The sequence below is a fragment of the Stylophora pistillata genome, chromosome 2 (genome assembly GCF_964205215.1).
Source record: "Stylophora pistillata chromosome 2, jaStyPist1.2, whole genome shotgun sequence".
NCBI classification, from domain to species: domain Eukaryota; kingdom Metazoa; phylum Cnidaria; class Anthozoa; order Scleractinia; family Pocilloporidae; genus Stylophora; species Stylophora pistillata.
Genome location: NC_142520.1, coordinates 47,279,982 through 47,351,197, shown reverse-complemented (window position 1 = coordinate 47,351,197; position 71,216 = coordinate 47,279,982). Strand labels below are relative to the sequence as shown.

At 39.6% G+C, this 71,216-nt stretch overlaps 5 protein-coding genes, 2 long non-coding RNA genes, 1 other non-coding gene and 2 pseudogenes across 10 annotated transcripts in view; 5 read left to right on the top strand and 5 right to left on the bottom strand.

The window, feature by feature from the left end:
* LOC148739943 (diacylglycerol kinase theta-like) overlaps positions 1-3,120 on the bottom strand; it is an 8,180-nt gene extending 5,060 nt beyond the window's left edge. The window contains exons 1-5 of the mRNA XM_088749122.1: positions 2,990-3,120; positions 1,924-2,236; positions 1,436-1,526; positions 1,078-1,139; positions 416-458 (exon numbers count right to left, since the gene is read on the bottom strand). Coding sequence (XP_088605248.1) covers positions 416-458; positions 1,078-1,139; positions 1,436-1,526; positions 1,924-2,165 — 438 coding nt within the window. The 5' untranslated portion in view covers positions 2,166-2,236; positions 2,990-3,120. The remainder of the gene's footprint in view (positions 1-415; positions 459-1,077; positions 1,140-1,435; positions 1,527-1,923; positions 2,237-2,989) is intronic.
* LOC111345368 (uncharacterized) overlaps positions 1-15,223 on the top strand; it is a 234,642-nt gene extending 219,419 nt beyond the window's left edge. Inside the window, exon 11 of the mRNA XM_088749615.1 lies at positions 15,125-15,223. The gene's annotated coding sequence lies outside the window, so the exon portion shown is untranslated. The remainder of the gene's footprint in view (positions 1-15,124) is intronic.
* Positions 2,999-12,056, bottom strand: LOC111335959 (diacylglycerol kinase theta-like). 3 transcript variants are annotated; one of them, XM_088749124.1, is made up of 13 exons: positions 11,824-12,056; positions 10,515-10,620; positions 9,327-9,418; positions 8,148-8,687; positions 7,721-7,809; positions 6,880-6,929; positions 6,537-6,588; positions 6,168-6,229; positions 5,365-5,512; positions 5,047-5,088; positions 3,692-3,795; positions 3,398-3,548; positions 2,999-3,138 (listed from the first exon to the last, which is right to left on the bottom strand). In XM_088749124.1, the coding sequence occupies exons 6-12, from the start codon at positions 6,916-6,918 to the stop codon at positions 3,399-3,401; spliced, it is 597 nt and encodes a 198-aa protein (XP_088605250.1). In that variant the 5' UTR covers positions 6,919-6,929; positions 7,721-7,809; positions 8,148-8,687; positions 9,327-9,418; positions 10,515-10,620; positions 11,824-12,056; the 3' UTR covers positions 2,999-3,138; position 3,398. The 3 variants fall into 3 exon arrangements, with proteins under 3 accessions (XP_088605250.1, XP_088605251.1, XP_088605249.1); XM_088749125.1 differs by having other exon boundaries at positions 8,148-8,220; XM_088749123.1 differs by having other exon boundaries at positions 8,148-8,220; positions 8,469-10,620.
* A 10,029-nt stretch (positions 15,224-25,252) lies between the features above and the next one.
* Positions 25,253-27,766, bottom strand: LOC148739942 (uncharacterized). Its single transcript, XM_088749611.1, has one exon. The coding sequence runs from the start codon at positions 27,764-27,766 to the stop codon at positions 25,253-25,255; it is 2,514 nt and encodes an 837-aa protein (XP_088605737.1).
* Positions 27,767-30,107: 2,341 nt separating this feature from the next.
* On the bottom strand, positions 30,108-31,897 carry LOC148739941 (uncharacterized). Its single transcript, XR_015996371.1, has 2 exons — positions 31,690-31,897; positions 30,108-30,937 (listed from the first exon to the last, which is right to left on the bottom strand). It is a non-coding gene; the product is annotated as an uncharacterized LOC148739941 (long non-coding RNA).
* Positions 31,898-32,897: 1,000 nt separating this feature from the next.
* Positions 32,898-34,544, top strand: LOC148739940 (uncharacterized; annotated as a pseudogene).
* Positions 34,545-34,813: 269 nt separating this feature from the next.
* LOC111345237 (uncharacterized) lies at positions 34,814-36,677 on the bottom strand. The gene is made up of 2 exons (XR_015996840.1): positions 36,490-36,677; positions 34,814-36,385 (listed from the first exon to the last, which is right to left on the bottom strand). It is a non-coding gene; the product is annotated as an uncharacterized LOC111345237 (transcript).
* Positions 36,678-37,402: 725 nt separating this feature from the next.
* On the top strand, positions 37,403-38,386 carry LOC111345240 (uncharacterized). The gene is made up of 2 exons (XR_002696254.1): positions 37,403-37,456; positions 38,181-38,386. It is a non-coding gene; the product is annotated as an uncharacterized LOC111345240 (long non-coding RNA).
* Positions 38,387-48,417: 10,031 nt separating this feature from the next.
* Positions 48,418-50,704, top strand: LOC148739939 (uncharacterized; annotated as a pseudogene).
* Positions 50,705-53,343: 2,639 nt separating this feature from the next.
* LOC148739938 (uncharacterized) lies at positions 53,344-56,714 on the top strand. The gene is made up of 4 exons (XM_088749610.1): positions 53,344-53,350; positions 55,435-55,758; positions 56,004-56,252; positions 56,596-56,714. The coding sequence occupies exons 1-4, from the start codon at positions 53,344-53,346 to the stop codon at positions 56,712-56,714; spliced, it is 699 nt and encodes a 232-aa protein (XP_088605736.1).
* The last annotated feature ends 14,502 nt before the right edge of the window (positions 56,715-71,216 follow it).

Below are 71,216 nucleotides of genomic sequence, written 5' to 3'. Positions count from 1 at the left end.
CCAAAACCACCGTGTTTTGGTCATTTGCAACATCCGTACTCACAAATGATGGCGTTCTCGTTGGCTACATGTACTTGCAATTTTATCTTTTCTGGTTGGCCCTTGTGATTACTTCTGTGTTGATCATGTTTACTGTAGATGTTCTCAAACGATATATCGGTCGGTATATCGGGCGAGAGTCGGTCGATACTCGACTGATACTCATGTGAGACTCGGTCGAGACTCGGTCGAGACTCGGTCGAGACTCGATTGATATATCGGCCGAGATGTATGTCGGCCGATATAGCGATTGACTCGACTGCGTGTTTTTAAAGACCTCACTTGCCTGGGACAAGATGTCAAGATTTGTTCAAAAGCTTTCTGGTGCTTTGAAAAAAGACAGAGATCAATGCTAAATTCAAGTCGTATTACATACATCTCCTTTGTCTGGTCCCCATGCATCCGTACCTGCTCCCCAACTAGTCGGACAAAAAAAATTATAAAAAATTAAAGGGAAAACTAAATACAAATGAAAATAAAATCCCTCACGCGTATAGAAGCGATACTCGCACCTGCACTGCTACCAATGAAAAATCAGAAAAGAAAACTTTAAAGTTCAACTTTAACTAGATTCGAACCCATGCCTCCCAGCCAGATACATTCTGGGTGCTACACCCGACTGGGCTGCAAAGTCACATGATTGGCGCGAGACAATTAGGCCATTTTCGATTTATTAAAATTCTAACATGGCTTTGAGGCTTGGAGGTCTACAATTAAAGAAATTGATTATTCATCCCTCAACCTCGATGTTGTTCCTTTGTTTTGTTCCCCCAATCCTGGCAGCCAAGTTTGAATTTTGATACATCGAAAATGGCCTCTTTTGGTACGTTCTTCGTTCCCGTAAAGGAATCAGATTTTAATGAAATGAAATACATCATGTTGACCTAAATTAGTACTCAGGATGAAAACTGAGCATCTTAAAATTACCCTTTGAAACCGATTTTAATCCGTTTTCTCAATCCACTCAATTGGAAATTTCACCACTGCAACACTGATTCGAACTCTTTTGACTGACTTCAACTTCCAGCTTTCACTAACCTGCCTATGTTAAGATTAACAATTCCTTCTAGTGTTGGTAAGTCAATTTTTTTGCCATCAATCTGTAGCGAAACAGAAAATAACAAATGAAGATGCTAAGAAACGAGAGAAAGATAGATCACTGGAACCGTAAGGAGTACAACAGGCAAAAAAGTACCAAGGAATACTCCAAAAACCATCTCGTTCGGGCGTTAAATTTTTAAGACAAACGTCTTCAACTACTTGGCGTTCAAACACTCAGTGTTGAATACAACTGACAAACGATGATGATTCTAGGACAACACTCAATATTATATGAGTTAAGTTTGAAGGCAACCATGTAAGCTATTCCAATATCTTCGTTCTACAGATTAATCACCTCTATTTCGACTTCGTGAGTAAATGTCCGCGAGCAGCCTTTGACCATTTTCTTTATCCCTGCTCTAAAGTAAACTCCTTTGTTATGAAGCCTGAAAAAGGAAAATCACAGAATCAACGAACTCTTACTAACAATAAATCATAAAACGCAAGGTCGAAGTTTTCTAACCTATCCACTTTCAAAAGCGCTTACGATGGAAGTTAAAATCTATTGGACGTTTGACTGCTCCGTGTCCGTTAATAACCTTTGGAGGGTGGGGAGGGGGAGGTAGTCGGTAAGACTTCTAAAATGATAAATAGAGTCGGGCACGCACATTCCCACAGACGAATTCGAAATACAGATGACAAAGAGAACAACTCAGAAGACTATGAAACATTTGTTATCCATTGCAAGTGCCATCCAATAGCCTTAGCAATCAATACGGTTCCTTAAATCGAGCGGATGTAAAACTACTGTAACAAGTAGATTTACTTTTCTTGCATCCTCACCTGCTATGGAATTTATCAGGTGCTTCCTCTCTCTGAAGATGAAAATCTAAACAAAGCTCAGCTCCAATTCCGATGCCAAAGTAGTTATTCATCGTAAAAATACTAGGATCGTCCTCTCTTCCTCCCATCGAACCAAGTGCGCTGTCGTTTGACAGTGTGTCAGGAACGTTAGTATCCACGGAGTCAAACATGACACACCATCCATCAAGAAACACTTCGTCGTGAGCCTGGTCAATGGCCATGAGTAGCGATACAGGACTCTCGCCGCCAGAGTAACCACTTCCCCAATGGAGGATACGAGAGAGATCATTACCTGTACTTTTACGATCTAATTTAGTTTCCCACACATTATCTATCCACTAAGAAGAACAATAGAGACATCAGTACATGCAACCTGAGAATCTCATCCAACTTCCATCTGAATCTGTATCCACTAATGAAATCACCACAAAGAAATTATATATCGCGAGAGGGGAGTGGGCATCAGTCCTTCCCAACAGAGTATAAAGAGAGAACATTACAAATTGACTGAGGAATCTTAAAAATATTAAAATCCCAGATGGGCGATGAGTAATGGCCTGTCCCGAAGTCGAGAATCTCAGGCAATTTCCAGCTATTCTCCATCTACTATGCTCCGAGGAAGGGCTAACGATTGAAACAACAGCTTTTCAAAATGCGCCATAGCGGTTTGTCTATCCCTGTAAACCTCTAGTTGTCAACCACGCGCTGGAAACGCTCATTTTATTGTCACATGAAGCATTAAGCTTCGAATAATTATCGATGATCGTTCATTGATCTTCTTTTAAATACAAAGGCTGTTGAGGCCTAAAAAATTAAACTGGAAAGTTTGCACGACTTTTTGGAGTGTCCATCACTTAGAAGCACGTGAGGCAAAGTCGAGGTTAGTTTTAGATTTCCATCCGATTGACCAAGTTTGTCGCAAGAGTCTTGAGATCGATCACACAGCCCAGTACAACAAAACCTACATAAGGTTTTACGTTCGACTCTGAAAAGAAATTTTCTCTAACTCGCAGTTTACAGGAGTCACTTGTAACAATCCACTCACCAGTGCCAAGAGGAAGTACTGCTGATGCAGGTAACTTACACTTCAACTCTTGAACAACATCATCCAAACACGACAACACCCAGCCAACTGTCCCATCGCCCCCACAGATCAAGACACGAAAATCAGGAATAGATCTGAAAGCGTAAAATCTGAAACAAACACAATAATCAATTCTAGACCACGGGACAAAGATGAGAGAAGAAAACACGGCTCGTAGCATTGGGTATAAAAAAGCTCTAACCAATCAAGATGCATCCTAAACGACAAAATTCGATTTTGATCACTTAATTTTTGTTATGTAAATACACAAATCATTTTTGGAACCTCTACGTACTTAGTAAAGAATAAACTTCAACTTCAATTGCAAAATACAGTTTTCTAGATACGAAGGATAGGAGTTTAACATACCCTAATAAGGGCCTCTTTCTGTGAGGCTGTACACTTGATGAGGGTTGAGCAGTCTCTGGAAAGCTGCTGACATGTCGGCCCCTTGACCACCTCCACTTCTAGAGTTAACCAGTACTACAAGGGGTTGGCTTCCAGGGGGGAACAGCCCAGGCTACAAGAAGGAAGAAACAAAAACGACAGGATAAGCATAACTCCTTTTGTGATTCAGGTCAATCTTTTTTTTTTTAGCTTTTTTTTAAGTACTTCCAGAATACTCTAGAGAAAACCTTTGCTCTTGAATTTGCAGTTACTTACATGAATAGTCGGTAGGACTCTTACAAACAGCTCTTTGTTGTCCATAGTGGAGTTTTTAAATTTATTTACAGCATCTGCTGCTGTATCAGCGGCAGGAAATGACCCTAACACCATACATGGAAAGAGTTACAATGTCAGCATTGGGTGACGTAATTGACGGTAAAAAACTACAAAAACAAAAGGAAAAAATAAACTTCCTCAGTCATTTTTGTCATATGACCAGCTTCGCGAGCGAGTGTTTTTATGACATTCCTGATTTCTGATTGACAAAAGCGGCGGTTCTACTCTCGCAGGATTGTCTATCGAATTCCACAAAGTAAAACTCAATGAGTTATCTTTGAGTTATCAAAGATAAGTCATTGATATCTATCAATTGCATTATCTTCCATCCACGGCGTAAACAGATTGATCTCTCCAAAGTTAACATCTATATAAATAACACTCCTGCAACCCGGGTGGAGAAATGTCATTGTATAATTAAATGCAGCCGGTTTACATGTCACGTAATTCTTAGGCAGTCTCGTATGTCACCAGGGAGCAGTAATGGAATTTCAAAGTAAGCATTGCAGTCTGTCAAAACGAAGAAAAGCATGTAAAGCATTAAATATGCAAAAAACAAAAAGGACATAGCACTCGGTCCAAATGCTTTATCAAACAGAGCTAATCCCGCTTTCTTATGAATTAACAATAGGACAAAATCTTCAACGAGATCAAAGCCAATCAGAACACAGGATTCGCCTTATCTTGCCCACCGGCACTGCCAGCGATATTTCGTAAATAAACCCCTTCGGGCAGCTGGTATGTCGGCTGATAAAGTCCTTGGCTGAGAGATTGTCCAAAAAATGAGTATTTGGCCGAGAAGCGAAGCCTTGAGGGCAAATATGAAATTTTGAGAACAATCTCGACTCAGCCAAGGACATTATCAGCCGACATACCAGTAAGCCAGAACAGGGTTTATTTATTTTATGACCCTCCCATTAATTTCCACATCGCAATTAAACTGCGCGTAAACAAACAAAAAAAGCCAGTGTGATCTGATGGCGAATGCGCGTGATTGACACGAGCAAGCAAAACAAAAACAAAAAAACAGTTTGGTTTCTTTCCATGTAAATAGGAGAACGGAAAAGTTGAAACTCTTGTGTTGACTATGTTTTTTCTGCATGGAAAAAAATGGGAGGACAAATATCGACGCGGACAGGGGTTATTGCGTGATAACTGTGCAGTGATTTTGCACCACGTGACGTATAGTAACCAATGAAATCGCGCCAAAATTAAAGGGTTGGTTATAAACTGTAATAATACTAAGTCTTGTGTAAATAGATTCATGCACTGAACTTTGGAATCTAGTAGCTCACCATAACTTGGAAACACACTTTTCATCTCACAATATTCCATAGCTGCAAAACAATTACATACAATCTGTTCACTGAAATGAAGAAAGAGGATGAGAACAACCAAAACCAGAAACCGTCCTCAGAAGATTCCAATGCGCAAGTCATTTGGCCACTAAAATGTCTCTTGTCAACTCGTTCCCAAACCTCCGTTCTCCTTGCAAAGTGGAATGAACGTGTCAGGTTGTCAAGCGAACGAGGACTCAGGGGACGAAATTAATCTCGCATAAAACAAAGTCACTTGTCTATAAGCATCTCACAAACAAACAAAACAGAACTCACTTTCTCCTAGAATGTCGCCAATCAAAGTTTTGTATTTACTTGGTTCCAGGCCTACTGGGAGACTGCCAACACAAATGCATACACTTCCCAAGGGTTCTAAGTTTTGCCTCAAGTAGAATCTTGTGAGTTTCATTTTCCTTACAGACTTCTGCAAAGAAAAGACGTTAAGTCAATTTTATAGAGAACCTACGATCTTCAGATAAAAGCAATATTTGTTAATATATATCATTAGAAATCACTTTGCACTTATCAAAGAAAGTTATAATTAAAGACAGAATAGCTGGAAGCACGAACTTATATAAAGAGCAAAATTTAATATGGCTATATAATCCGGCAGAACTTTCCTGGTTCTATACATTCTAAAAAGAATTCAATCTGGTAAAAATAAAAATCCAGATGGCCATAAATTTGAGAATAGCCACCATGATTGTAACTTTAGAGGAAGTCAATTGGAATGTGAAAAGACAGAGAAGTGCCTCATTCAGATGATTAAAACAAACAAACAGACAAAAAAAAGAGATAGGAGAATTTTGGGAGAGTCCAAAACAAAGAAAGGGGTCAACTTTCGTGAGTGAGGAGGGGAAGGCGATTTCCTGAGGAACGTTCACTCAGTTGAGGAAATATAAAGGTAATATTGTAGTCCGCGAGGAAAATGTCACTTACATTGAGAACGTAGAAGAAGAAGTATCAAAGTCCTCCCAATTGATAGCCTTTACAAAGTTCAAGGGCTTATTATTAATTTGAAACAAAAGCTGAAAATTGCATGCATTCCAAAGTCCAACTGATTAATACAAAAATCTTACTTTTCTACTATCCATCAAGGATTTCCATGGACAGTCATTATGTTCCATTCTTCGTTCATGGACTGATAATTCAATAAGAATAGAAGTGGTGTGAACTGGCACGTTAATTATCAAAAGTCTTAAATTTGAAATTGAATGCACTGCATGGAGTTCTATGAAGAATTTGCGAGTAATTTTCTACAAACGCTTTCATGTATTTTTACTCGCGCGTAATTTGCGTGTGAATTGCGTGCGTGTAATGCTGCTATTCTTTCGGTCGATATTGTGTGCAGTATTGAGTTAATAACTAAAGCAAATGTCCTTTATCACATTACGACCTCAATTATGAAAAATGAGTTTAAAAAATCTACATAAAATGGGATATGTTACCTCCTTGAGCTAGGTGTACTTCAGTCAGGGAAAAGTCATTTTCATTGGCACCCTGTGCATAAGAATTAATTTCATAGTTAACAAAAAAACCAGAGGAATTCCATTCAAACTTCACTCAATTAGTATTTAATTTATTTTAAGTTGCATTAAAAAGCAGTCCTGTGTGATTGTCAGCACCATGGGAAAGTTGTACAAAACAGTATGGAGAGTATGCAATTACTGATGTCAGGGTGTAAAAGGGTTAAGAGTATGGCCTGATTCAAATGGATCCTTTTAATGACATGAACATTGTACCAGCCAATTAAAATTTAATAATGATCATTATATAATTACAATTACTCACTTTATCATTCCAGGGTAAACTCTTATATATCCTTTCCATCTATCTGCACTCTGTAGTGGGGAATTGATTAAAAAATGAGAAGAGAACAAGTTTAAATATCTAAAAGCAAGAACCATGCTGACTTGTAACCTTGTTTACAGGAAAAATATTATTTAAAAAATTTAATATGATAAGAGGACAGCTAGGAAAGCTAATCAGGCTGGGTAACATACTGGTTAAATAAATCAAACAGTAATACTTAGATTTTGGGTAGTTGACTACAAATGAAAGAAGAAAGACAAAAAGGAAAAGAAGAACAAAAGGTGTGAGGTAAAAATAGATAAAAAAATAATATCCAGATATAAATTAACATGGTAATAATTAAGAAGAACACAAAGTACTACATACACTATTACAGTTACTGTAGTAAAATGGACATATCCAACAATATGAACCCTTTAACCCTAAGAGTGATCAGCATCTAATTTCTCCTTACAGTATCACCCTTGACTCAAACATTAAGGTCAGGAGAATAACAGAAATGATCAACAACTACAAAAGCTCTTGATTGATAAGCAAACTCTCCCTGTCAGCAATATAGGAAATGTATAGAGAACAGTATGGAGAATATGCATACTGATGTCTGGGTGATGGGGTGTAAAGGGTTAGTAGTAATATCATGTGGTCTAATTAGAATCTGACTGGTTTAGGAGAAGGTGCAAGATAATTAGACACGGTATATCACTCAATCCTCTACTAAAAACCTGTCAATGTGACAGTAATGTAGTTGAAACCACATCAACCTGAATATATTTAGAACACTTTCTTGGGCCAATATGTCATGACTACAATATAATCCTACCTTCATTCAAAGGAAGATTAAAGGTTTGGATGAATTTCTTTCAACAAACTGATGAGGTTTCTCTTCAGGATCAAGGGTACACTCATTCTCTTTAAACAGCAAGAGAAAAAATCATGGTAAAATTAAAACACCAGAAATATGCTGGTTCTAGAGGACTTTCTAGAAAACAAATGCACCTTGTAAACATGGATTATTTCAATCAGATTTTTAAAAGAAATCAACCCTTTTGCTCATGAGTGATCAAAAATTAATTTCACCTTACAAAAAGTGATATGATGACCAGCAAAAAGGTGAGGAGAGGGGAAAACATGTCAAACTGAGGCAGATTTCAAAGCAGTTTCTTAAGGATAAAGTTATAACTAAAAGAATGTAAAGCAGACAGTGAAGAGAGTGGAGATTTTGAACTTGAGGGTCCTTGTTATCTCACCTTCATCAACAGCTCTTGCAAGGTAATAATTGCTGGGATCATCTGTGACGTGAAATTTTTTCAGGGTTTCTTCCTAAGAAATAATTTAAAAAAAAAAAAAAAACACAATAATGCTAAAATTTGAAGCTGTAATATATTATAATACCTTTTTGCTAATAATAGTCTACATCAAGTACTTTGCAAACTACAGACCCCACTGCCAAACCATTCACCTACCTCAGCTTTTTTAGATTGAAGTAACTTCTGGTCTTATTTCAACTTAATTATTTCAAACAAATATATTAGAGTGTTACAAGTAATACACCTGAGTTGCATACTCACTAGAAAACACAAGCTGGCTTCAGCTGTCCTTGGAATCACTATGTTGAGTCCCATACCAGTTCCATATCTTCACCCAATCTTCCCATACCATTCCCAGATATGGGTCATTATATGGCCCATGTTTTACCATATCACTCCCATACTTTTTCTTTGGTAAGGGTTTTTTACAAAGTTTTGAATCTGTTAAGTTGCCATCATAAATCTTTAAAGAAGTTTCATCTATTACAAGGAATGAAATTTCTTTTACTAGTGCTATAATATAATATTACTTAGCTAAGCATGTATATAAACATCATTATGAGATTCCATGAATACAGAGGTTGAGGGAAGAACTATACTTGCTACAAATCAACACATCCAAACACAGTCTGGTAAGTATCTATAATTTAGCTGTACTAGGTAATATAGTAGGCAATAGCATGATTCGTGGTCACCATGGTTATTTAATTTTGCAGTAATTAACCACTTTCAAGTGATCTTCCAAAATTGTCCAAAATACGGCATACCATGAAGGGGTGAGTGCATGATATTTGGAAAATTTTGAAAATTAATATTAATAATAGGCCAGTATTATTGACAAATACCACCCATAAGTCATGCTATTATTTGTTTATATTAATAGAAGTGAAGAAAATTTTGGTAATACACATACAGGAGACTTTTATTTTGTTGCAATTGGAAAGACAAACACGGGCGTCAGCATTCATAACAATCTTTCCTCACCATGTTGTCATTGGTAACCTTGTTATTCCATCCATTTTTGCCATTATACCACAATTACAATGTAATGGTGAATTGCTGTCAACCAATCAAATCTCTGAAATTTCTTGCCTTATATAATAAGTGATAAACTCATACCTGCATCAAAAGATAAACTGCTTGTGTCTGTATTATGGCGTGGGTCATCTGAGACTATACCACCATTATCATCTACCATACCAGTCTGCATACTTATGGATAATAATTGTTTTAATAAAAAAAACGCCTCCCAGATGTTAGACAAATCTTCTTGACTTTATTTTGTAAGAAGAAACTGGACGTTACAATGTAAAGATATTAGATTATGGTATATTGGCTCATATACCATAATGGTTAAGCTAATAAAAAGTCTTGAATTGCATTATCCAATGATCCAGTTTTTAATAATAAGTTATTAATCTAACAGATAAAATGAGGGGAGGGAAGAATTACAAGCCTCATGGCTCACCATTAAATGAAGCTCATCCCAGCTTCAATGTAAAACAAACAGAAGATTTCAAGTGACTAGCAGTACAAAAGTCATGTAATTACAGGACTCAACACTAACTGTACATGTAGCCGCAACTAGCCACAGACTAGTGGAAATTTAGTTTTGGCCAGGGGTTTTCACTTTCCAATAGCCAGCCTGCTAGTTTGGCTCCTAAACTGAAATTGTGGTAACATCTAAGTTGTCACCAGTCACTTGCATACTGATCAGATGCTTTTTGATAGTAGGTATCCATGCTGCAGGAATTTCAATTTCTGTATCTCTATACTCAGATGTCTTAGCTTTGCATATAAGTTGAACAGGTCAAGTTAATATTTATTTTATAACCCTTCGCCACAAGCGTGAGTGTTCTGCTATAAAACTCAACAAGTTTTCAAGTTAACAAAGCTAATGAGATGAAATGAAAATTAGAGTATGTTGTTTGATTCTGCTACAGAGTGTAAAAATAACATAACTTACAATGTATAGCACACACAAAGTGGTAGACTGATAATTTGATCTTGAAAGTACAGTGTGTAATGGCTATCTGATTAAATCAATCAGAAATATCAAACTATGTAAAATAATAGGGCCGGTTGATTTTAGACAAAATTTAACCTTTCTTTAATTATACTGAATTCTAAACTATCTTGAATTTGGCTAAATATTTTACCTCAATGTTTATTTTTGTGGGCAGTGTACAGAGGACTGAAAGCTAGAACTGGAAGAAGGTATTAATGTTAAAGGAAAACAACCTGCCTATAGAAAATAGTACATGACTGGGTAAAATTAACATGATTAAATTTCTTAAATCCACTTACCAGGAGACAACATTTAGACCTCCTTCCCTGGAAAGTTTAAGTGAGATGTGTCTTTGTATTGCCTTCTTTAAGTCACGCACTGTTGCATTTTGCATGACAACTATGGCTAAGGGTGTTTTAAAAAATGCAGAACAGTATATGTACACACTGCATATAATTATAGAACCATCAAATAAATAACATTCTGGGCTCAGGTGTTCAAAGAGTGATTAGTGCTAACCCAGGGTTAAATTTTAATCCAGGTTTCTATATTTCTCTATTCAAAAGCTGTTTTAGGATAAATTTCCCAATTCTTTTTAGAGCATTCAGTCATCAAATTATTTTAAAGCACTCAGATCTGTGATTGAATTTCACACTAACCCTGGGTTTTCTTAACCCGCTTTTGAACAACCTGGCCCAGTTCTTTTGGATTTCATCTCTGTATGTCCATCAGAGTTCCCTCAAGAGTTAATTATATTAATAATAAGTAACATAGTTATTGATAATTATTCACCAAAGTAAAGTTAATAGTGGAGGATATGAACCAATCTGCAAAGGGCTGAGGTATTAGAATGCCTGCCAATGTTTCTTACACTGGAGTAAAAAATTGTTTTTAATTAGTAGAAACCAGACCAAACAAAAATTTAGTTTATTTCCATCAGTATACCAAAACATGGTCAGGAATGACCCACTCGACATGCAATTCTGTCTGTTGACTGTTCGGAGGTGAATGGTACTTAGCAATCAATTCTGATTTAGCCTGTCAATGCACAAGAAAGGCACTTTCCACGTTACTGTATAGCACAGGTGTATATCCTTAATATAAGAAATTACTGGATGAGGTTGGGTATGATATCATGATTTATCAAAACCAAGGTCTGAGTTACCCGCCAAAGCCATAGGGTAAGGCAGATAACACAGACACAAGGTTTGGCGATTCATCAAATCATGTGAAAACCAAATTCAATAATCGTTTTATTATACATTAATGTACATTTTTAGGACAATCTGCAAAATAAGAGACTTCTGTGAGTAATTGCAAAAGTTTGAGAACATTACACAGCTGGTCTTGGAAACTAGGCAGCCAGACTTTGCTGAGTATGATGCATATAATACCTGCTGTAGATATTGGGTCATATGCTATTGTATATCGATTGAAAGCTCTCGACGACCTGAGTTAAATTTTTCATGGTAAGTCTAATATATAATAATATTTTCCTTATTAATATTAGTTTATTTTGATATTATGCTATTTCTCTATCAATAATTAAAAGTCGTTCCACGATTAAAAATTCTACGTTAGAAAACATTTGAGGTTCTTCTTACGTACCAAAGTGCCTTGTTCATCTTGCTGACGAACGTTTACAACAATAGCGCGGCCATGTTCCAGTGCAATCTACGAGTTCACTTCATCGAGCGTTGGTTCATTTGGCAATCCAATAAGCAATGTACCTCCCATTATCTTTCCTAGTTTTTCAGTGAAGAGAGCCATCACTTCTGGATGCGATGGAGAGTCAATCTTTTTCTCCAATTCTTCCAGGTTCCCTTCGTCCGCCATATTGACCTGAGATTCATTCCCAGGTTTTCTCGAGATTCCAATCAGAAAAGTTGCCTGGCTCTTTAATTTTTGCCACGATTAGCTTACGGCCAACGTTTTATCTACACTCGCAGATAACGTAAATTGGATAATGATCTCAAATGGAGAACAACTTAGGATTACTATTCTGTAGTCTTTTCCTTTTCCTATTATGAGAGTACGTCTCTTGTCACGTTTACGGATACGAACTCTAATCTTTTTGCACTTATGTAACTCTTCCGTTTTTAGCACAAAGACACTAAGAAACTTTCAATGACTTGCAATTAAATCTGTTAGCGCGCTTTGTTTGATTTCCATTCAGTGACTAGCGAGTATCCACTCGAAGCTAGCTACATAAAGCACTGTTCATTTCTATTTCCTCTACGTCAAAGTGTAAGAACTAAATTCGCCTTCTATTAGCAAGTAGTTCAGTTGCGAGTCACTGTAGCGAAAGCGGCATTTCGGAGCCGAACGGAGTTTAGGAGTTCTCTACCCCGGAGTCAAGATCCGATGTAAGTTACGCTTGAAATATTCCTCATTTTTATCATTTCTAGTTTCGTAGTCTTTCGGTTTTCCTTATATCGAGCCTTCATGTATCCGTTCCATAGTTTTTACCGCCTGTGCTGTACAAAGACTGCCAGCTTAAGTGAATAAAGAGTTTGATGCTGCTGCTTGTCTAAAGTTTAACAAGTAAACCTCAAAAGGAAACGTCAGAAACCAACGCTCAAAACAGTCTATGATTACAAAAAAGTAGATTTTGACTTATTAAGAACGGACTTTGCTGCTGCCCCATGGGGTATCTGCAATATCTTTGACGATCTGGACGATGCTACTTGGGCTTGGAAGTGTTTATACAAGGACATAATGAAATCTCATATTCACGCTCGACGAGTAAAGATAAGAAGTGGAAGTCTACCTTGGATGAACTCTTCCATACGTAAAGAGCTGAACAAACGCTATAAACTGCTTCTTAAAGCACAGCAAACACCGAAGGGCTCACAAGCCTGGATAGATTATAAGGCAAGAAATCACTGCAACAAACTCCTTAGATCAGCGGAATCAAATTACTGGCTATCAAAATTTAACGAGACAACCTCTGCTAAAGATTTTTGGAGGACAGTAAGATCTTCTGAGGGAAAGCGAACAACTACGAATATCGGTCCAATTAAAGATAGTTCAGGAGTGATTCATTCAGACGATACATCAAAAGCCATCGCTTTAAATTCCTTTTTTGTTAATGTTGGAAAATCCCTTTCGAAATCAACACAAGATTCTTTAGTAAACTCTCCTCGTCAGTTTGCAAGAAATATCAGTGTCTCTCTTTATGACATAACACTTAATAAGGATCTTCTGAAATCTTCTCTGAAACGTTTGAAACCTGGCAAGGCAAGTGGACCTGATGATATATCTAGCAGAGAGTTGAGTCTCATTGGAGATGCATTTTTAGATTGCTTTATGCCACTGGCTCAAAGAAGTATTTTGGAATGCAAATTCCCGAGCCAGTGGAAACAGGCACAAGTGAAATGTCTTCACAAGAAAGGGAGCACTCTTGACTGCGGAAACTACAGGCCGATTTCCCTTCTCAGCATTCCGGGCAAGCTGTTAGAGAAAGTAGTCAGCCAACAACTTGACAACTTCTTATATGGCAACAATCTAATTTCAATAAATCAATGGGGCTTCAGAAAAGGAGGCTCAGCTGAACTTCTTTTACTCTCATTAACAGAACAATGGCGTTTAGCCCTGGATGAAAGCAATATTATTGGCGTAGTCTTTATTGATTTTCAAAAAGCGTTTGATTGCGTCAATCATACAGTTCTCAAGGATAAATTACACTCTATAGGCATTACTGGCTCCTTTTACGATTGGCTCCTAAATTACCTTGAAAATCGAAAACAATTTGTCACTGTGAATGGTTCAAACTCAGAATTGTTGGAAACAGACACTGGTGTGCCCCAAGGGTCTTTACCTGGTCCCAGACTTTACAGCATTTATTCAAATGGTCTACCCGGAGCCACCAAGAACGCTTCCGTTGAAATGTTTGCAGATGATACCACACCTTACTGCATTGGAAAAACTGTTGATGAAGGTTTATCTAATATTCAGAAAGCGATAGCCGACATAAACAAATGGGCTAAGGATAACTTCATGACTGTTAATCCTGCAAAAACGAAATTGATGTGATTATCCAAGTCAAAATTTATCGGTCCCTTACAGAAAATTTGTTTAGGGCCTAATGAGTTGTCTTTTGTTTCTAAAGCTACATGTTTAGGGATTCATATCGACAATAATCTCTCTTGGTCGCAACATGTAAAAACTTTGAGCAAACGTTTCTCAGCAAGACTGAAGAAACTCAAGCATTTAAAAGGCCTCCACAATCACATCTTAGAGTCTATTTATTTTAAAGGTATTATTCCAAGTATTACATATTCAATTGCATTATGGGGATCCTCAATGTCGCTTCAGATCCTGGAGGACATTCACATTAGAGCAGCGAGATTCATTTTTAACATAAAGGAATCTACTCTCAACACTGAAGTCCTGGCAAAGACAAAATGGAAATCCTTATCATACATCTATAAAAAGAGAATTGCAACTATAACTTATCAGGCATTTTACAATAAAGCTCCGGCTGGTATAATCTCTCTATTTACTAAAAAATCTCCGTTAAGAAATCTCAGAGACGGTCTGAAACTATACGTGCAACGACCTAGAAGTAATTTCCTTCGATCTTCCTTCTCTCATCGAGCGTCTCTTTTATGGAATAACTTACCCATGTACTTAAAGAGCAAACCGAACGTTGTTTCCTTTAAATCTGCTCTTAAAGCCAAATCTGACATTTTAGATAAAATAACATTTGATGGTTTACAGGGAATAAACAAAGACATTGTGAATTACATATATTAATGCTATTTTTATTATTATTTTCCTCTATTTATTTATTTTAACGCTACAGTCAAATGACTGTTGATTATCTTACTGGTATTATAGTTTTTTTTTTCTTACTCAGTGTAAATAATTCTTAAGTTTGTTAACATTAATATTTAAATTGTTGTAGATATATTTAAATTTGTAGGTCCACATCAGCTTTTTAGCTGCCTTCTTCTACTGACCTACATGACAAATAAAGTATGTATGTATGTATGTATGTATGTATGTATGTAACACTGTGGTGATACTGGCGAACTCCGGTGCACAACACCACGTGTCTGCGGCATCGGGAACGCGACAACTCTGGAGCCAAAAAGAAGAAGGATCCAGACACGATTGTTGAGGCATGTGAACCTTGGACAAACTACATGCATGGGCTTAAAATTAATGACAGGTAATATTTCTTTGAAATCATGCCAATCTCTAAAATTGGATGAGTTTTGACCCGAAGTTGGATTTCATCTTGTCTTCGAAAAAAAATGATTATCTATACAGGGTCTATTAAGTTGGTATTATTTGTGGGAAAATTCAAGGAATTTATTGCGATTACCTGCTTGTGCGGGTAATAATTTGGTATGCAGTCGAGAATACTACTCTAAATTAAAGACTAAGTTCTTAAACATGGCATGCATACGGGAGGACTCTGGTGAATTTTAAAGCAAAATATGTTATGGCGAAAATCAATCGATATAGGTTTGGTTAGCCAAAAGTGGATGAGGCTGTTAAGTTCGTTTTTCAAATCTAGATTGTGTTTTCCAGTTATTTCTGCGGTGATATGAACGAGCTAGATTGGGCCTTCGCGGGCCAAAGGCTCTAAAATATCACGCGATCTCTCTTCTTTTTTTTTTTTTTTTTTTTTATCCTTTACGTGGTATTAGCTTTATGGTTACTCAAAATGACGTTTTTCCGAACGTTTCTGTTGGAGAAACAGTGGAATATTAAATTATGAAAAATATTTTTTGCTGTTTTTGTACAAATACAATACAATTGTAGTCTGGGTTATTTGTGTAGGAGTGTCACGACAGGTGTTCTAAAGTAATGCTGGGAAATTAATAATTTACTAAAAAACTTGTCTCCAGGCAGGAGTGATTTTAATATCTTGGGTTTGATAATCTTGTTTGCATCATTTGTGAGAACTGAAAAAAAGATCTTATCAGAAATTTATGGAATGTTCTTTGATGGAAGAGTGCAACTGATTCACAAGTGATACATACAATGTAACTCATACATTGTAACGATGAAACATATTCCTACATGTACCAATAAAATAAACACAAGATTTTGATTTTAATATCTAGCAAGAAAAAATATGATTTGTGCCTAATAGAAAAGCAGTTCAATTACCCGAGTGTGTTTATATTGTTGAATTGAAACATATATATATTTATACACACCAAAGTGGAACAAAGGGGGAAACCTTACAGTCTCATTCCAATGTCTCATTCAGAGTTTTCATTGGCAATATAATAATGGTGGTATAAGTCAGTGGACTGAACGTATTCTCAAAATTTTGATAACAAATATTACGCTCAGGCCAACTAAAATTTTTTCCAGAAAATATGTACAGTATGTACTATAACCTGAATTTTCTCTGATCTGTGATGGCTTTCAATGTACTTATTTTATTACCAAATTTGGAAAAAGATGGTGAATGGATACTATCAATCATGTAGATTGTGTTGAATTAGTTAAGTTTTGTAAATATAACTGAGGTGTCAAAATCAAATTCAAGTGATTAGGTGAAGAGATTATTAACATTCTCTCATAGGTTTTCACAGAAAGTTATTTGATTTGTCAACTTAGGGAAGCTTCCATACGTATCTGTAAATAATGCAAAAAAAAAAAAAAAAAAAAGAAAAAGTCAAGAAGTCTTAAGAAAATTATGAGGGAGTCTGGCATTTTCATTTGTTATTTTACTTTAGGTGCTGCCACTAGAGCTGGTAAATAATGTCGTCATGATCTGACTGCACTTGCTGGCTTGTATCAGAAATCTGTTTTGTTTGCTGCACTCACTCGTTCAATATCCCATACAACTAACTTGTGTGTGTCAATACCATATAGACTATTTTTCCTTGAAGTATTCTATATGCATTATCTTTCTGTTTCAGTACAAGCCTGCTACCTGTGAGGACAAAGCAGATAATGGTGACATTGTGTCTGTTCACTATTCAGTATGTACATATATATTGTCTGCTTCTCAACTTAAAAAGGTCAATAGAATTTCCTATGAGAAGGATGTTCTCACATGCTTACATTTTTGAAAGAAAAGTTTGAACCAAAGAAACTGGAGGATATTGAGGGGGTGGGGAAGGCTTGGTCAGAATAAAAACCAAAATGCCTTCTGTGGGAGGGACAGTTATTATGTTGAACAAGACATTTTGTTTGAAAGTTCAAAGAGAGCGCAGAAAAGGGTATGGTTAGAGCCCTACACTATATACCTTTCTTCCAATTGCCATCTCTTTCACTGAAGGGCAAGAAATATGAATTTAAGTATCATGAATGGTAATTTAGGGTTCGAGGATAGGGGTTCTGTACTCACCGTTTCTTTCTCTAATCACTTTTTGCCCTCACAAACAAGCAAACCAAATAATACAAAATAGACTAAAAACAAACAAACAAATCAAAGCAATACAAAGGAAAAGACAAATCTGGTCTTGGTCCTGGCTGTTAAGAATAGATATATTCCACATCCCTTCCCAATCAAAACCATTAGTCTCTCAGCCATCACTTTAAAAGAACATGGAAGACAAATTAAATAATCACTAGGGTGCCAAGCTGTCATTAATGGATAGACTTTGCCATCTCTACCACATACCTTTTCATTGTCACTTCAAAAGACTCCCTTATGAAAAAAAAAAAAAACCAAGCAAAGCAAACAAACTACCAAAGAAATGAACAAACCTGATCTCAGTTCATATGAAAGATGTGGCTGTCATAAATGTATGGATTTCCTTATTTTCTCAATGAACTCTTGCAGGGTACTCTGGAGAATGGACAAATGTTTGACTCATCCTTAGCAAAACGAAGAGAACCACTACTGAGCTCAGCTCCATTTTAATGATCTTTAAGTTATGCCTAGGGTTCTTTAACTTAGTGTTTTGTATAAGTGTCGATTAAACGTAACTGTTTAAGCACTGAGAAATGAGACGAACATTTGAAAAAGAAGCCGTCGTTTGTGTTCACCGCAAATTTCGCGCAGGCTGCACTATTGTGAGCTGGTTAACTCAGTTCACCGTGAACGTAATGTTTACTCTCTCCATATTATGAATATGAATAGGATTATTGGTAATTATTAATTGGGAAACACTGCTAAATCTCAATGATCGTTAATGCCATGACCGTGCTATAATAAAGGTCATCAAGTTATTTAAAGCATTATGCAGGTAATAATGGTAATTAACTTCAATTATGATCAATTATGGACCATTATGACCCTCCAATTTTTACTTAAAACCAGCTTACCTTTCTTCTCTTTCCTCTTGTGGCTCTTTTTGAACTTTTTTTTCTTCTTCTTTGCAGTACTGTGTGATTTATTCTTATGTTTTCCCATGAAAACTTGAAATGATCTGCCGACCTGAGAAAGTCGCCCGACCTAACACCTTTGAACGAAAGATGGATGAACTTTCGCGCCTGTGGCGCAAAAACGGAAAAATCGTGACGGGCCAACACACGACCCGACCTTTGTACCATAACATGACAACAGGAGACAAGAGACTGACTGCGCGACAACAGTTGAATAATGATTTATGATATTTATTGATTCTGTAATGATTTATTGGCGTGGTCAGAAAGGAATCACGCTGCCTGGTAACGATGTCGCTGCCGAATAAAGCAAAGCGAAAGGATGTCGCTTTGTCGAAAATAAAAATGGGTTGTCGCTGTCGTAAATTGTCGCCCTTTTTCTGTCAGTTTTTGTCGGCTGTCGGTGAATCGGAAAGAGAATTTCGCCACATTTTTGAGCAATGTCACCTGTCGCCAAAACCCCCTTGGAAGGCCTCGCATATATATATATATATATATATATATATATATATATATATATACCCTGAGTACAAATAAGGTCTTCATTCTCTGTTCCCCTCAATGGATCTCATAATGTACAGGGTGAAGTTGGATATTTTAGTATGCAGGTTACATTGTACATTTTTGAAGAAATACTGTAATTATGCATAATGTATCTTAGAGGTATCTTTTAGTATCCATGTTTTCTTCATTATTTTGACATTACTATGTAGTGGGTTGCTCTGCATGTTTGATGCTTGCAAGATGTATATTTTCTAATTGAAGATTCGAGTCTAGTAAGCCAATTGGCCAAATATACTGGGTCTAGCTTAAAGTAGCTTTGATTACGTTTGTTTGACCCTTGAATTGTTAGTTTTGTTACTTAACAAATGAATGTAATTTATTCTGCACCATTGAAATTACTTGAATGCTGTTGTTACAGTTAAATTTTAAATGACATTGATTGAGGTTAGTCTACCAGTCATTTGCCACTCAAGCTTGTCCATTTTTGGTGCCCTGGTTTAAATTTAAAACCACCTCAATTTACCAATCTGGTCCAGTTGCTGCATGTTCAACAATATACACATTGGGTTCCTATTTTCCAATAAGGTTTCAGTGAATCCTCATTCAATTGCGCTAGTTAATTTGATTACATTAGGACACTTTGTGATATCTAAGCTGGTGAGCATTATTTAAAATAAAAAGTAAATTGTATTTTGTGATGAAATTTTGTGGGCCGAGGCCAGGAACGTGTTCGATAATTGAGTCAGTTTGCTAGACATAACGTCTCGTAGTCACGTTCGACGCACTAAAAACTACTATAAAACGAATACAAGAATTGTAAAAACGTGTAAAATGGTATATAAAAGGTCACTTGTAAAAATGTAGCGGAATTCCAAATCGATTTCGATCAATTACGATCCTCATCAGTAGTACTCCGCCATGTTTAAAATACTCATAAATAATTGTTCATATAAGTGACTCTGAAATGTCCACACTTCTTCCAGGCTTCATGTAAGCGGTCATGATGTATCAATCACAGCTCGTGGGATTTGAAAAAAGTTCCATTCGTTCTTGGAGTTCATAAGCGAGTCTTCGTTCACATTATTTATCCTCACTCCTTCAGTTATTTGTCTCAGCATCGCGTCATTGTGATAAACCCCCGTCACATCCATTCGGAACTGCTTTACCTCTCTATTGTGTTTCTCTTTACAGTGTTTCCACAATGCAGATCGTTCTTCCTTATTGTTAAGTGATTGCGTATGCTCTTTCCCTCTGGTATACGCGCTCCTGGCTGTTTCCCCTACGTATACGCTGTTACACTGGATACACTTAATCTCATACGTCACACTTTCTCTATCACACGGTCCTTTTCCACCTGTGCTACACACTGGGCAGTCTTCTCGTTCACACTGTCGCGGTTTAAATGGGTCGGACTTTTGGAGTAGTCGTTTAATGGCGATTCCGGCTTTCTCCACCACTTTAATATTGAAACCTTGCTGCTTTATTTCTTTCTGGTATTCCTTCCGTAACCGTGAGTTAACTCACGGTTACGGAAGGAATACCAGAAAGAAATAAAGCAGCAAGGTTTCAATATTAAAGTGGTGGAGAAAGCCGGAATCGCCATTAAACGACTACTCCAAAAGTCCGACCCATTTAAACCGCGACAGTGTGAACGAGAAGACTGCCCAGTGTGTAGCACAGGTGGAAAAGGACCGTGTGATAGAGAAAGTGTGACGTATGAGATTAAGTGTATCCAGTGTAACAGCGTATACGTAGGGGAAACAGCCAGGAGCGCGTATACCAGAGGGAAAGAGCATACGCAATCACTTAACAATAAGGAAGAACGATCTGCATTGTGGAAACACTGTAAAGAGAAACACAATAGAGAGGTAAAGCAGTTCCGAATGGATGTGACGGGGGTTTATCACAATGACGCGATGCTGAGACAAATAACTGAAGGAGTGAGGATAAATAATGTGAACGAAGACTCGCTTATGAACTCCAAGAACGAATGGAACTTTTTTCAAATCCCACGAGCTGTGATTGATACATCATGACCGCTTACATGAAGCCTGGAAGAAGTGTGGACATTTCAGAGTCACTTATATGAACAATTATTTATGAGTATTTTAAACATGGCGGAGTACTACTGATGAGGATCGTAATTGATCGAAATCGATTTGGAATTCCGCTACATTTTTACAAGTGACCTTTTATATACCATTTTACACGTTTTTACAATTCTTGTATTCGTTTTATAGTAGTTTTTAGTGCGTCGAACGTGACTACGAGACGTTATGTCTAGCAAACTGACTCAATAAATTGTATTTACTGTGTTAAAAGTGCAGGCAGAGATAACTTCCAATATTTTGACGTCTTCTACTGTCTGGTTAAAATCCACTAGTTAAAGCTCTTTTAAGATTTCCCCATTCTTGATCTCATGTAAACAATACCAGAAAGCTCACCAATTGACAAGTAACTGCCACCTTAACTTTTTCACTCACTGGTTAATGTCTTTATCTATTGATTGATTTTCTTTTCTTTTTTGAACAGGTTGGGAGATGGTTGTAAAAGGAATGTGCATTGGGTAAGTTTTACATGACGAGCTTTGCTCAAGAAAAAAATTCTCAGCAGGCATCGTAAACTGATGCCGAGGTTTGGGGAAGAAGGCGTTGGGTGGATGTCATCACATTAATTACACCACAATGTAATTATACAGATTAGCGTCCACGAATCCACGAGAGATACGCGATTGCGTGCGAGTAAACGCGGGGTCATCTGATGGCGATGAAAATCAAAATCATGAAATGAAATGAAGTTTGTTGTGCGCGTAATGGTCATAAAATACTGCGTTTTCTCTGTTTCTGCCTGTTTCCTTATAACGACATTTTTAATCACGTGGTCTTTCAAAGATCCTTCCTTTTCACAGAAGAGGCAATACCGGCGAGGCGCCGTATTCGAAAAGCCTCTCTTTCGATTATTTAGGTATGATTCTTTCGCTTGGTTTGCCATAAAACAGTAACAAAAGATATCGCAATTTTCATGTGCCGTACGACCTGAATAACAACCGTATCGAATTTCCAGTATTGCGTCACTTGGTGGATCGATCAGTGTTCACGCTTTGCGATCGTAGTACACGATGTTATTGTTTTGGTACAAAACCTGTGGCGGTCGCACGACTTGGCCTCGTATCCTGGTTAAATTCTTACCAATATTATATATTAAACCTCGACGAGATTTTTCATGTCGAAATGTCAAAAAGCATCATGTTTTAGATTTCGAAACCATTCGAAATGAAGTCATAGAGGCAGTCGGATTTTCGACGTGCGGCTTTCCACCGGCTAACTTAACCACGCAGAGTCTTTGCAGGATTACAAGTGCCACACTTGACCCTTGCAAGCATTGGTATCTACTTTTGAAAGAGGTATGTGACGTTCCTTTGTGTAAATATTTCATATGCGATGTATTTAAGATATTTCCCGACGAAATCCAAAGTGTGGCGACACGGGAGCTTCAGCCGGCCAACTCATCGTTCGAAGTAGTGGGGTTAGCCAGGATTCCCGACCTCGTTCACGTTGTGTTCACGTTCTGTCTAATAGCTGGTCTATCTTCTTCGTAATAAACAATCCCCGACGAACTTATTAAATCTGCGGGATTTATGACTATCGTAAATCTAGTGAACTCCGCCACGCTAGACTTTGAGCCCGAAGGCGCGAAAAATTTATCTTTTGGCGCCAAACTCAGTCACGACTCCGAAGAGCTCGCTTCCTAACTTACCGAAAGATCAGCTAGAGTAAATTCCCTTGGAGTGGAACTGAAGAAGCTTCGAACACAGATTTCTCATCTCAAATCAGCATGGAGTCAATTTTACAGACCCTTTTTTCCACCTCAACGTTCGTACCTTGTCGTGGTGAGGTGGCTTGAGTGCCTTAATGACCAATTGCAATACAATGCCTTTAAAGAATTCAGCTTCAGTTGGTGGGCTATATTTTCTGCAAGGTAGAGGCAGTTATTATGCAATACAGGACGCCATATCGGATGAGAACTTGTGTGTCTTTATTGAGTAGTCCAGAGTGCATCGCGCACCCTAACATCTCCCTTCCTTCTTTTTTTTTTTTTTTTTTTGAAACTATAACTGAACAAAACAGTCAGTGACGGGTCGGCGAAAAAAAAGTCTCCGCCACAGCTAGGGGGAAACAACAATGCCCCCAAATGAAGAGTGTCTTTACGCACATCGAGCAACGAAGGGGGAAGGAAAAAAAGAAAAAAAAAAACAAGGTTAAACTGAGCAGTAATAAAATGAATCTCCAACAGCAACAGTGTCATTGATGATTAGTCGGGGAGGTAGTTATAAGTTCAAACGGATAGGGGGTTTGCAAACACGGCCCGAACGAGTTTTTGTGACAGGTTTGTTTGTGTGGCTCTCCTCCGCGATGGGGCTTGGGCGATGGCATAAGCTTGGTTCGTCGGTGATAGGTGCTAATGGTATTGGAATAGGGTGGTCGGGTGCTTCCACTTCAGCAGTCGGTACTGGCATGGCACTTGAGGTAGGTGGTTGCATTGTGGGTGAAAGAGGTGGTGGGTGGGCTGGTTGAGTAATGTGTGAGATGGGTGGTTGGCATGGTGGGGATTCTGCCGCCGGCGTAGGACTAGGAGGTAGCTTATCTAACCACGACCTTGGGACTAGAGCACCAGGAGGTGGTGGCGCCGCAGGGCGCAGGTGTGCTCGGTTCCGTCTGGTTAACCCTGCGGGTGTTTCCACAATGTAGGAGCGTGGGGCCGGAATGGCGGTCACCAGACCGTAGAGCCAAGGGCCAGACTTGTGATGGGGGGACGGTTTGGCGTAGACAAAGTCACCGATATTTAACGAAGGTAGAGGGTTACTAGCAGTTATGTCATAATGTTGTTTAGCCCTAGTTCGCTTAGCTGCGATGGCTCCCTGGACTATGTCAGTAGTATGGTCGCTGGGTAGTAAGAGCTCCGTAGATATAGGTAGGAGTCCGCGGATGCGGCGTCCCATACTCCTTTGTGCTGGGCTCAAGAGATGGCCCTCTTGGGGGGTGTTTCTGTATACAAGAAGGGCTTCATGCAGGCCGGTTTTTCCAGACTTTTTCAGGTTGCGTTTTACGATTTTTGCTGATGCCTCTGATTTTCCATTCCCCTTGGGCCAGTATGGTGAGCTTGTGACATGGTTTGTCTGGTATCTGTGGCAGAGCCGCTCAAAATCGGATGCAATAAATTGTGGTCCATTATCAGTTAAAATCGTTTCTGGAACACCATGTCGAGCAAAATGTGCTTTAGTTTTGGCCACAATAGTGGCAGATAAGGTGTTTTCCAGTTCATCAACCTCGATGAAGTCTGAATAGTGATCGGTTGTGACGAGGTAGGTGCTCGACTCAAACGCACAAAGATCTTGACTGATAAACTGCCAAGGGTACTCTGGTATAGGCTGGGACTTCATGGGTTCCTTGGCATTCTGTAATTGGAACTGTGCGCATTTCCCACATGAACGGCATGTTTCGCGAATATCAGACTTCATGCCTGGCCAGAAGACAGTGTCCTTACAGAGACGGATGTTTGATTCCGCTCCGAAGTGGGCAGCGTGAGCCTTTTGTAGGATGGCGTTTCTTTTTGCCAGCGGGATAAGTACTTGCGTTCCTTTGTAGATGACCCCACCTTGATGGGTTAGTTCTTCCCGGAAGTTCCATTAGGGGTGTAAGCTGTGGGTAAGTTCCGATTTTCTTGAAGGCCAGCCTGTGGTTATGACCCTGATCAGGTGACAGAGGGTGGGGTCATTCGCAGTTGCAGATATGATGTCATTCAGAGTCTCGGAAGTGACCCTGGGGTTTTTGATGTCGCTGTCGATGTTAAGTCTGAAGATTTCAAAATTGGTCTGTTTTGAGTCGTTGATGGTGGGGAGAGGGGCCCTCGAGAGAGTGTCCGCCAGCATGAGTGACGTGCCTTTCTTGTATGTGGCTTTTATTTTGTACCGTTGCAGCCGCATCAGCATTTTCTGGAGGCGGCGAGGTGCTGAGTGTAGAGGCTTCTTGAATATTGTTTCTAAGGGTTGGTGGTCGGTGTGGACGTTCACTTCGCGGCCGTAAATCCAGAGGTCCCACTTGTCACAGGCCGACACTATAGCAAGGCATTCTTTTTCAATTTGAGCCCAGAGTTCTTCATTGGGGCGAAGGCTGCAGGATGTGTAAGCGACTGGTTGAAGGTCTCCGGAATCATTAGGCTGGAGGAGGGCTCACCCAAGCCCTCCTTGTGAGGCATCCACTTGGAGGGTGACTGGCCTGTTGTTGTCAAAGTAAGCGAGGCATGGGGCACTGGTAATGAGACGCTTTGCTTGGGCAAATGCTTCCTGGTGTGTGTCTGACCAGATGAAGTCACGATCCTGCTTTGTGAGGTCAAACAGGGGCTTGATCACGGGGGACAAGTTAGGGCAGAAAGTATTCAAGTAGTTCACCATGCCACAGAATCGCATCACTCCCTGCTTATCTGTAGGGGCCGGCATAGCAGAGATGGCCTTGACTTTGTTGGGGTCTGGTGTCACACCCAGGTTGGATATCACATGGCCCATAAAGGTGATCTGTGATAGTTTAAACTGAATTTTTTGCGGGTTGAACTTCAGGTGCTTGTCTCGAGCGCGCTTCATTAGGGCAAGGACATTGAGATCATGATTTCTGTTTGCTTCCTCAACTGTGTCGCCTTGGCCCACGACGAGGATGTCATCAGCTATGCAATACACATCGTGCAGACCTTCAAGGGCCTCATGCATTCGTAACTGAAATTCCTCTGGGGCACAACTAACGCCATAAGGGAGGCGGAGCCAACAGTATGGACCCCAGGGGGTGTGCATGGTGGTGAGCAGACTGGATTCATCTGTGAGCGCAACTTGAGTGAAGCCATCAAGGGCATCGAATATGGAGAATGTTTTATGCTTTTTCCTTGATAAGCGTGGAAGTATTTCCTGTATAGTAGGAATCTGGTAGCGCGGAATTATGATGGCTTTATTCAGCGTTTGGCTGGGATCTAAGCATAAGCGTATTTTGGTGGTGCCATCGGGGCGGGTCTTTTCTCTGACCGTCATGTTACTACACCAGTTTGTGGGTTGGTCCACCTTCTTGAGTTTTCCACATTTCACCATGGCGTCAAGTTGTGCTTTCACTTTTTCGAGTTTCGCCACCGGTACTCGATGGATGCCTGCATGGCAGGGTGTGACTTTAGGATCCAAAGTCAGATGGACTGGCTGACCCACATTTCCCAGACCCTCAAAGTTGTCTTTGTACGATGTAACCAATTGGGTCTGCTGGAGGCGGCCTGGGTGCAAGTCGGTTGTAGTTGCTGACTGGGGAGGTGTTGTCTGATCTGTGGAGGCCAGATGAATGCGAGGTAGTTTGATGTCTGACGTTGGGGAGGAGAACACTCTGTCTTTGTGAAATTTCAGTAGACCGAGACGCTTGCTCTCTCTACCACTTATGAGGGCGGGTTTGCCTGGGATGCATGCCGAGTCTATTACTTGAAATTCTAGTGTTTCGAAGTGGGAGACGCCCTCGCAGGCTAGACTGACTTTGCCCAATGGGCGAATAGGTTCTCCAGAGTAAGGGAATATCTTGACATGCGAGGGGCGTAGCGGGGCAGTTGCCGATATCTTCCTGAAGACTGATAATGGTAAGGTGTTACAGGATGCGGCAGAGTCTACTTGCATTAGCACTTTTATGTTCTTTTCAGGGCTAACGGAGACTGGGAGCCAGGTGAAGTATTTGTCGTCCTCCATGTCGTCACAAAGAGCAAAAGCTGAGAAAGAGTGGACGACGTAGTCATCATCATCATCAAGATACGTTGCAGATGCTTCGTTCCCTTGAGAGAAGTGGTGAACGGTGTCTGAGCGCCGAGGGGGAGGGTGCTTGGCTTGTTTTCTTTGTTTCTTTTCAAAATCCAACTTGAACTTGTCTTTGGGGGATCTGCAGACCTTGGCAAGATGGTTTTCAGTCATATAACAATTGGTGCAGTAGGTACCTGGTTTGGTCGCTGGACAGTCCTTGCGGGGATGTCTAAGGCCTCCGCACCAACCACAGTTTCCACGACGGGGTGGTGTCGGTTTCGTTGCCAATTGATTGACTTGCTCTTCGAGGTTCGGGTTGGTAGAGTGCATAATGGCTAGGTTGGTGTTGTGAGCTGCTTCCCAGGACTTTGCACGAGCAAGTTGTTCATCGAATGTGTAGGGTGTTTTCCCGTCTTCCTTGTAGTGATGAAGGAGTAGTTCTCTAAGGTCTTTGTTGTGGACTCCTGTGCATAAGCGGTCGCGCATGAGCTCCTGGAGGGGGTCTGTCATCTCGGAATATTTGGATTTTTGGGCAATGCTTCTGATTCGGGTTTCAAAATCTGTGACGGATTCGTTAGGTTTTTGTGTGCAATTGAAGAAAGCTAGTCGTTGGGGCATGACGTTGTCTTGACCGACAAAATGACCCTCTAAACGCTGCTGATATGTCCATGGCTGTTTTTTCTCTTCTGTTGTCATTTTCGGAAGGATTGTGGTATCAAAAATTTCCAAGACATCATCCGGGAGGGCGAGAAAGAAAGCCGCTATTTCGGATTGAGCCTTTTCTGGGACCCAGTGCTCTGGAGTCGTTGGGCTTTTGCTGGCGTCCCTCCATTTTCGCTGTAGCAGGCACCAGGCATTGAATTTCCTGCGCCAAATTCTTACACTGGCTGCTTTGTCTTCGCGGAACGAAAGGTTTGGTGGCTTGCTTTCGGCCATATTTGGTTCTTACGAGGTCGTTTCTCGGTCAGAGGTCGTCGAGAGTGTACGTCTGAATCAAAAACTCGTAGATTCCGTCGCTTGAAGGAGTTAAGGCAAGGGATGGGGCGTAAAGGCAATCCCACTCCTGACACCAAGTTATTATGCAATACAGGACGCCATATTGGATGAGAACTTGTGTGTCTTTATTGAGTAGTCCAGAGTGCATCGCGCACCCTAACAAGGCCAGACTAACACGGACTTTGTCATTGTAGTTATTGTTATGATTATTATAATTATCATTATTATTAATGATTTTGTTATTGTTATCATTATCTTTTTGATTGTGATTGAATCATTTTCAAAATGAAATAGGCTGCTCAATGAGGATGGCATGCTGAGGCAAGTAGATTTTCATTTATTTACCTCCCCTCCCCCCAAGTAGAAATTCAAGTGTTTCTGATAGTTTTTCTCTTCAATTGATTGTTAGAATGCAGAAGATTTTCTAAGACACATTGTTCAGAGGGCTTGTCTTAAGTAGTTGTTTTCTGATTCAAAACCACCTGCCTAGTTCTGTTTCTCTTGGGTAGTTAGTCCATGGACTGTTGTTATCTGATGGCAGAACTAACAGGTGGATCTGTTTCTCTTGGGTAGTCAGTCCATTATGGGCTGTTGTTATCTGATGGCAGAACCACCAATCTGTTCTGTTTCTCTTGGGTAGCCAGTCTATCGACTGTTGTTATCTGATGGCAGAACCAGTCCCTATTTTTTTTTCAGCTCTATGCTGTCAGTCTTTTATGGACAGTTGTTTTTATCTGATGGCAGTTTTAGCTTGCTCTTTTTGTTTTGACAAGTGTGTTGCTTATGCTGTTTGTCACGTATCATCTGTTATTAGTCGGAGGCACTTTGGTCAATCAATGCTATCATTGTCTTCATTATTATTATAATTGTTAATTCAGCTGCTACTCTTCTCTCTTAGGGCCCACTACAGACAGCACTAGCTTAATAAAGTCCCAAAACCTTTCACAATGAGCCAACTCAAGAATTGCAGTCCTGAACAGTTTTTGGGGTTTTCCTGGCTTTTCTTGAGATTATTTTGTCTCAGTTTCAATTACTTGGATACTCATTCAGCTAGACTAACAATAACACCATTTTGTTCCTAGATAAACATTGAAATAATCATAATAGTAATATAAATGATAATAATAATGATTTGTTATTGTTATCATTATCATTATCTTTATGATTGTGATCATCATTTTCAAATTGAAATAGGCTGCTCAGTGAGGATGGCATGCTGAGGCAAGTAGATTTTCATTTAATTCCTCCCCCCTCCCCCCAAATAGAAATTCAAGTGTTTCTGATAGTTTGTCTCTTCAATAGATTGTTAGACACATTGTACAGAGGTCTTAAATAGTTGTTTTCTGATTCAAAACCACCTGCCTAGTTCTGTTTCTCTTGGGTAGTTAGTCCATGGACTGTTGTTATCTGATGGCAGAACTAACAGGTGGATCTGTTTCTCTTGGGTAGTCAGTCTATTATGGGCTGTTGTTATCTGATGGCAGAACCACCAATCTGTTCTGTTTCTCTTGGGTGGTCAGTCTATGGACTGTTGTTATCTGATGGCAGAACCAGTCCCTATTTTTTTTTCAGCTCTATGCTGTCAGTCTTTTATGGACAGTTATTTTTATCTGATGGCAGTTTTAGCTTGTTCTTTTTGTTTTGAAAAGTGTGTTGCGTATGCTGTTTGTCACGTATCACCTGTTATTAGTCATAGGGTGACTTTGGTCAATCAATGCTATCATTGTCCTTAGTATTATTATTATTAATTCAGCTGCTACTCTTCTCTCTTTGACACAGGGCCCACTGCAGACAGCACTAGCTTAATGAAGTCCCAAAACCTTTCACAATGAGCCAACTCAAGAATTGCAGTCCTGAACAGTTTTTGGGGTTTTTCTGTCTTTTCTTAATTTGTTTTTGCCCCAGTTTCAATCACTTGGATACTCATTCAGCTAGACTAACAATAACACTATTTTGTTCATAGATAAACATTGAAATAATCATAATAGTAATATGAATGATAATAATAATGATTAGATTAATGGAAATAATCATAGGAATTATAACCATCAGGCTAATGAACATTATTTCTCTAACTATTGTAAATATTTTTATCATTATTATTATTATTATTATTATCATTATTATTGTTATCATTGTTATTATTATTATTATCATCATTATCATTATTATTGTTATCAATGTTATTATTATTTCCATCATGAATTATTAGAGATGCTTCGAAAAAAATGATCTATAGTTCCCTCCAACTCATTATTCTTTCAGTTAAGTGAATTAAGACTTTGTGAACAGTTACTGCTTTATTCTGTCATTCCTGATGACCATAGAAATGGTGAAAGTCCACAGATATTATCCCTCTAAGAGTTTCTCCAGGTGTTTTTTTTTCCTCTGAATTTGGTTACAACAGAATGAAGGGCATCAGAGTATAGTGCGCCCAGCTAGACATGAATTGCATTAATATTACAGGGTCATTTTGCTGTATTCAGGGTTTAATCTTAGCCTTCTACAGACAAGTTTGTTCCTCTAAATGCAAAACACATTTTACAAACTTACAAAAACTGCCAAGAAACAGCTACTAAATTTATGGAAACATGACGAACAAGTCAACTAGACTGTGTACTACACATCATTGAAATCAAAGTATCACTTTAGGAACATAAAATCGCAAGGTCAGTTTCCCGTTTTTAGTGCCTGAGAAAAGATCAGGCCACCAGATTACTTCAAATTCCCTGGTTGCTCGTCCATCTCAATTGCCAACAACCATTTTAGTTTACTAGGTGAGAATCGTGCTTGATTTCTTGCCCCATGCTCTTTAGTTGGCCGCCTGTAAAGCTTGTTGAGAGTTTAACAGCTACTACTTGCAGCAACCTCCATATTCCCCCGATAGCTTTTCTTAACTGTAATGGTACAGAACTTTGATGACTCAGACCAGAAATAACATCATTCACTCTACCATCCCTGTAATAAAAAACTTTAGATTTTTCTCTCCATACAGGGAGCCGCAAATGTATTTTTACCCTCGCACGTTTATAAAAGCATTCGGCATGCCTGCTAACAAAGCTTGGATGTATGTTTCAGGAACTTAGTATCTTTCAACTCGACACCATTTGCCTGAAACCAAAATAATAATTACGAAAGTTAAGGGATTATTTACTTCTGGAGTGAAATGTACTAAATGATTTGCCCTTTCAAACATAAACCTGAGTTATCAGGTTTTGTCAATCACAAAATTACGCGCCGGGTTATTAGTATTCCTTGGGGACCTTCCTATATTATCATAAATATCTAAGACAGGCAGGTCATTTAGCTAGGTAATTTATGTTAAAAACCGCGCTGTACAGCACTTAGAATTATTTTCCTCACTCATTTTACTCACACTGCAACTTCGCGTACAACGCAATTATTACTACGCAGATATATCTGGTGTCCAATTGGGAGAAGAGCTTATTATTTTTGTTTTAGAGGTGAATTGCGATTTCTTGTATGTCCCTTATTTCGTCGAAGAAAAGCTCGAACAAATACTGAAAGTAATGAGTAAGTCACTATGAACAACTAGTGCAAAGTGACAGCACTATCGAGCCAAACTGAGAACTGTTCTTTAATGAATTTTAACATGAACCACCAATTCTTACTATTTTTAATTTCTGCGTTTTAATAGACTTTGACATGTTCTTGAGAAGATATTAAATCGGTTAGCGCTGTTGTTCCCTTCTAAATTATTTTTGTGGAAGCGCTTCAGAAGACACTGGTTTAACTAAAACCATGTTGGGCGACGTTACATTTTGACTGCATAACCCGCAATTAAATTTAATTTTAACAGCTATTCGAGTGTGTGAAGAACGGAAAAGAGCAAAATTACATACCATCGGCCTTTCGATGCACGGACGAATTAAAACTTTTTACAATTCCACTTATCCATTGCTTGTAACTGATAGACCTTGTCCTTATTCTTGCGGGAGGCCGTACGATCTGTTGTCCATTGTAGAACTTGGCAAACTTAGCGCACTCTGCCTCGAGCGCAACAATGTGATCTTTCGATTCTCTATCTCACTAGCGCAGTTGTTGCGTTGAACATGGACGAATAGTACATCGCAGCGTGTCTTGTAGATAGCTAGAGATGCCATGCATGTTTAGGATAAGCGCTGAATATGGACGAGCGTTAAAGCCGCCACTGAAAAAGCACACTCGACCGTTTTTCAGTGTAAGGATCAGGTCTTTCACACAGCTGTCAGAATTAAAGAGAGGAAGAACGTCGATCTCGCTCACCTAAGTAGCGAAGTACACCACGAGCGGCGACGATGATCAAACACCTGGAAGATCACCGTGGTGTACCTCTTCTCTTTGGTATCATAACCAAGAGCGAGCCCTTTCGACTTGTCACTAAGTTTTACGGTTTATAAAGCAAAGGCCCCGCTCTACACAAAGCCTTAAAGAATGAAACACTAGAAAAGCTTACTTAGCTTGGAATTATAAAAATTTCCTTTCTTAAAAATCGAAGATTTTCATGGTTTCCGTAACTTCGTATTTTTCCAAATTTCCTCTTTTACATGTTATGCTGTTTTGCATTTTCTTCAGCGTATAATTTAGTTCAGCGTCGATCATTTATCATCCTTAGAAGAAAATATTCTGATCTTTACGTTTAACTATAAAATTGCTTTGGCTTACATTGTGCGCATAAAAGGAGCGTTAAATTAAACATGAGTTGATTCCACGCGAGGGTTTTACCTGGAAAAATGCCTGCACACGAGAGACACCGACATTACCGCGTGTCCCTTTCTGGAAAACATTCGTGTTATGACAAGAAAGGTCAGCTTAAGGGTTTTGGGTTACCCAAACTATGCAATTTTGACGCCGAAAAGTGCCAAAAAGTAATTACAGAAACTTCATCCGCAACACCTTGAACGTGCTGTGGGCGCGAACTGAGGTCTTCTCTTACAGTTAATAATTGCCAGGCGGAACTCAGATCCGGCTTAGCCTAATTTGCATAAATTTTTTCGGTGGGCAAAGCTCGTCATGAATGCTATGTAATGGCTCTTATCGAAGTTGAGTACGCAAAATCAATGAGCTTAGGCCAAACCGAGGCTATCGGGTCTAGCGCGCTGTAAAGTACAAGGAAATAGAGAGGGAATGTAGGAGGTAGTTTGACATTTAGATAATATTTTGTCTACTTTTGAGAGTTGTTATCCATGGTGAGGCATTGCATAGCTTTTGGGTGTCAAAATCGAAGTTCCAAAGCGAAGTGCAAAGACTTATCATGGCATTTGCTCCCACTGTCAAACAGGAATTTGCTGGCTCAATGGCTCCTGAAACTGCGTTGAGAGAACACTCCGGTAAACAAAAAATCGTACGTTTGTAGTCAGCATTTTGAAGCCAGTTGCCTCATAAAACCACTGGGAGGGCAAAGAATTCGTTTAAAGCCAGATTCTATAGCGACAAAGTTTATTTTTGCTGTCGAAAAACCAGAGAGGAAAAAGCCCGCCGATCGAGCATCGTTGAACACAAAGAAAACAAAAATAGAGAAATCGCAGCAGCATTCAGTCTCCGAATCGATTAACATTCAACACACGGATTTGAAAAATCTGGTTCAGATGGTATAGAAACTGATCATCTAGATAGTGAAGGTTTAGTTCAAACTCGAGATGAAAACTGGGAACATCAACTTAAGTTAAAGGATAACGAAATGTCATGCTTACTTGAGACATGGCAAACTAAGGAGCGCAAATTGAACAAAAAAATACAAGAGCTGGAAAATCAACTTGAGAAGGAAAGAAGCGCCAGGAAGGAGCTGGAATTATTGATCGAGGGGAAAGCCTTCAGTATCGAAACTGTCAAGGATAATGATAAATTATTACGATTTTACACTGGATTTGAGAACTATGAGGTGTTTTCAATGGTTCTTGACTTTCTGGGGAGGGACACAGCGGCTCACTTGGACTACCAAAACACGGAAGATTTAGGAGAAATCAAGCACAAATATAAACCTGGGCCTAGTAGGGCTTTGACTGTCGAGAATGAATTTTTTCTGGTCCTTTGTCGTTTGAAAGTTGGCTTACCAGAAGAAGACTTATCAGCTAGATTTGGAGCTAGATTTGGATCAAGTTTATTTTCTTTAGATTCAAAGAACTTGATGTATTTCCTTCCAGAGAGATTGTTCAATTACACCTACCTGAATGTTTTCGCAAGAAGTATTCAACAACTACTCTAATAATTGATGCTACAGAGACATACATTGAAAAGCCAAACAACCCAGAGGCTCAACAAGTAACATTTTCTTCATACAAAAATCGCAACACCCTGAAAGCTTTGGTTGGTATTGTACCAAAAGGGGGGATTTCATTTGTTTCAACCCGGTATGGTGGTAGCATTTCTGACAAGGAACTAACCCAAAAGTCAGGCCTTACAGAGAAACTACAGTATGGTGATGTTATCATGGTTGATAGAGGTTTTAATATTCGAGAAATACTTGCATTTAAAGGGGTAAAAGTAAATGTTCCTCCATTTATGAATGAATCTGGGCAATTTAATAAAAGTGAATTACCGGAAACAAGAAGGATTGCATCTCTAAGAATCCATGTTGAAAGAGCCATGGAAAGAATAAGAAACTACCACATTTTAGACTTTGTCCCTATAACTTTGTGCAGGAATGGCATAATCGATATGATCTTTTTTGTCTGTGCAATGCTATCAAACTTCCTCCCACCACTAGTAGATGGTTAGCAGTAACATTGATCTCTCCTACAAATATTGCCTTCATGTTGTAAATGAGACAGTGAAAACAGACTGTATAGTGATGTGATGATCAAGTGAATTTTCCATCAATTTGTTGTAAAAATATTACAAAACTCAATACACACGCATTTTAGCACAAAATGTTCCTGTCTCTAATCAGTGAGTAATTAGCACATGCTTACAACTGAAATGTTGCCATTTGTATATATTTACAGTAATTCTTGAGATGAAATACAGTATAACAAGTTTTTAGTCATTTCATTTGATTAATTTACTCAATCTAGTAAGTCCATAAAAAAAACTCTTGGGTATGTTATTTCCAAAGAGATGTGATTGTCATAAAACTTTTCCAGTTTTGGGACTAAGTCAGAAAGGAATTTGTTGTTTTTCTTCACATGTAAAATAATTAAATAAACAGTGTCAGAGAGTACCAGATCAGTCCAGGATGATTTAGTGCAAAGCATCAGCTGCTGGACTTGGTAATATAACTTATGATTCTTGTTGACCACCAACCCATGAGAAGTGTCTCTAGATATACCACGTTTACACACTGCCTCCTTTCGAGATAGGCCAACTGTGAAGATTCGCTTTATCCCCACTAGTCCTCTATGGACTTCCCCATCTGGAGAGGCCCCGGGGAAAGGATAACACTGAGATATAACAAAACCTGTTTCACTGACTTTGCAATCTAGTTTGTTTTCATATAGCCATATGATCTTCTTTTCATCTTTCAGTCCCTGTTTCATTTTATGGCTTTGGTACTGACTGTTATAGTGTAAAATCTCCTTCATTGCTTTTGTTGGGCTAGAAGAACGCTTTAATAATGCTCGCTTGCTCTGAGACCCTGTAATACGAACACGTCTGTGTTCAAACCATGCGTGACAGTTACTTTGAGCTTTTGTGGCAAGTGCAATGTTCTGTCTCTCTTGATCAGTAACCATGAGATTTCTCTTAATTCTTTTTGCCCGGTCAAAAATCTCTGTGAGTGAGACAGGGAGCTCTTTAATCGGAGAGATAATTTCATTTTTATTTTGCTCAATTTTCTCATCTGATATTAGACGAAAGAAACCACAATTTGGTTTTACTCTTTTGATTTTATCAAGCAGTTCTCTGTTGACTTTTTTCGAATCATTGTTCATTTCAGATGGACGTCTTGGATCATTCAAAGGTTTGACATTGTTTCTTCCTTCTCTTCTATAAATCTTTTTTGAGAAATCAATTTCATAAACTGACTGAGAGTCAAGCTTCCTCTTTCTCGGCTGATTCCACCTCTGCAGTCCTGAGGTACACGTTTCAAATTCCCGTGTGCACTTAAGTCTCACAAATTCTTCAAGTGCATAACAAAGAGCTCCTATATGTTTACAAGAACCACTTGGACCTTTGCCAGCTGGGCAAGCACAGCTGGCAAATGTAATGTTACCTTCATGTCCACCATTATTACACATTGAGAGCTTCACGTTATACTTCAAGTTTTTTTTCATTTCAGGTGAGCTGTTACATCGAATATGTACCTTCTCATCGTCGTCCCGAGCGATTTCCAGTTTTTGGATGTGACCATGTCGAAACAAACCGAAAGCTTTGCTGCTGACATTCTTGTAATCTTTGTTAGATTCATTGTCTTTAGCTTTTCTTTCAATAAAGTAAGACACGATATTTTGAATATTAAATGAAGGGACATCGTCCTTCGCGTCAACCAGTGAAACCCACTGTGCAGATTCAGGGAAATCACAATTGACGGTCGTCGTTTGGTCCTCTGGTTTACTTGCGGCCGAGTGTTGCCACTTCTCCGTAAAATTATTCTCCCAACTATTTTTGATATAACTGATGACCCTGCGGCAAGTAAAACAAGTCGATATAAAATTCATACTTCGAAATTTCCTCTAAGCAATGGCAATAATTATAAGTGACAAAAACTAATGCAATCTTATAAATACCTTTGAGATAACTCAGCCTTCGTTGCTTCGGACCGCGCGCTACCATCTTTCGCCGTCCCTTTACGGAATGACAACCACTCTTTTAGTCTTTCTTTGCTAAGATTCCGTGGGCAACTACCACTAAGTAACTGTACTTTCTCCTCAGCGGAAAAGAAGGCTGCTTCTGGAAGACTTTTGGCAGAGGGCATAGCCTCTTTATCACTTTCTCATGCAATTGCAACCAAGTCTGATCAATGTTGACCCGATAGCCTCGCTTTGATGTTTGCTCGCAGAAATACCGCTGGATCGTTTGGGTGGCGTACCCAACTTCGATAAGAGCCATTAAAACAACAGCAACAGCAAAGTTCAAGATTTTCTTTTTTCAGCAGATGGTACCATTAAGCAGGAGACTTGCATGTTCTAGGGTGAGGCTTTGCCAGATTTCCTCAAGTGAAAGAAAAATACTTGCTTAAAATTTTACTTCTACAAGCAACAAATTGGGGAGCAAAAAATTGTGCCTGAAGATAGGTACAGGGACCCATTAGTGGCTCCTGGTGGGTACTATTTTAAGTTCTATTAATTTGAAATAAATTATTTGCAAACATAATTAACTGATAATGAGATTGGCATGGCAGCTGCTAAATAAAACTCACTTTGGACCTTAAAGAGCCCCTTACTATCTTAGATGGCTTTCTCTCCCTCCTTTTCTTTTTGTATAGTCTACAAATAAGTTCAAAAACCCTTTTTGGGTCACCATTCAGTTTTGTGGCTCCCTGCAGTGACTTTACAGAAGCAGTGCTCAAACTATTTTGCAATTAGTATACTTTTCTGTTCTTTTTATTTTGCAGAGAAAAAAGAAAATTGACTTACCTTTGGTCCTTGTGACTATACAAAAGCCAAACACCGTGGACATCGAATGTCTATGCCGTGTAAGTCATCCCTCCTTACCTAGGGTATGGAGCTCGTGGAATTCAGAATGTTATTCCTCGTGAGCAAATGTTGATTATATTTATGACCATGGAAGGCATAAGGTGGTCAATAAGGACAGAAAATTACCTGAGCACGTGTGCAAGTCCTGATTTATGGCACAAGTGTTGTTTTGGAAGTTTTCTTAATTGAACTTGGGCGACCGAAATTTTAAAACCCTTCAAAACATAAATGGCCATTAATCACCAAATGCAAATGTAGTTTGTGGGATTTTTTAATATTTATTATATTTATCATTAAATTTACATTTCAACTCTCTTTGGTACTTCTTTGGTACACATTACTTAGAATACTTTTCATGGGTTGGAAAATGCTTGTGTTTTCTTTGATCTCGTTGTTTTATGAAACAATTGTAAAAGATCAACCAAGTTAATGTTTTTCGGAATAATGTACAACTTAGCATTGTTGGTTTGTCTGATTCTGAGCGAGTGCAATAAGGACATTTTATATTGCAATCTATAACTTATTTTAGTTTGTGTCACTGACCAATCACGAGCGAGATATGTGTTGAGTATGTGGAAATAGCCAAAAAAGGAAAAAACTCTTATCCTCACATTATAACATAGAGAATGGTCAAGAAGCCTTTTATTTTTGCTCTCTCGGCAAGATTTCCGCACAGCCCCGAATATCTACCCGCTAATCATGATACTATTATCATATTACAGTAAGTTACTGAATTAACAGCAAATCCTAACATTTTCCTATTTTGTTTTATTCACGCTTAGCCAACTCTGTACTGATTTTTACAACCAAGCTCATGTCTATTAAGAGGAAGTCGCTGTTCGATCCAAAGTTACTTCTGCAAATAGGTTTTTGGCCGGTCCTGGCTGGAATGATTCTGTACTATCTGTATAGAAAGGCATCTAAGGAATCTGGCAAGCATGAAACAAAGTCGAGCAAGAAAAATAAAAAGAAATGATAAAACTGTAAACTGTTCAATATTATATGGCGTTACAGTGAAGCCCCTTATTCACCTGCAGATGGCTATAGCACGGTTCTACTTCCCCTCCTTTCCGCGACTTTTCATGCGCAACGCTTGAAGCTCGTAGATCACTGCTGGAGTGATCCGCTCCTCGGCGCAGACACTAGAACGTAACTCGATTAACTCGATTGGTGATTGAAAAGAGAAAAGGTGAGAAGGAATCCCATAAGTTAGGGCTGTAATCAAGGCCAAATTCTCCATAAACTGAGCAATTTTTTAGCGAGTAGATATGGGTTTATATTAAAGTTCAGATATAAAGCGCGCTGTCATTGGTTGGAAGGGCGTGCTCTATTGGAGTTTATAGTTCTGCTTCCTTGACCTTGTTTATAGTTCAATATTATATGGCCATTGTTTATAGTTCTGGATCCTTTCATAGATATTTAACTACCGGTATTTTCCTGATGATTGGAAGGTAGCCAGAGTCACTCCTATTTACAAGGATGATATCAAACTAATCCAAATAATTATCGACCTCTATCTGTCTTACCGACTGTCAGTAAACTTATTGAGAGAGTAGTCTTCAACCAGTTATATGATTTTTTTAATGAGGCATGATTTACTTACCGATGCTCAGTTGGGATCTCGATTTTGTCATTCCACTTTGACTGCCCTTTTGACAGTGGCTTACTAAATGGAGTTCTTTTTCTCGATCTCAAAACAGCTTTCGATACTGTTGATCATGAAATACCACTTAAATAGCTCAATTTCTGTAGGGTTGACTCCATAAGCTTAAAATGGTTTCAATCATATCTGACTGATCGCAAGCAAAGAACTTATGTTAATGCTCTCTTTCTGATTACGGCTCCACTGTGTGTGGTGTCCCTCAAGGTTCCATCCTGGGACCTATAATTTCTTGATTTATATAAATGATCTTCCTGCGAGTGGTCTATCCTCAACACCAAGACTGTATGCTGATGTTACTTGTCTTACCCTTACTGCTCATGATCCTACTGATCTACAAATAAAGCTGAACAGTGATCTAAACAAAAATCCAGTCCTGGCTCCAAGCATGTAAACTTAGTCTTAATGTGAAGAAAACTAAATATTCCATTATTACTTGCTACTCAAAACAAGATCACACACCTAGATCATCAGCCTGATGTAAGAATCAATGGACATTCTGTGGATACTGAGTCAGAACCCACACTGAGATACATAGAGGTCGAAATTGATGATACTTTAACGTGGCATTCTCAAATTGATCACTTGTCAAAAAAGTATCAGCTCGCCTGGCAATTCTAAAGCGGGCCAGGGCCGCAGTACCGCGTTACACCTTAATTAACATGACTAACAGGTACATAGTTAGTAGAGGGAACAATGCCCCGGTTGTTCCTTTTTTCGACTATTGTAGCCCAGTATGGGTTTGTATCGGAAAATGCCAGTCTGAGAGACTCCAGAAGCTACAAAATAGGGTTGCTCGTATAATAAACAATTCTGATTAGTTGACGCCATCTTCTTGTTTATTACATGACCTTTGCTGGGATACAATTGAAGAAAGGCGAACTAAACAGCTAGCTAGCGATTGCTATGTATAAGGTGGTCAATAATCACTTTCCACTTCGCCTTCATAATATTTTTCAAACAATATCTCAAGTCCATACCTATAATTTGAGGGATAATTTGGATAAATCAACAAAGTTGAAATGGTAAATTGGCCACCGTAACGATTACAAAAGCTGACGTTTCGAGCGTTAGCCCTTTCTGGCCCTTTCGGGCCCATTTGCTCAGACGAAGGGCTAACGCTCGAAACGTCAGCTTTTGTAATCGTTACGGTGGCCAATTTACCATTTCAACGTTGTTGATATATCCAAACTATTTCGTTACCCCCACCTACGCAGCCCCAAACAGTTTCTTTAGAAACTATCAAGCTTTATTCATTTATAATTTGAGGGACTCGGCTCATAATCTCTTTACTCCCAGACCACTCTCCGAAGCCGGAAAAGGTAGGTTGCACTATCGAGGTGCTACACTATGGAACAGCCTCTCAACTACTAGAAAAAACCCAGACCCGACTATTAATGCTTTCAAAGAATCCCTGCTCACATAGCAATTGCTTTTTGTCATAATCTTAACGATCTTTTTATTTTAGGATTTAATAGCTCTTATTTTGTGACAAGTTGTAGTATTAGATTTTAGTTTTAGCATTGCTGTTGGTATATAGCATTGGAATATTAGTATTAGCATACGTTGTATAATTATATTCATTAGTAGAAATAGTGTTCGTTGTAAATTGCTTATGAATGATTATTTGCATATTTAAGTTACACACGGCTCGATGGAAGAGCATATATTATGTGAAATTGATACCGTGTATAAATAAAGCTTATATAGGTTATGCATGTATAGTTTACCACTAAATTTTCTCCGATTGTTATTGGTTTAAATTGATCACGTGACGCTATCAGCCCATAGTGCTCGTCTGCGGAAAATTCCCGGATAGATAGTACTCATCCGTGAAAAATTTTGAATGATTTGACGGCCGCGAAGTTAGGCAGATCGGAAAAAAGCAGTGACTTCTCAATTCTGACAGGTATAATGTATCATTTAGCCAATGTACGAGTACAATGTCTTGTTTAAATGTCTTGTCTTGTTTTAAATCACTAGTAATTTTATTGTATTTAATTTGTATGACACCTGTACTTACCTTTTAACTCATAATATAGTATACTAATGCAAAGCTTATAACTGCAGTAATATTGTGGTAGTAATGAAATCTCTGCTTACAATGTATAGTATTTACTTATGATTTACCACTAATACCCGCCAAGACTAACTAATGCTATATGCAGGTTGTGTAAATTGGCTTTTAATGTTCCATGAAATAATAATAAAACAGTAAACAGTAAACAGTAAACAGTAAACAGTAAACAGTAAACAGTAAACAGTGAACAGTAAACAGTAAACAGTACAGTGTGTAGTATTTACTTATTACGTATTTATTACTAGCTAATGCTATCATGCGGGTTGTATAAATTGGGTTTTAATGTTCCATGAGATAATAATAAAACAGTAAACAGGAAACTTTAAACAGTAAATAGTAAACAGTAAACAGTAAACTGTAGGGTTGCGAATTATTGACATTAATTTTGTGACAGGCTGTTCGCATGAATAAATATTTGATTGATCTACATTTAGTGGGTTTTGACTGTTTTTCAACTAGCGCGTGGAAGAAAATTTAGTGGTGAACAATAAAGGTAATAGAGTGCTTACATCTCGGAAATATCGGTCTGATAGTTGCCCCTAGGAAATTTGATGTTCTTAAAACTAGCATATTTGTCCTCGATGCTTCGCTTCTCGGGCCAATATATGTTTTACGAACATCAAATTTCCGCGGGGCAACTATTTGCCGATAGTTCCTAGTCAGAAACACTCTATTGTTGAAAGAGAACATGGAGTTAATGCTGTGGAGCTATCTGCCAGTTTATAACATGGCGGACCAAATCCCAAATTTTTCTCTTGGGTTTTTATTCGACCCAGATGTCCTTTACGACCTAAAAGACGAAGAGAAAACGAGCTATTAGCGTCGATCGGTTTAGAAGCTACTGTCAATAATAGTGCGACCTATCCGTTAGTTAGTTATGAAAACAATGAGCGAAGCGGCAACTCAACAAGTAAAGATTTGAAAACATGTCAAGTGCCGCAATTGACGACATATTACAAGAGCAAAAACAAAGAAAACCAAACAGTCCGCCAAATGAGCTATCCAAGTTTTCGAAGGTGAGTTTTTCTTGTTGCAAAAATGTAATAAATACAATATGAAAACCTCGAATAGAGTGGGCGTACATTCGCTTGATCTTCTCGCCAAAAAAGGTAATCAATGAAAGGGGATAATTTCAAAATTGGCTAGCACACACACGTTTCTAACCAACCACTACAACTTCCTCTCGCAAATAAACTCCAAAACACAGAACAAAATTTTTTTTTTCATCTGACACCCGTTTTTGTCGTTTTTTAATAGCTTGGTGCAGTGAAAAAAAAAGTGGCCAAGAACCTCCACGAAATGAACAACAAAGAGCTTGACCTAAATCTCCGCTAATTTTACACAGAAGCACGAACAAAAGATGGTACATTGCATTCAAAGTAATCCCTTCTCGGATTGCGAAGTACAATTGAAAGATACCTCAGCAATCCGCCATTTAATAGGGGATATCTCCATTTCAAAAGGCACAGATTTCCAAGGGAAGATGACAAAACGCGGAGCCCTACTCTATGGAGTACCCTATGGAGTACCTAAATTGAGTACCCTAAAAAATCATGTATTGGTCGAATAAAATACTTCATAAACATGGTAAATCGTATAGATGTACATGTTTTTAGTAAATACATTTTGAGCCTTCCCGCTCTCCGATTGTCACAGTTCCGTACATCCCAATTTTTTGGGGGGGATAGGGGGCTCTCAGTCTAACAGGTTCCTCCATTTTGGTTTTAGCGCTGTGTAATGAGTCCTTTGACCGGAAGATAAAAAAAAATCTCCATATCATGAACAAAACCCACTGTTTCGAGTTCTGCACGAGGTAAAATATTTAAACTTACTACATTTTCCAAATCAACTGCCCAGTTGGATTATTTGCTTACCCATCGGTGTTTCTATTTTTTGTTTCTTTGCATATCTCAATTTTATTACGCTACAAATAGAAGGGCGAAGAGAAGTGGAAGTTGAAACACACGAATTACTTTTTTTGAAGTACTAGCTTTTATCTTCATCGCTTCACACAATTAAGAAACCCATGAGGCCTTTTGTAAAGGGCTAACGCTCGAAACGTCAGCTTTTGTAATTGTTACCGTGGCCAATTTACCATTTCAACTTTGTTGATATAACCAAATTCTTTTGTCAATAGATTGAACGCCACACCTCTTACAGACGCCTTACCTGATAGGTATTTTCAAAGACGAAATACCCGCTGCCAAATGAAGGATGACCGTACTTTTGGCCTCTGGAAGATCCTAAATATAGATGGTACTGGGCCTATCAAAGAGAAATCATGTTCTTGGATTACATTTAAGGCTGGTTTTCACTTGCGACGGAGTCGTAGTCGGAGTCGTAATCAGAAGCGTGGAGCAATACGATCTAGTGAAAATCAAACCGACGCAGTCGGAAGCAGAACACCGATTCTGCCTACGACTCCGTCGCTTACGATCTAGTGAAAACTGCATTGTCGGAGTCGGAGGCGGAAGCGGAAGAATAAACCAATCACAATGCTCGACTCCATCTTTCCAAAATGCACAAATAGCCGTAACAAATTTAAACGTGTGAGCTTGACTGTAAAAGTACGAAATTAAAAGTTAAAATACTCGCAAAAGTGAATCTACCGAAAGTACAATTCACGATCACCAAGTCGTAGTTCGCTGACGAGGTTAGCATACTCTTCCTAATCTGCTCGACGTCGATAGATATGACGAACTCAAAATTTCTTTCTCTTTCGAGCTATATCATTCCTGTCGGAGGCAGCGTGGCCGAGTGGTCAGCGTGTCCGTCGCTCCCGGGTTCGAGTCCCGCCCTGACCACTACTTGAGTTTATTTCACGTTGGCTCCGAGGTCAAATCCTCGGCCATGCTTGTAAATAGCCAACTAGTTTGCCTCCGGCCAGTTGGGATTATTAACAATGTTATGTTCAATTTGAATTATTTGTTTTATAGCCCACAATGTAAACTACTGGGTTACGAGTAATTGTGTTAGCTATTAGAGTTAATTTTTTTTTTCATATCGTCTTTGCCTGCGCAAAATAACGATTAATGAGAGCCAAAGTTGCTCTTCGTCCACCATGTTGTCTTCGGCGCCAAATTTGTACTTTCGCGGGCCTGGAATTGAGCATTGTGATTGGTTTATTCTTCCGCTTCCGCTCTCGCTTCCGACTCCGACAATGCAGTTTTCACTAGATCGTAAGCGACGGAGTCATAAGCGGAATCGGAAGAAAATGGAAACGTTCTGATTCTTCTAGCTTCGATTCCGTCGAGCTTATGACTCCGCTTACGACTCGGTTTTTCGAATTTCACTTGGTCATAAGCGCTAAGTGCTCTTACGACTCCGACTCCGACTCCGTCACTAATGAAAACCAGCCTTTAAGCCCTCCGTTTGATGTGGCCAACAGTTTAATGTTAAATTCAAGAGGACGGTCAATTCGTGGACTATGTCGAACTGTGACATTCATAGAGCTGGCAAGCTCAAAATACATTAAGATATGTACAGCTAAACGATTTACCATGCTTATAAAGTACTTTATCTGGTCACTACATGAATTTAAGGGATACTCCATCCAAAGGGTGCTCCATGGAGTAGGGCTCCACGTTTTGTCATCTCTCGATTTCCAAGCGACAAACAGGCTCCTTCAGAGAAAACTAAACAAGCGCGACAACAAAGGAAACGCAAAACGCAAACCTTGAATTCTAGTAGCAGATCTCCAAAAGATGAAGTCGTCAAATAAAATCCGGAGAGACAATCTTTGGGATCTGTTACGGAATATCTGGCTTCATATAACCTTGTGCTGGTGTCATCGAGGACGCGAAGGTCTACGACAGTTGACGAAGCTAAATTTCAAGTTCTTGTTAGATGACAACGGACGAGAATACGTTTCAATGACCCATGACGGGGCAACTAATTAAGAACCATCCGGGGGGTAAAAATGCTCCCCCGCTGGTAATAAACCAATTTATGACCTTTAGTAAGTATTGCAAAATTGCAAAAAGGAAGGATGGAGCGTAGGACGGAAAACTCCGATTTCAGACTTGTAAATGCTGTCTGTACATGGCATTTCGTTTCTATAAGAACCTCACTGCCAGCAAATAACATATTAATTTTCCACTGACAAGTCGTTTTCAACACAGACTCATTCAACCACGGAAGTCAAGTTTTCGTTTTTGAGTGACATTTGATATAACATAGGATAATAATTTAAAGTATGGGGTGACATAAGTAGTTTTAAATTCCAGACTCAAATGAATAGATAAAATAAGTTATATTTAATAAAAACTGAAAAAAAATATTTATGGTTAAGAAAATTTAGCATAATTTGAATTTGCAAGTCAAATACGATAATGAAAATGATAAGCAGTTATGAAAAAAGAAAATAAACTAAAAAATGAAGAAAACCAAACAACGATTTAATTTCATTCTTTAAGATGAACGCGTGGCTTGAACGAATGGAACGAAATACGTGATAAAAATTTTGTCTTGTAGCTTTGTATTTATTTAAAACAACAATTAACAACAGCTGTAAAAGTCTTTACCCCTGCGTGGATGAATTCTCTTCTGCTTATGCGGATAAATGCGATCAGTTGCTAACAGAGTAAAGGGACAATCAACATTCAGGTACTTAAGATAAGAGCTTTGTTACTTTCAGTTATTTCCCTATGTATTAGTTCAATTCAATTCCCTCTGGCTCCCTATACTTGAGAAAAATTAGATTTGAAAGCAATAAGCATTCTTTTGGTCGATGACAAATAATCTTCTTTGTATGCACAGATGCGGATGCTTTTGATAAATTTATCACAATATTTATTCCGAGCTATTCTGTCTACCGCAATTATTCGGTATTTCAACTGCATGGTTTGCATTTTTTTCGTACTGTTTGTGACTCTCGTGTTATTCCTATGATGCATATTACGCGTTTTCTGTGAAACAGAGACACGGAATAACTGAAACATTAATACTTTCTTTCATCACTTTTTATTATTTCCCAGAATTAAATTTTTCCTCACCAAAGCCGGTATATTTTCAGCAATAGAAATAGTAAAAGTTAAGGATAATGATCGACATAGAAAAGGGTCTGAATTCTTCGACATATAAGAATGTGTGTTTTGTGATGATACTTTACAATAGAAATGCAAATTTTACCGAAAAGGAAACATGTTTCTTGTGCGTTTTTCCAAGTTTGACGTAAATTTGAAAGTCAAATGAAGAAAAATTAGACATGAAGTAGTCAGTTTGTAAATGATAAATCAATGATATTCACAGACTAACGGACATACAGTTATCAAAAATAAAAGTTTACCATTCGTTAAGAAATTGTAAAACATTAGACGAAAAAGAAATTAAAGTAGTCTATCCGTGGGAAAAAAAGAGATATCCTAAATCTGCTATTCTTTTCACCTGAATATATAGAAAGTGCATAATGCATACAAATTTAACAAATGGTGAACGCCATAGCGTGTACTAATGAGTTATGGATGCACGCGGGAGGTTGTTAAGCACGAAAGAAGCGTAAGAGTCACACGAGGCGATAGCCGAGTGCGACTCTAGCTTCTTGAGTGCTTAGCAAACCTCCCAAGTGCATCCATAACTCAATAGCGCACGCTATGGCGTTCACCATTTGTTTTATAACATAACATTGAGACATTGGAAGAACAGAAGTCATACATTCAGCTAAATCGCAAAAAAAAATGTTCGTGTAGTCTTATGTGACAAGAGAAAACAAGCGCGCGAAAATTCATTCATAACAACCGACTGCAAACCAGCAACTCGATAAAGTTTAATCACACTTCCTAAAATACCGACCAAAATCCTCTTTCTAAGCCCTGTATCCAACAACCGGTGAAAGAGTTCAGCGGAACTATGAACAAATTGGGGTGTTTACCTTTTGTTTTATTAACATAACATTGAAACATTGTAACAAGAGTTCCCTTTCATCTAACAAATCTTACGTGATGAGAAAAAACAAGCGCTTTGCTTTAGTTATGTTATAAATTATTTTCTTTTGCAATTTCTCTGATGATATACCATTTAACACTTATTGCAAAGCGCAATTTCTCCTTCTATCTTCAATATATGTTATAGAGACTAAAGCTGATTGGCTGTGAGAATAACGAGACTGGTTTGATTTTTCCACATCTAAGAATTATAAAATACTTTTAATAGTTTCTTGCGAGGTTCGCACCACAAATGATATAACAAGATGAATTATGTATTTAAAAATTAAAGGGAAGAGATCGAAACATCTGTCCTTTAAAGAGCAATGGTCGTTCTCTTGCCAATAAGAACAAGTACTGACGGTTTTGGAATTATCGATGAATTTTGAAATGGATGAATAATATGATTATTTTATTACGAGCTCTTTTTATCTAAAGGCGGCGAGCTTTCCTTCTTTTACTGCTAGATATCTACAATTTCAGTACAGATGTCGATCCTGTTTATATATGTATGCTCCGTGTTCTGCTTTAAAATAGCTTCTAAAAGATTTCCCCACAGCAAAGTATGTTTAGTCAACCTGATTCCTTTCAGTTTTTGACCAAAGCACAATGTATCTGTGAATTATGCTCTAAATGTGCATGTCACACCTAGCTGTCAAAACAAGGACGACACAAAATGAGTGAAACTTGAATAAATTCATGATAAAAATTTATTTAATTTATGGAAATCTCATTTCCCCCCACCAACATCGCTACATTGTCAAAAACAGTAATGTTGAGAAGTTTGGAAAACGATCAACCTGATCGAATAAAAAGGTCAAATAATACTCACGTCAGAGAACAAAACAAGAAGCAGGCAGCTTGTAAGAGATAACTTCAAAATATCAGCCGAGTGGTGAATAAAAGGATAACTAATCCAAAACGCACGGATTTCAATTTATATGTTTCACAATTCTAAAGATGTCATTAATTTTTGTTTGCTTGAGAGGTTAGAAAACACTACAAGGGAAATGAGAGGCAGTTGGTTGATAGGAAAGAAAATTCATACCATGTTGTCCATTCTTTTTACTTCATATCAAAAATACACAATACGAATATAACATTTTAATTTGCGCAACAATGAGGATTTTGCTCAGCGTTTCAAAAGATATGAAGGAACAATATTATATTTGGTAAGAGGATGTAAAGCACCAAACATAGTATAGAATGCTGAGAGATTGCTTTGGGGCGCCAACCCAGTCAATATTCCCTCTGTATTTCTGTGAACAAATTTACTTTTGTCATGGTCAACTCGACTTTGTATATGGTCAACTTGACTTAGTGACCTCCACAGTGCATTGTGTTAAGACTCTAACGAAATGACCGACAATAACGAAGACTTGCAGCACATCTCCTCGGCGTGTGTCAAAGCTAAGCAGGCTGTCGAAGCCATCGGCAATCTACAGAATAATGACATTCGAAATGTGGCAGCGTTCACGGCTACCAACACTGCTTCGACTTCCTCTGTTCCATCATCAAGCCCTTCGAATGCAATAGAGCTCTTACGTCGATTTCCAACTTACAGCGCACGTGGGGTCACCGCAACTAGAAAACGAACTTCAACGAGTGCTTTTACGAGTTCCAAGTCACGAGGAAACAAGACTGGGCGTCCCCGACAATTTTCCACGAAGACTTGGTAATAATTCCAAACCCTAATACAAACCAAGTACCAAGTCACGTCAACAAAATGAAGCTCGAAGAGAGGGGCTTGATTATCGACCAGTTTCCTTTTAATAAAGAATGGTCTTACCTAGACTTGAAAAGAAATATTGAAAGTCAAATTTCAAGGGAGGATATTATGTTTGAATACCTCAACGTAATTTTTTGGTTTTTCTCCTGCTCGTCGAGATACAGAAATAATAGTGAAAGTATATTAATTAAGGAAGTAAATTAAGTTGTAAGGCAAAATTACAAGAAGAACTCCAAGATGAGGTCTAGTTTTAAGTGGCTAACTCAGTCGTGCATTCTTTGAAAGGTGTTGATGAGAACTTGCTTCATTCTTTTGATTGTAACTGTATTTTTTTATGGGATTGTTATGGAACTCTAGTGATGCCAAAAATAGCAAGGGGAGTTAGAATGGATGGCGAGAGAATAATAAAACTCTCAAGTCAAGGGAGTGTGTAAATCAGATTTCTGCAGCCCTTAGAAGAGGTAGCTAGGGATGAAGATGATGAATAGCTTACGATACCATCCTTTACTCAATTCATTGGTGAGCTCTAAGAAAACCTTGTTGATACAAGTTCCTCGTCATTGCAGCATCAAAACATTGAGGATGTATCCACAGACCCAGGGGAACTACTTATGACTGAAGACCCAATGCCTTACACGCCAGAAATGGAGAACAATGAGTCAGTTAACAATTATGAAGCTGTAGTTGATGTTAAAGAAATATTTCCCCCAAATTCACAATCAAATAATGGTGAAATGCCAACTAAAGTCATAAGAGTTGACAGGTCAAATGTAAGAGCTGATATGCTTGACATCTTTTCAGATCCTTTCATTTTTAAGTCCAATTTAAATGCTATCATAATAAATAAGCTTGGCCACGAAGAGGCTGAACAGGGAAATGGGGTCCTAAGGGAAGTTTTCGCCTTCTTTTGAAAAGAATTCTACGAGTCCCACATGTTGGGGGAGACTGGAAGAGTCCGTTGTATTAGGCATGATTTTGACCGTAATAAGTGGGAAGCAGTGGGAAGGATACTTGTAAAGGGATATACTGAGAGTCAGTATTTTCTCGATAAATTAAGCAAAGCCAATTTACTAATTTACTCCATTTTCACTGCATTATTTGCGGTGGGGAAGGACTAGAAAGGAACATAAGAACCATTCAACCATACAACCAGTCTTTCTTGCTCTGTATTTTTGGGGCCGGGAGGGGAGCATTTCCCCTGAAATGTTGCAAGATTCCTTCAAACATTATGTTTCTCCTTCTGAAATTAGTCTTATAGAAGGCTACTCGGCCAATAGTATTGCATGTGAAAGTGATGAGATGCTTGACTTTTTGTCAGCATTTGACTGTAAGAGAAAAGTGACACACAGTAACATTGTAGAAATTGTGAGAGAGGTTGCTCATAAGGAAATAGTGCAAAAACCCAAATACGTAAGTGATTGTTGGCAACCAATTCTTGGCCACCTCAAGATTTATTTCTCAGATGTGAAATCTTTACATCAGTTATATTCCTCAGTTATTCCAAGTAATGTGAAAGTTATCTCATCACTGTCACATGCAATACTATTGGCCAAGCAGCCTTCTATAAGACTAATTTCAGAAGGAGAAACATAATGTTTGGAAGTTATTGGCCTACTTGAAGCCAGTCTGGCTACAGCAGCTCCGACAGAAACACTGTCCCACCTCAAGATATTATCAGAAGACTTGACCAAGCTAAGCTTACCTCATTTTTGAGGTTTACAACTGCATCTGATGTTCTTGTCACTGACAGGTTGACAATATCATTCATCCAGAGCGAAGGTCTACAGGGAAGGCCTATTGCCCACGCCTGTAGCTGCACTTTAGAGGTGCCCAGCACATATCCTAGCTTTTGTGAGCTCAGAGAAGAATTCATGGCCATTCTGAATTCAGATAGTTGGGAGATGAACATAGTGTGAGCAAATAGCATAAATGTGTACCAAAAAGTGGTCTCACCATGTATGGCTTGCTCAACCTCATTTGTTTTCAGATTGTTCAGTTTCGATGTAGTTTTATGTTGAGTTGAGTCTTTACAAGATCGGTTTGCTTACTTACAGCACACTCATTTCATCGTTTTATCAAGACTTCTTAGCATTAATTTTGTAAAAATAAGACATTGATGGAAATTATGTTAGGGTTCTTTTGTTGGGTTTAAAACATTATGTTATATTGTTAGATTTATCAAACATACAATGAGTTCCATAAGCATTTAAAGTTCTCTTTCAAAAACTTAAAGGGCAATGAAAAGCATTGTGTTTTGTTCATCTTGCAGCTTGTAATAGGGATTTCTTATACAAAATACAAGTTTGCAACTACTGTCAGTTCAGTTGATATATATCCTGTGAAAGCAAAGAGTACAGAATTCAATCTAAGTAATACTATTTATTACACGACTCGGGCAGTCAGAGGACCAATGACTAAAATCAACCAATCAAAATGCTCTATTGCCGGTCCAATATTCTCTAAGTACTGGACCGGGCACTGTCCCGAATGGTCCCGAATGATACCGGTCTTGTGTCCCTTTGAACTTCAGTCGTATAATAAATCTCTTATTAACCAAGCTTGCTCGGGACTGTACTGAAAGAGTATCGGCCCTCGGTCTTTTTTGTACGGACCTCGCTGCGCTCGGTCCGTACTGTCAAACTGTCAAGACCTCGGGCCGATATTCTCCCAGTACGGCCCTCGCGCTTGGTTAATAAGATATATGTATTTTCACCACTTCTGTCATTTTCTTGTAAGGGGTTGCAATGATTTTCTAGGAATGCTACCTGTTGACCAGAAAGTAGGACTACTACCTGTTAATTCTCTTCTTCCAAGGGGACAGGGGCGGAGGGATCAAATCCGTAGTCATGCATACTACAAGCATTAAACACGCTTTCAAGTGCAGCATATTCAGAGTGTTCATTTTCAAGCATTCCAGCTGTCTATAATTGAATAGGAGAAAGATTTCCTTCTGAAGATAGTGGATGATTTTCCCACTGACCCTTGAATTCTTGTAAACACTTATTGATTCTGGGAATGTATGTATAATGCAATGCAAATAAATGCAACTCATTTACTGGATCCAGTGGCTCATTATCCTCCAAACGAGAAAATTTTCTTGCACAAAAGCAAAGTACTCCTGAGTAAATGTCTCTGTGCGACCTCTCTACACGACAGTTGTGTACAGAGGTCCCAGTTATAATGCCACCTCCGTCAACACCTCTCTGCTCTAGCATGAACTCTGCCACTTTGAAATTTTCCATACCATAATCACTTCTCACTCTAGAAGGCAATCCATAACGATTGACACCTCCAATAAATTGTTCCAGGACTGTATCAGCTTTATTGTTATTGCAGCAGTGGGCATAAAATATAATTCGAGAATACCCATGAACGCACACGTGAGTTATTAACCTCCATCGTATGAGTTTGTGATTGCTCTCAATGTGCCACAGAGCACTTGGCGTAGGAACATTGTATTTTCTTCTGTAAATTGCAGATCGCCACCGTAGAACTGCCCCAAAAGGATCGAGAGTTTAAAGACAATTTCTCGCACGCTATCGTGGAATATTTAGCCCTCTACTTCTCTGTGCACCAACCAGTAGAGCTTGTCCAATATTTGGAGTTAGTTCTTGAATTTCCTTCTCTATGTTTTCCAAATCAGAATCTGATATCTGAGTCTTATTTGACTCTTCTTGTTCAGTCATGCCATACATTAATCTCCTCCACCAGAGGGTACTGTCGCTCACCCCAAGTAAATCAGATATCTTTTTTGCAAGAAAAATGCGTCTTTCTTAAACAGCGTATCTGTTCTTCCCCAATGACACTAGGTGAGAGCCCAGGACCGTTCCTTCATGAATCAGGTGAGCTACTATAAGCCCTTTCAATGTGAAAATCTAACATCCCATTTCTGTATTGCTGCAGCTGATCAATCAAGTTCCTAACCTTAACAAGACACAAGTTTTGGATTGATGCCACGTCAATGAAATCTTCGTTTTTCCCAATGTCTGATGTGAGTAACTGGATGGTCTCTGCAGCAGTTCTCAATCGATCAGCTGCCTGGTCAAGATCCTCAAAAGACAAGTTATTGCATCTTTCTGCTTCTTTATATGAGGATATTGTGGACAGCAGTAGCTTTAAATTGTCAAAAAATAGAGATAATCCGTGCTCGTTGCGTTGTCTAGAGGGGTTTTGAGCCATTCTTTCCTCAAGGCCAAAGAGTGAAGCATTGGCAGCCATCTTTGTTAGTGATTGGGCGCATTGCATTCTGGAACGACTCGAAAGATTACCACTTGACCATGTAAAAAGTCGAGTTGACCATAAAGGGAGTAAAAAGTTCACCATATAAAAAGTCGAGTTGACCATAGAAAAAGTCAGAAGTTGAGCATGTAAAAAGTCAAGTTGACCATATAAAAAGTCGAGTTGACCATACAAAAAGTCGAGTTGACAATGTCAAAAGTAAACTGGGTCACACAAATAGAGAGGGAATATTGACTGGGTTGGAGCCCATAGCTTTGTGCAAGCCTTGCTTTTGCCCGCTGTGAAGAATATAATATACTTATGGAAATTTATCTCAATGCATTGTGAGTCAGAAAAAAAAATGTACATATATATATATATATATATATATATATATATATATATATATATATATATATATATAACTAACTGCAGACAGTACTGTTTCGGCCTTCTGGGCCTCATCAGTGCAGTGCTAATGCTAGGATGGGGGAGAACCGAGACGGTCACCCCAAACGACCCAACCTTTGTGGTATCGTCTAAGCCATGCCAGAGTGCTCAAACTAGAGTAAACCAGTGAGCATGCGCAATTGCAACGACAATGACTCATCCTAGATAGAGTGCTCAATTTGGACATGAAAGCAAAGCTTTGTATGTATATATATATCGGTCGCCATGAATTAAAAATTAGTTTTCTGTTCATTTCGTAACGAAGCTCAACGATCAAATTAAAATTCTTGTTTCTTATTTCAGTACGTTTCAGCGAGAATTAAGAGACCGATCCCATTGTGTGTACATTTTGATGGCTGCATAGTTTAAACCTGATAAAATCAACTCATCGACATACTCTAACTGGCTTCCAATCTTTTTCCGTGATACTTTTGCCAAGGAAGGAGAAAATAATAATTATCCGCTTTACAAAGAGTTTGTACGTATATTTGAGGTAATATAGGGAAAAAATACAAGAAGTTTGACGAGAAAACGAATAGGAACTCGCTACTGCCACCACTCTTTTGACTAAAATGAAAAGGAAACGATTTTTCTTGGAAAATTAAAAAAAGCTACCTACATCCAAGTAGGTGTAAGTTTGATTAAAGTTGTGAAGGTGACTACAAGCATTCAAATTATCTCACAGATAATATATCTAAGGAAGTCATCTGTGAGATAATTTGAATGCTTGTAGTCACCTTCACAATTTTAATCAAGATAAATATATAAAAATATAAATATAAATATATAAATATATATGTATATTTATATTTATATTATGAGAAAAAAAACAAGTACACTACAGTTCATCCCTAAAAACGAGATTCACCATTCATGAACTATCTAGAATAAATTAATAACAGAATAACCAGAAATTTTCGACCAATCCAGAAAAAGAAGTTCTGATCTTTTTACTTTTGTTGCTGTTGTTATTGACGACAATCCGTCGGTTTTTGAAGCTCACCCGGAAAAATCCTAAACATATTGATGTTACTTATTTAGCAGATACAGTGAAATACATTGTGGTGGTATCTTCAATGGCCAAATGGAGTTTTATCCTCGTTTTCTGTAAGCTCTTCAACTATTCTCAAATGTTGCCGACAATTTTAGCTTCGATAAATATTTTTTTGTCTGATGAGGAGGGTTAAGAGGGACCGGGGATTTGTTGGGAGAAAAAGAAGGATATGGAGGTTATGAGTGTGAAAATTCGTCGAAGGAGGTGACTGAAATAGGGAAGTCAGATTTTGCGAATTTGCGAAGAACGGCACAAGAAGGCGAAAGGAAAATAGTGAAAGGTGGAACGGAGGGATGAAATCTGGAAAGAAGAGCGAAGTTATGAAGATAAGGCTTATCTCCATAGCTTCGCTCTTCTCTCCAGATTAATATACTTTAAAGCCAGGGATGAACCACTTTTCTATATCCTTTAAAAAACGTTACACGCGAGGAAACTACATTCTCAGCTTAAGTTTTAATCGATGGCAAGTTTTCAGATTATAATAGGAATGGCTACCTGATCCTGATCTGCTCCAGCCCTGACCAAAGACCGATTACTCTTATGTTCTTCACCTAGATATTTTTACAGAGCTCCTGATTTTTTTATCTTTAATCTTTACTGTGAAAGGAAAACCTTACCTCTAGGATAGCCTCCGTGAAAGGGTATTTGAATGTGTTTAAATCTTCTATTTTAGTGATTTTTTTTTATTGTCAAGATTTTTGTTTAAGTTCGAGCAGAGAGCGATTCATAGGGACTACCTCTCCCTTTTTTCTCAAGAGTATAAATGTGGGGCTTTATATTATCACATGAGATGTGCCAGTAGTCTAATACCTAAGCAAAGAAGTATTTTTTCATCCAGACCCTTTCACATTTCGTTTTTAATATCTTATAATCAATTGTTTTTTTATTGCAACCGCAGTAATTGACTTGTTGCTATCATTGCAGGTTTGTTGGAGTATTCCAAGCAAACACAAGAATGGGAAGAAGTCCAAGTTTCTGATGGAGAACAAGTTCTCTCAGTGCCACAGGGACAATACGTAAAATTAAACTTTACCATGCGTAGCCATTATCCACTTCCATGTGTTTGGAAAGAATATCTTGAGATCCGTGATGGCAATAATCAGTCAGCCAATGTTCTTGGTGTATTCTGTGGAGAATACAAAACTGGCCTAGTGCGATCTAGTGGACGATACATGTCGTTGAGATTTTTTCCCCATAAGCTTTATAATTTTACCGCATATTACACTAGCAGATACTTCAATGAAACAGGTAATCATTTCTAAGTACAATGGCTCAAAATTGGAGATAAAACGGATAGCCAAATAGGCAGTGACAGAGCGAGACGGAGGAGATAATTAGAGGACCTATGTTACCTTGGCCAGAGCAATAAATTTCAGGACGATTATAGTTATTATCATAGATGCATGTTCATTTTTTCACTCCTCAGATACTGTGTCTACGGTTTGAAGGTTCTGTATGCCATAATCATTCCAACAATTCTTTACCTTTTCTAGTCCTACCAACCATGAACCAGGTACTGAGGACGCAGTTTGTATTTCTGAACAAAACCTCTAGCCTATGGTGCCCTGTGAAAGGTGCGCCGGCTCCATACATTATCTGGAGAAAAAAAGGTGTCGCTGTTCAAAATAGCACCAGCATAAGATTTCAGCTCAAAATAACATCAGATAACAACGTGAATTACACCTGCGAAGTTCGAAGTGGTGAAGAGATGTTAAGAAAAGAGATCAGCCTCAGTACTAAAGGTGAGGTCTCTTTAATCGCTGTTTAATAGAACTGTGGAGTCCAGCGCTTTTTATAATCCGACTGCCTAAACCGCCCAATAAATGGTCAAACTACATTGGTTGTTGAATTTTATCGAGCCTTTTCGCTTTGACTCAGTTTTTGAACCATCCTTGTTCTTTTTTGGGGTAATCCTACGCCGTAACTCAGAAGTGTACGACTAATTTTGGTAGTTGTGACTTTACCATGATGTCTTGTTTGAACAGAATATTCTTCATCACCCGAGCAAGTAACTACACCCTTCAAATATGAGGCCTTTCATGGTAATTAATTTCAGCGGTAATCTAACCATATGTATTTAATTAGAGTGCCCAGACCCGTGCGAATGTGAGGTCTTTCAAGAAACTATCATCTTTGGGAGCTGCGGTGGGAAAAAACTCTCCTCAGTTCCGTGGAATTTTCCACCAGCAGTAGAAAATTTGTGAGTAAAACTAAAAGGAAACAGTTACACTTCAATAAAAGATTGTGTAGATCGCTACGCGTTATTATTTCTTTATTGTTTTTTGTGTAGTAGTGCTAGTTGTGGTAGAGTTTTGAGTGCGCTTTCTTTGTGTCATTACGTAACGTTACGTAACGTAGCATGTATTTACACCGTATTGCTCATTATATTTTGTGCAGTTTTTCCCAATGTAATTTTGCTCGGTGCAGTGTAGCTTTGTATATTTTGGCTTTCGCCTCGTGCAGCTCGTTCGCCAATAGGCAGGATTAGCAACATCGCAACAAATGTAAGTTTTGTATCGTGTAGTTTTCATCGTTCTTTTCATTATAGCTTTCCTTGTGTATTTAGTTTAGTTTATATTGTAATAGGTTTTCGTTCGCTCTTTAATTTGCAGTTTTAACCGTGTTGTTTCGCCGATTTAAAAATTATGCTAGCTAGAAATAATCGCCCGTGGCAGTAATATCGTTAGAAATTTATTCGGCAAATGTATTCAATTCACTATGTCAGTACTTGATGAAGACGCGCTGTACAGCAAGCTTCTTCGCCCTAATAATTCAAGATCAGGCCTTCTCTCGACAGTGACCGTCAAGAAAAGTGAAGTCGAGGCCCTGTTGTCAGATGTGCAGAACATTGACTGCGTGAAGGGTAAATTTACGGAGTTTATAGTCGCTTTCGAGAAATTTAAAGAGGCACACATTCTGTACATGTCATCCATTCATGATGAGACTTGCATCGCCAGATGTCGGGAATCCTTAGATCACGAAGCTGTGATAAAGGATGACTTTGTTCAGAGAGTTCAGGAATGGACCGCTAGAGCTGAAGAGGTGCTTCAGTTGAATGTTCAAGTTAACCCAGAGGATTCAGTTAGTGAGGTTGGTTCTCGGTCAGCTTTTGAGTCACCAGAAGTATCTCGGGGTTTTAGTCGTAGCGGTTCACGCAGAGGCAGTGTTTTGCATAGGATCGGTGCCTCATCTCTATCAACGGCGAAAGCAAGGGAGGCCACTCGCGTCGCAGAGTTAAGAGGGGAAGCAGCAGCCTTCAGCAAACGCCAGTCCTTCGAAGAACAGAAGTTTCGTCTTCAGCAAGAGAAAAGGCGTTAACTTTGAAAACGGAGATTGCCATGTCGCAGGCCAGAGAACAGGCCTTAGCAACCGTAATAGACCCGAAGTCGTGGGTGGTTCGTTGTAGTCTGACCCGAGTTTAGCTGATGCAGATCAGGTTAACGTAAACCTAAATCCACAGTCAGGTGCAGTAGAGTCTAGGCGGACGGTAGTTGCTCTATCATGTCCGAAGTCCACGCGCGCGGGGTTCCGTCACTATCAGTCCCGCAAGCTCATTAAACCTTGAGCCCGGAGGCATCGGAGTGGCAACAGCGCCCGCAAGCCGTTACTACTAAGAGTCCCCGTTCTGATTGAAATCGCTCTAATGAATCCTCATCAAGCGAAAGAGCGTTCAATGAGATGTTGGAGCTACACCAGCACCGGAATGTACTGCAGCAACAACAAAAAAAGGTCATGGAGATGCTGGTGACACAACAGAGGAAAAGTTCACTTCCCCATCCCAAAGTACCTATGTTTGACGGCGAACCGATGGGGTACAGTCTCTTCATTACAGCTTTCGAAAACATCATTGAGTCCAAGACATCGAGTAGCAGTGAGAGGCTCTACTACCTAGAACAGTTTACCAGTGCAGACGTTAAGGAGCTTTTTAAATCTATCCAGTACCTGTCTCCTGATAACGGAAACCTCAAAGCTCGTCGGCTGAAGAAAAAATTTGGAGACCATTTTCGCATCGTGGCTGCGTATGAAAACATAGCTTTAAGTTGGCCTGAAGTAAAGGCGAAGGATGGGCCGGACTGAATAGATTCTATCTTTTCCTTACGAGATGTAAGAACGCCATGGAGGGGAGCGTGCACCTGTCTAGGCTCGAACAGCCAGACGTCATTAGAAGGCTGGTCCTAAAGCCGCCTTTCAGTGTGAGAATAGGATGGTGCCGTGCAGTCGATGCCATAATGGAGGAAGAGGGTAGATCGGTTAAGTTCCGAGATTTTGTCCGTGGATAAAGAAGCTAGAATCAACACTAATCCTGTCTTTGGAAGGATCGTCGAGGACTCGAAGCCGAATTTAGATGGGCGTGACGGTCGTTCACAGAGAGGATCTGCAACGAAAAGGCCAGGAGAGCTTAGTTTCGCGGCACAAGTACACAGAGGTCAGAATGCACCTGCCAACACTACCACCCCTCGTGATTCACATCGTATAGTGGGAGAACCATCGTGCTTGTATTGCAACGCAGCTCACACATTGGAGAATTGTAGTTCTCTAGGAGGCCGTCCATACGCAGACAGAATAGAATTTCTAAAGTCAAAGAAACTCTGCTTTGGTTGTCTGTGCAATGATCACACAGCAGAGAATTGCCCAGCAAAGAAAACTTGCACTTTCCCCAACTGCGTTAGGAGACATCCCTTGGTTCTGCACACAAACTCTGTGGCTAGAAGTCAGCAAGTTGGCGGCCCATTTACTAGCACGAGGTCGACTTGCGAGGGAGTAAAGTGCGTTCAAAACGCATTGGGAAACCCAGATGGGAAAACCCACGCTGATGCAAGCTTTTCGAGGACAGCTATGGCTGTTGGTTCAGTGAAAGTCTGGCTTAAAGGAAGGGAAACCCCAGTAGGCACATATGCCTTTTAAGACAGTCGTAGTTCCTGAACATTAACGTTTTGCACGGAAGCCTTGATGAGACAGCTAGGAACGAACAGTACAAAAACCACAATCTCCTTAACTACCTTGGAAAAGAAGGACAGTCTTGTGGATAATTTTGTCGTTACTGGTCTCACCATTTCTGATTTGGACGAAAACGTTTTTGTTGATCTTCCAACAATTTTCACAATGCCCAGCATACCAGTGTCGAGTAAAAACATATCCACTCAAAACAGCGAGAACAAATGGCCAGACTTTAGCGGATTGCACCTGCACATAGTCGATGTAGATGTTGGTCTATTTTTAGCATGTGATGTTCCTGAAGTCCTTGATCCCTTGGATATAAAACATAGTCAGGGGGTGGACTTTACGCTTTGAGTACGAGGGTTGGATGGGCAGTTACTGGCCCTTGACTCCACATCGCCTTGGCGTCCGGGCGTCAAGCTTTCTTATCAAAGTCGACACCGAACTACAACAGCTGGTAAAAGATTTCTACAATAGCGACTTCGATAAGTTAATTGCTGATAAGTAGACGGAGCTATCTTAGGAAGAACACCGTTTATGGAAAAAATGAAGGAATCCTCAAATTTGAAGAATGGTTTTCCCAGATCGCCTTGCACCTCAAAGATTGGCAAAGTCCAGTTCCATACAACCGTGTCCAGACAGAACAGCGTATCAGGGCGGTAAAGAGGAAGTTAGAGAAGAACCCAACGTTTCATGATGACTAGAAGACCTTCATACATGATATTGTCGCCAAAGGATATGCTCAAGGAGTACCTGGTCACCAAAGGGAGACAGGCTAAAAAGGCAAGACATGGTTCATCCCCCACCATGGAATTTACCACCCACATAAGCCCGGGAAAACTCGTGTGGTTTTTGATTGCTCGGCAAAGCACCAAGGAAATTCTCTCAATGAACAGCTGATGAAAGGTCCAGATCTTACTAACTCACCGTTGGGCGTCCTTATTAGGTTCCGACAGCGTATCGCTTTTATGGCAGACATTGAAGCCATGTTTCACCAGGTGAAAGTTCCCGATTGCGACCGTTCATTTCTTCGTTTTCTGTGGTGGCCAGACGGCGACCTATCACGTGCTTTGGCGGAATATCAGATGATCGTTCATCTTTTTGGTGCTGTGTCGTCGCCAGTCTGCGCCAAATTCGCGCTCCGGAAGACGGCGGATTATAATGAGCAACACTTCTCCTGTAACGTGATAAATACCGTCAGACGCAACTTTTACGTAAACGACTGTTTAAAATTCCTTCCGTCAGTGACAGTTGCTATCGCCCACGTTTATGAATTGTGCAGCTTGCTGCCGCGTGGTTTTCGATTGAAAAAGTGGGTTGGCAGCAGCCGAGATGTTCTGGAAAGTATCCCCATGCAGGAGCGCGGCCAAGAAATCAAGAAGCTAGAACTTCGAAAGGATGAGTTGCTAAATGAGCGCGCGCTTGGTTTTCAGTGGAGGATAGAAAATGGCACGTTTGGCTGCAATGTTAACCTTGAGCACAAACCCCCCACTCGGAGAGGCGTATTGTCTGTCGTTGGTTCAGTCTTCGATCCGTTTGGTTTTCTTGGACCTTTCGTACTGATTGGCAAGGAGATTTTGCAAGATTTATGCCGAATAAAATTAGGCTGGGATGACAAAGTGCCAACAGAGTATCGCGAGCAGTGGCAAAGATGGCTTTCAGATGTCCTTAAACTGTCGCATTTTGTGATCGTTGCCTCAAACCAGCCGACTTTACGGAGATTGTGTCCAGTCAGATTTACCCCTTCTCCGACGCCTCCGAAATTGGCTGCGGATCAGTGTCATATCTACGACTGGAGCCACTTAAGCAAGTCACGGTTCCTCGCTTAGAGCTGTCGGTCGCGACAATTTCTGTACGGTTAGACAAAGTTTTGAAGACAAAGATCGACTTGCCATTAACTGACGACCCAACCTTCTGGACAGACACTACGTCTGTGTCACTATATTAAGAACGAGAACAAAAGGTTCCACACCTTCGTGGTTAATCGTGTAGCCATCATTCGAGACGGGTCACGCCTGGACCAGTGGAGACATGTAAGCCGTCAGCAAAACCCAAGCGACGACCTTTCTAGAGGATTTTCAGCGGAAGCTCTTCTTAATTCTGAGCATTGGATAAAGGGACCAGATATTCTATGGATGCCAAGAGAGCTCTGGCCTTCAGACCCTGAGACCATGGGTAGCCTTTCGGATTTAGATCTAGAAGTAAAGTTAAGTGTGAAGGTTAAAGCGACACTAGTGGCTCAGCCCTTCAGCCCTTAGGTAGAGTATTTCCGGACAACTTTCTCCTGGTATCACCTGGAGAAATCTATCGCTTGGTTTCTGTGCTATCTCAAAAGTAAGCTGTTGGCTAGTAAAGGCGAAAAGTTAACGAATCCTACTTCGACCCCGTCAAAAAGGCAAGTTACCGTCGAAGAAATGGAGAAGGTAGAACTGGAGATTCTCAAGTGTGTTCAGCAACATCACTTTATTGAAGAGATAAGCTCACTCACCAAATCTGCGAATGAAGGTTTACCGCACGTCAAGAACAACAGCAACCTTCGCAGATTAGACCCAGTTTTGATCGATAGCCTACTGCGCATTGGTGGGAGACTATACCTAGCCTCAATACTATTGATGCCAAGCACCAGATCATTCTACCAAAGAACGATCATGAATCCTACCTGATAGTGAAGCACTATCATCATATCTCCGGGCACTCCGGAAAAGAACACGTAATTGGCCTACTACGTGAACGATTCTGTATTGTCAAAGTAGGATCCACTGTCAAAACGGTGTTGTCAAGGTGTGTAAGTTGCCGGAGGCGCCAGGGCTGTGAATGTGAGCAGAGGATGGCCGATCTTCCAGAGGACCGTCTCACCATGGGCCAGTCACCTTTTACATCTGTAGGTGTCGATTACTTTGGCCCTTTTCAAGTACGGCGCGGACGAAGCCTGGCTAAGAGATATTAGGTCAGTTTCACTTGTCTCTCGATTCGAGTTGCGCATATTGAAGTCACGCACAGCCTGGATATGGATTCCTTTTTGCTAGCCCTAAGACAGTTTACAGCAAGGAGAGGTCAGGTCCGGAAGATCCGTTCAGACAACGGAACGAACTTCACCAGTGGTGAGAGAGAGCTCCGCGAATATGTCAAGGCTTGCAACCAGGAAGACATCCATTAGCATTTGTTGCAGAGGAATATTGAGTTGTCTTTCAACCCCCCTCATGGCTCACATCTGGGCGGTGTATGGGAGCGTTGCATTCGCACCACGCGAGAAATTTTTGCAAGCTTTCCTCCGAGAGCAAATCACCGACAATGAGATTCTCGCGACCTTGCGAGATTGAAAGCATTATGAATAGTCGTCCAATTACAACCCTTTCCAGTGACCCGCAGGACGAGCAACCCTTAACACCCAACCATTTGTTCCTGCTGCTCTCCAAACTGTGTCTCAAAATTGAACGTCAGGATTCTGAAGAAACTGAACATTAAGTTTGTAGTAGTAGTATCTCCAGACAGTGGCCAGATCAAACAGAACAGTGTTATGCTTGTTTCCGAATAATTCACGATAAAAGAACGCATTCGCAGTATTGTATTTGTAAGTGTTTCACTCGTGGCTCAACAATTAGGGGCTGGTGTAGATCGCTACGCATTATTTTTTGTTTTATCGTTTCTTGTGCAGTAGTGCTACTTGCAATAAAGTTTTTTGTGCGCTCTCTTTGAGTCATTACGTAACGTTACGTAACGTAGCTTGTATTTAAACCTTATTATTCATCGGAGTTTGTGCAGTTTTTCCCAGTGTAGTTTTTCTCGGTGCAGTGTAATTTCGTATAATTAGGCTTTCGCTCCGTGCAGCTGGTTCGCCACCAGGCAGGATTAGCAACATCTCAACAAATGCAAGTTTTGTATTATGTATTTTTCATCGTTGTTTTCGTTGTAGCTCTCCTTGTGTATTTAGTTTAGTTTATATTGTAAAAAGTTTTCGATCAATGTTTTATTTGCATTTTTAACCATATTGTTTCGCCGTTTCGTGTCGTTTCGCCGTGCTAAAAAGTATGCTTGTTAGAATTAGTCGCCCGTAGCAGTAATGGATTTATCTCAAGGAATGCCTCCCCAAAAGGCTCTATACTCAAAGGCATCCTTTATAATTCAAGAGAGATTGGCGCAAGAATAAGTCTTACATTTGGGACTTAGTCACTTGACTTGATGGTCTCTTATAAATGGTGCAGCTCTAATAACAAGAAGAAAACTGAGGGGTTGCTATACTGAGTTACTCAAACAGGGTAAACTTTGTTAAAACTCTGGAAAGAAGCACTTATTTTGCCCTGAGGTTGTAACACTCAATTTGAAACAAACATTGCAGCAGAAACACATAAAACTGAAAGCAACCTATATTAAGTCACCGAAATAAATGTGAATGATTAAAAAAAAAAAAGAAAATTAAATCGAGTTAAAGTTGTCTGCCGAAAGCCGGCGACACACCTGGGGATTTTATTTGCCGTTCCCAGCGTATTTGATCGCCGCGATCGCTGAATAAAATCTTTGAGATCTGGCATGTGAGATATCGGCGATTTTACACACCGATTTTACTCGCCGATCGCCGCGATCGGCGAAAATAAATAATGATAATAATAATAATGATAATAATGACAATAATAATAGTAATAATAATAATAATAATAATCATAATCATAATAATAAAAAAACAAGACAGATACTGCAAACTCGTCACCACAAGCATGCTCATGTCTAGATGTTTACTTTTCTATTGTGGCAATAAAAAGCTTTAACGTTCAGGTGTCATTTTCCTCCTTCTATTCAGCATGTACTATATATACACGTTTCTAACGAATTCTTAACAGGAACCTAAGCAATAACAAGCTGAGTGACCTTCCCCAAGGCATTTTCAGTGCCTATACCCGGTTGAAAGTGCTGTAAGTCAAGACTCTATTTTTCTTCTTTATGTATAATTGTGCAGAGGAATCGTAAAAGTGGCCTAGAAGACTTTTCCCAGAGAGATCTACAATAGCAGCGCCAAGTCATTTCGTCTCCTGTAAGTTATGACTTCCCCAAACCGTCTGCATTTTACACAAATACGCTAAAATATACCTGAATTGATTTCTTACCTCTTACCGTGACTCTCCAGACATCACTGTCTGGAAAAAAGAGTACCTCATAACTATGTTGGATAACCTTGTCCCTATCCAAATTGTCTCATTTACCATCGTGTTCTGGTTCCCTTGCATCTTACGCACTATTGTTCCGAGTCACCAGTTGAGTCTTTACCTCTGGTCAACAAGAGGTTTTGAGCTACTGGTTCCACTTTCCCTCCAGTAAGGCTCACAGAGGCTTCTCCCACCTCGAGTTCGACCCCGCCATAATGAGCTCACCCCATTTAGTAGTTACGCCTTTCTATTCCGAGCAATTCTCCTTTCGAAAAAAAGGTTTTTTTCTATTCAGGTGAATTAATAAACGGCTCGATCAGCAAACTCCTTGTTATAACTCACTTGTTCGCCAGTGTGACAAGTGAAGTAACTCGCCACTTTTAGATTGTTAACCTAAAGGTCGCGCGTTTCTCCAAGTTTGGGTCCACTCTTGACAATTCAAAAGCAGCTGATTTCTACAACTGAATTTACATAATAAACTCCTTCGATATTAGATTGACTCTCCAGTAATATACCTTTCTCTTTAGACCAAAGAAATGACTTTTAGCGACACGGTAGACTTACCTCTAGAATTAGGAGAATCATAAATTTACCTAGCTGTCTGAGATTTTTCTCAGCCAAAAATGAAAAGGTGCCGAGAACAAAATACCTCGAACTTTACAAATTTATACGGTATTGTGTGTCACTTGGTTTCGGCATGATTTCATCATAAATAAGTTCAAAATGCTTTGCAACTCTAACAAGGTGGTCCTCAAAAGAGACGTACTTTCCTGAATGAGAAGTATTCAGTAAACAAGGGGAAAAATTACGACGATTTGGAAATTATACTTTGAAAATTATGAAGAACAATGAGTGGAGCTGAGATATAGTTAACATCTAATGACAGCTACTCAAATCGCATACTTATTATTGACTAATTGACTGTTTATTAAGGATCATTGCAGCAATAACTAGAATGGCTCAATTACAGGGCTATTTACAAAACATATAACACTAAAATATAATACAATAAATCCAATAAATACTAGAAGGTATAATTGTACAAGCCACTAAGTATACTTATGCGTGACAAAATTCCTGCGTTCGCTTGGTCTTACAAGTAGGACGTGTGGAGCGGCTAATGCCAGATGTAAGATTATAGTTATGCACAACCTCCTCCTGTTTGGGGAGCATAAAATGCAAGGGGTGAATCTCATTCCGGAGTCTATGAAAATAAATCTGGCGTAAATGGGCGTGTCTGTCCCGTAGAGTTGTTAAATACATAAATTACATACATAAATTATTTAACTAGCTGTAATATTGATTGATGAATCTATAGACACGACACCCAACTGGAATGGAATAATTATAAAGTTTAATCGCCCATGTGGATTCATGTTATTATCTTACTTGTCGTATCAGTTCTATAGCTTTTTGCATAACTCTCAAAGAAGATAATTTTGTTTTCCTTTAAAGATATTTTTGAAAGCGAAAAATAGCGTTGGCGATCTTTACAGAGCCGAGTTTAGGATAATCAAGAACAAATATAACGTTGACATCTCTTTGTAACGACTGCTAAGTCACTTCTGAGGCACAAATAAACAGGGCGACGTTCTCGACTCAGTTTATTAGCGGCATTTTTGCTGTACGCGCTAATAACATCCTTGGCTAATGACTTCTCAACAGGGCATAGCAGCATTTTGAATAAATTTTAGTCGAACTTAAGCTAAGTTTAGACTGAAACACGCCGACAGAACCTTGAGATTATCGGACGTCGCAAGCAGATTGCAGCAGCAACTCATCAGTTCCAAACCTCAAACACCGCAGCAAATCCTCAAATCTTTCAGTTGTGCCGAGGCTAGATCTTCGCGGAGATCTAAAAAAAAGCTTCAAACAGAATTCACACTCTAGGCTGGAAGACTATCGAGTGGTAGCTTTCGTCATATGTCTCGGGCCAGGAACCCTCAATATCCAGTCTGGTTTACCCTTCGCCTCCAATGAAAAGAAAGGTTGGACCGATAAAGTTTTGAAGTTTTGAAATAATTACTACCAAGGCGAGACGAACACAATTTATGAGCGCTAAACAAATTTCATACTAGAATAGGACTGTTGTTGGGAAAAACACATCAAGCTAATTAACGAGAAGCTAGAATTCTATTAACGGGAAGCGACATTTATTGGACGTGTGATGACGAAGAACCAAGGGAAAGGCAGTTCCAAGGTAAGCTGACGTAATAGTCATGGTAGAGCGACCGGAAGAAGTGCCAGCAGTGCAGAGATTTATAAGGCTACGAATCCTTTCATAATTGTTGGAAGCACTACGCTGCCTAACACACAAGAATGGTAGGTGGATCTGCAACCATTAGCAGAAAGTTCCCTTCGAAGAGATCAGACATTTCTTCGCAAAGTACCAGTATTTAAGTTAGAATGATCCAACGGAGGACCAATGAGATTTGTCCAAGGATGGGCTTAGCTTTCTATTAATGCAGCATTGTTAACCAGTGACATTTTCAAGTAGGACTCTTATGTTGGCAGAGAGAAAGCAATCACAGATCGAAAAGGAATTTTTAGTCACAGTCTTTGGTATAAAGCATAACCACCGATATGTGTTCGGCTGAGAAGCCATCCGGCAGTAGACTGATAAAAACCCCTGGTCCCTATTTTGCAGGAGCTATCAGTATCAGCTCACAATAGGCTACAGCGCCTCTCGTCGCGACTCGAACAGTGTGAGTAGGAGATGCGCCACAGGCCAGGGAAAGATTTGTTTCCAGCTGACACTGTCAGGAGCTTGCCATCCACTTTCTTCCTGTTTTAGACTATTAACCTAAGGAAAACCAGACAGAGAGACGAGTTGTGACCCAGCCTTACAGAGCTTGGAGTAAAGAACCTCGGAATACTTCCTAGATGCAAAAGATGTTCGCCAACGGCCATCCATCTGAGCAATTCCAGGCGATATTCTGGCACCCCATCAGCAGAGTCTCAAACAGTTCCTAAACAGGTAGACAAACCCATAATGGCAATACCAAGAAAGGTCAAGGTTCGATCTCTAACACCAGACAAGCCCCAAGAAATAGAGTCCAGGACCACGAGATCTAAACAGTTCTCAAGGCCACCAAGTTACTTGCAGGACTATGCATAACTATAATCGAATGGCTGACTGTAAACCATCAACAGTCTTAAAGGGACACTGAAGTCATTCAGCCTTGTAAGAAAATATCTCTAAGCCGACAATTGACACTTTAATCCAGGATACTAAATTATAAACGCAGATGGTAGCTTTTTATTCGACGACTAAGAACACACCTCGAAAACAACAATCTCGGAACCGAAGCATACTAGGTATAAGTAAAACTATTCAGTCCTTCTCTTACATCGACCTCTCCAAAATAAGTCTGAAACTCCTGATTCAGAGTAAACGATAGAAAGTGTCCGATGAAACTTGAAATGCCTAGTTCTTGAAACAAAACAGAAAATACAAAATATCATGAGTGGAGGCTGTCTAAATGTTTCGCAATGCCTTTGCTTTCTTTAAAAATTTCGGCTTCAGTTTCCTCATCCGCTCCTTTTCCATGCTCTGTTTGTCTTCAAGCGTTGAAGACGTGCGACGATCTCTTGGATGCTACTGAGAATTTATTCGCCATAACGGTCGGGGGGTCTACTCACCCGCGCCGGCCGCTGGCTCTGGCAGGTGGCCTCCCCTTCCTCCACCTTGTGATTACCGCCACCTCTTTGGTCTGAGGCATCCACTCCATTTGAAAGGGGTGTCATTTTGCCTGGGTAGGGTATCCACATCACTGTTAGCCGCTTGCATGTCTACAACAACCTTAGAACCACGTTGATCACTGACCTGAAAAAATCGCTGTCACAGGGCTGATGTAAGTCATTGGCTGAGGGTATTGTCTGGGTATCTAGCTCGACTTTAAATTCCTTGGGATCCGTTTCTACTCCCTCAGCACTTGTGGTAGTGCCAGTAGTTTCTCCTTCTGTTGGCTCTTTTCTTCTCTGGTAAAACCGTAGGTTATTGAAATGGATCACTCTGGACCTCCTTGGGCGTCCTTGAACTTTCTTCACCAAATAGGTAACTTCGGTGACCCGCTTTACCATCTTCTAGGGCCCCTGCCACTGTCTGTCAAACTTGCATCCTTCCCCTGGTTTCAACTGTGGCGTGTAGCGTAGGACAAGATCACCAGCTTGATAAACCTTGTGCTTTACTCTTTTGTCATAGGCATCCTTCTGCCGTCACTGGGCCACATCAAGATTTCTCCTAACATCTCGATACGCTGTTTGAAGATCCTCTTCAAGATCAGTGAGGAAGTCAGTGTAGGAACATCCATTTTCTTCGGCACCACCAACCATTTCATCCAAAGGTATCCTCATCTCTCTATCAAAAAGGAGCTAGAACGGGGTGTGCCCCGTGAAGGAATGAACACTACTGCGATAGGCCATCATGCAGAAATCAAGGTGTTCATCCCATGTGGTTGAATTATCTTCAACTCCAAGGAGGTGGATCGCAGAAACGATCCACCTCCTTGGTCTTGCCATGCCTCCAGAATCTAGCTTTCATCTTCATTACAGTCTTTGTTCGTCCTAGGTGGGCACCAGCAACATCATCATGAACTTCGACAAGGGCCTTCTCCACTAAATATTTCGGTAAAACCATCTTCAGCTTAGTCTGATTAGTGTGGCCAGCTGACTTAAAATAGAGAACCCCCTGTTGTAACAATAACAGTTGAAACTGGGCCCAGACAGCACGGGTAGCATTACTCATTGACTGAAGTTCTTATACAGCTGGTTTCCTCCACTATTTCACCAAATGACTAAGTACCACGCTTATTTTTGGATCATCTCTTTGGGCTTGTGCAACTACTTTTGGAAACCAACAATTTTTCACTTCACCTGAGGTTTCACTGGCCGCAAGGTCTCTAGTAACAACAGCAACTTGGGATAGTCCTATTGGAGTACACGATGGACCATTCCCATGTCGTCGTCTAGGCCTTCTAGACAAGGCTTCTGCATTGTCGTGTAACATCCACGGGCGATGTTGTATCTCATAATCATACTCCTGTAGGCGCTCTAGCCAACGAACTACTTGTCCTTGAGGCTCTTTAAAAGACATGAGCCAGACTAATGAGTAATGACTAGTTCTCAGGCAGACTTTTCGTCCCAACAAGTGATAGCGGAAATGGTCCATATAGGTTACCAGAGCTAGCATCTCTAATCGAGTCGCGCAATAGTTCCTTTCGTGCTCACTCAAAGAACGACTCCCATAAGCTATCACACGCTCAGTCCGATCGGATTGCAATTGAGATAAAACAGCGCCAATGCCCAGGCTTTGGCTGGCATCTGTGTCAAGTACGAGTAACTCTGCATCAGGAATACAATTGGGATATGCCAAGACGGTTGCAATTCTCAAGCGATGTTTCAGTTCATTGAGGACACTTTCTTGTTCCATCTGTCACTAGAAAGACACACCCTTCCTAGACAATTTGTAGAGTGGTTCTGCGATGATTGAGAATCCAGATATAAACCGCCTACAGTAACTTGCAAGACCAAGGAAGCTTTGAAGCTCTTTGATGTCTACTGGGCATGGCCATGTTCTGAGATTCGCAACCTTGTCAGGGTCAGTTTGGATCCCTTCTGAAGAGACAACATGCCCTAGGAACGAAACCTCTCTCTTTACAAACGGACACTTAGTTGGTTTCAGCTCGAGACCAGCAGTTCGTATCTTATCAAATACTAAACGTAGGCGACGCAGATGTTCCTTGAATGAAGGGGCCCAAATAATAATATCATCCAAATACCCAAGACAGTTTGTCCAAGTTAGTTCACTGAGTGCTTGATTCATTATTCTGGTAAAGCTAGCTGGCCCATTCGTGAGACCAAATGGCATAACCTTACATTGGAATTGTCCACAATGGGTCGAGAACGCTGTTTTGGGTCTGTGTTCTTCTTTTACTTGCATCTGCAAATACCATGACGCCAAATCGAGACAGAAGAACCATTTGCCACCACCCAATGCTTCCAAGACATCATCGGTCCTTGGTAATGGCATTGCATCTTTTTCTGTACACATATTCAGTTTGCCGTAATCGATGCACATACGGTAACTTCCATCGAACTAAAACAGCTGGACTGTTCTAAAGGCTCTGTGACTCTTGAACTCTACCATTTGCTAAAAGCTCGTCCAGCTGTTGATCTATGGTCTCCCTCTTGTGTGGTGGTATGCGACGAGGAAGCTGCTTCATCGGAGCATACTCGCCAGTGTTAATTTCATGTTTCATAAGATCTGATTTTCCTAAATCAGAATTGTTCATTGCAAATATGCTCTCATATTCGTCTATCAGTAGGAAAAATTTCCTTTACTGCTCCTCTGAAAGCCCATCTGAATTTTGCTGGATAACTTTTGTCCTCCTATTCTCTCTTTCTGTACTTTCCTGCTTGTCCTCCCCCACATTCCTTTCTATGACTGAACAGTATGGATGGTAAGGTGCTGATGGACTGGGACCAGTTTCGATGGGAGTAGCACTGCCGTTTACACCGCTAAAAGGATGGAATTCAGCAACAGGGAGATCTGATCGTAATCTGACAACTCTGTTGGTGAAGTTGGTCACTCGCACGGGACTCCGTCCAGCCTTTGGCACTACTTGGGAA

Bases quoted from the DNA above. Each gene is read 5' to 3' on its own strand.
- LOC111335959 (XM_088749123.1), bottom strand. From the start codon at position 6,918: ATGGAAAGGATATATAAGAGTTTACCCTGGAATGATAAA. The intron at 5,513-6,167 runs GTAAGATTTTTG...TTTTCTTTGCAG, and splicing joins CCTTGATGGATAGTAGAAAA to AAGTCTGTAAGGAAAATGAA. The intron at 3,796-5,046 runs GTGAGCTACTAG...GTATGGTGTTAG, and splicing joins AAGTGTGTTTCCAAGTTATG to GGTCATTTCCTGCCGCTGAT.
- LOC148739942 (XM_088749611.1), bottom strand. From the start codon at position 27,766: ATGGCCGAAAGCAAGCCACCAAACCTTTCGTTCCGCGAAGACAAAGCA.
- LOC148739938 (XM_088749610.1), top strand. The intron at 55,759-56,003 runs GTAATCATTTCT...TACCTTTTCTAG, and splicing joins CAGATACTTCAATGAAACAG to TCCTACCAACCATGAACCAG. The intron at 56,253-56,595 runs GTGAGGTCTCTT...GTATTTAATTAG, and splicing joins GATCAGCCTCAGTACTAAAG to AGTGCCCAGACCCGTGCGAA.